Source organism: Dendropsophus ebraccatus, chromosome 14, assembly GCF_027789765.1.
Source record: "Dendropsophus ebraccatus isolate aDenEbr1 chromosome 14, aDenEbr1.pat, whole genome shotgun sequence".
Classification (NCBI taxonomy): domain Eukaryota; kingdom Metazoa; phylum Chordata; class Amphibia; order Anura; family Hylidae; genus Dendropsophus; species Dendropsophus ebraccatus.
In genome coordinates, this window is record NC_091467.1 from 43349006 (window position 1) to 43420935 (window position 71930).

Below are 71930 nucleotides of genomic sequence, written 5' to 3' on the forward strand. Positions count from 1 at the left end.
TCTGAGGGTAGCTTTGGAGCACCAGGAGCAGCTGTCAGGAGACCCACCTGTCTGTATGGGTGTGCGCGTATGATCTCCCCGTATGGGTGTGCGCGTATGATCTCCCCGTATGGGTGTGCGCGTAAGATCTCCCCGTATGGGTGTGCGCGTTAGATCTCCCCGTATGGGTGTGCGCGTTAGATCTCCCCGTATGGGTGTGCGCGTTAGATCTCCCCGTATGGGTGTGCGCGTTAGATCTCCCCGTATGGGTGTGCGCGTTAGATCTCCCCGTATGGGTGTGCGCGTTAGATCTCCCCGTATGGGTGTGCGCGTTAGATCTCCCCGTATGGGTGTGCGCGTTAGATCTCCCCGTATGGGTGTGCGCGTTAGATCTCCCCGTATGGGTGTGCGCGTTAGATCTCCCCGTATGGGTGTGCGCGTTAGATCTCCCCGTATGGGTGTGCGCGTTAGATCTCCCCGTATGGGTGTGCGCGTTAGATCTCCCCGTATGGGTGTGCGCGTTAGATCTCCCCGTATGGGTGTGCGCGTTAGATCTCCCCGTATGGGTGTGCGCGTTAGATCTCCCCGTATGGGTGTGCGCGTTAGATCTCCCCGTATGGGTGTGCGCGTTAGATCTCCCCGTATGGGTGTGCGCGTTAGATCTCCCCGTATGGGTGTGCGCGTTAGATCTCCCCGTATGGGTGTGCGCGTTAGATCTCCCCGTATGGGTGTGCGCGTTAGATCTCCCCGTATGGGTGTGCGCGTTAGATCTCCCCGTATGGGTGTGCGCGTTAGATCTCCCCGTATGGGTGTGCGCGTTAGATCTCCCCGTATGGGTGTGCGCGTTAGATCTCCCCGTATGGGTGTGCGCGTTAGATCTCCCCGTATGGGTGTGCGCGTTAGATCTCCCCGTATGGGTGTGCGCGTTAGATCTCCCCGTATGGGTGTGCGCGTTAGATCTCCCCGTATGGGTGTGCGCGTTAGATCTCCCCGTATGGGTGTGCGCGTTAGATCTCCCCGTATGGGTGTGCGCGTTAGATCTCCCCGTATGGGTGTGCGCGTTAGATCTCCCCGTATGGGTGTGCGCGTTAGATCTCCCCGTATGGGTGTGCGCGTTAGATCTCCCCGTATGGGTGTGCGCGTTAGATCTCCCCGTATGGGTGTGCGCGTTAGATCTCCCCGTATGGGTGTGCGCGTTAGATCTCCCCGTATGGGTGTGCGCGTTAGATCTCCCCGTATGGGTGTGCGCGTTAGATCTCCCCGTATGGGTGTGCGCGTTAGATCTCCCCGTATGGGTGTGCGCGTTAGATCTCCCCGTATGGGTGTGCGCGTTAGATCTCCCCGTATGGGTGTGCGCGTTAGATCTCCCCGTATGGGTGTGCGCGTTAGATCTCCCCGTATGGGTGTGCGTGTATGAGCTGCCTGTCTGAGTGTACATCAGGGAGGAGCAAATTAATGGTAGTAGTGAAGTGCTTCGCTTCGCATGGCCGTCGGCTTGTCAGCTGGCTGCATTTGAGTTCTGCTCTGCATGTCTGGATAAGTGGGATACAGTCCTGGGTGAAGTTTTGCAGGACTGTATCCAGATTTTCAAATCATCTGGAGCAGAGCTGAGGTGTATTAAGTTGGCTGGGGACACACTTCTATCAGTATCTGTACTGCTATACAGACAAAATGGCACTGCTCCTTTCCCCTCTTTGTTCTGTGAAAAGAGGGGGGAGGTGATGATGTCACAGCAGTAAAGCAGAGACTGCCTCTTTTCAGCAGCTGTATTTCAGGTTACTTTTTACCTGCTGGAGCTCCCCCCAGGGGCCATCAGTGGGAAATATGAAAAATTAGATCATTAATTTTTCATATTTCCTTACATGTAAAGAATATAAATAACATATATAAATTAACCAAAAACAACAAATGTAATTTTAACACTTTCCAATTTTTTTTTTCTTTGTGACACATTCCCTTTAATAGCTCCAACACAAAATCTCTCCCCCCCCCCCCCCAAAAAAAGGGTATGAAACAGAATTGTAGAAGTTACGAATTTATTATTTACACACTTTGTAAAGTACACAAATACAGTAGTGATACAAATTGTTTTCTCAGCAATAAGTATCAATGAACAGGATTTCTTAAGATCCCAGGAAAACATTCTGTCATTATGGCAAATGAGGGAATGGTCGCTCCCCTCGGTTGTAATTTACTATGCTTTCAAACAGTATGTAAAGACCTTGTGTACAGTGGTTAGAAAAGTTGGTTAGTTAACAGGACATTCACAGATATTTACAGAGAAAAAGCACGTCGTGAAGAATTATACAGAGCACATGGGACATGCGGAAATATTACATGTTAACTAGCATACACAGACGACTCCTTCCATGACGATCCTCACACTTTAGAAATACTTGGTAATAAACATTCTTACAACAATAACACAAAGCCTTACCTATTGTAATTAGCCATCTAACAGACTGCATTCTGTACCATAAAAAGTAATGTGAAGCCTACTGAATAAAGAGATTTAATCTTTAAAAACACAGCTGAAGACCACATCAAACATTGGAAACCCGTCCGTCCTACCCCCTCCCCCCCTATCACCACCCCTATCCCTCACAAAATTTAGACATTCGTCAATATTGCACGACCCAAATCTGGGTAGCCAGTCCTATGAATTTACACCTCTAACAAGGGCCTGTGCTGCCTAATATAGAAGGACAAAGATTAACAATTTCAAAGAGTTACCTCTACGTACACTTAGTGGCTTTCACGGTTTACTTGCTACAGTGATAACTTGAGGCTCAAAACGGTGAGATCTAAACGCTCTAATACCGCACTCCCGTACGGCGATGCTACAAAATGGAAGTGTGTGGCGTGTCTTTTTTTTCTTTTTTTATGATATGAAGTCAAAGGCATCAGGATTGCCATGTTTTATAACCTAAAATTAATGAGAGTGGGGTAAGGGAGGTGGAAAATGTGGGGGGACAAAAAGAAAAGAAAAAAAACCCTCCCAGAAAACTGGAAGGGATTTCACAGAACAGGTTTCCATAACGTGATCGCCAGTGCTTCAAGAACTTTACTTCCTAAAACCCCCTTTATCTAGGAATGCTTTATTAACCCCAGTAAAAACAAAAATGTGAAAAACTAAAATAACATGAAAAATAAAATTAAATAAATTTATTAAAAAGGAGTTGTACACGAAGCCTGTATGTACTAGTATGTCTTCTTACCAGTAAAATCATGGCCAGCGAACCTCTGCACGCTCTCAAGCTACATCACTGTCATTGTGGAGGCAAGACAGACAAGATCTGGCACATTTATTCATGGAAAGTTGTTATTAACAAGAATACATACAAAACCATGTAAAGAAGAAAAAGGACCCCTGAAAAAAAAAAAAGTAAAATAAAATGGCATTTCACTGCTGTATTTGGCGCTTAAAAGTCTACCTCTGCACGGGTGAGCAAAAGTCCTAAAGGGCATCACATCTTTTTCCCAAAGCATCACTTGGCTAGCTGGTCTCGTTGTTCACAACGCCATCTTTGTAAAAAGCATGTAAAGCTCCATCTGGATTTGGTTGCCTTTAATTCTGGGTTTTGTTGCTGTGGTTGTGCCTTTTTCATATTTCATTTTTTTATTTTTATTTTATTTTATTTTTTTGCTAGTGAACCATTGAAAGATTAGCCATGCACTTAACCACCCTTCCATGGGGGAATGTGTTCATCGGTGTACAGTTGAAGGGAAACCACTGGAAGCCACCCGACTGGGGATCTGCAAAGGAAGAAAGTTAAAATTATCTTCACTGTTGTAACAAAGTAACAATGAACTAGTACACTGCGGAGAAAGACACTTGTATGAATAGGAAGATTGAGTATCACAGGAGATTTCTTATGGATTAGCTGATGACAAGATACAAGATGGCTTCTAGAGACATGCCTGTTACCAAATGACTAAGTTCAAGGGTGACGCCAAAACTCCAGCTGCCTCACAAAATATTCTTTATTTTTCCCCAGAACTACCTCAGGATTAAAAAAGGTAAAAACACTGATCAAGGCGTCTGATTTTTTTAGATAGAGGAAAAAGCACCTTTCATTACCTAATTATGAAGGGCAGCTGGGAGCCTAGTGAAGGCCTCCAGGCATGCCATGACTGCAAACTCTGCTGCAGGTAGTGGGTTAATATTACATTATATTAAAAGGACTACTCCGGCCAAAACATTTTAATTTGATATTGCATAAGGAAAGTTAGACTAATTCCTAATGTACATTCATTTTGAAAAATGCACGTATAGTGCCATTTCCCTTAATTTAGTAGATCAGACAGGGTTCAGATTCTGTAAAAAACTGTAATGTCACGAATCAGTTGTAATTCCTATGGAGTGTCCAGCAGGGGGTGCACTATATGTAGAAGTCTATGGAACTGTATTGTATATGCAACTGTATGTAATGTATGACAGGGACACAGGGCAGAGAGGGACCAGGCTCACACCACAAGAGAGGGAGATAGATGGCACCAAGCAGGGAGGAAGTGAGGTGCCCGTACATCAAACTACCCCTCCCTTCCTCCCTGCTCGGTGTGTGGAACACATACACATAGTACTACTCCTCCCATCATCTGCTCATAGTATGAGGGGCGGGTGTTGGATGGAGGAATGTATGTGGTGTGGTTATGGTCATCGGTTTAGTGCTACTCCCCCATCATCTGCTCATACTATGAGCAGAGGATGGGAGGAGTAGTACTTTATGTGTCCCACACACACCGTGCAGGCAGGGAAGGGGGAGGTAGCTAGATGTACAGACACTTCTCTCCCTCCCTGCCTGGTGCCATCTATCTCCCTCTCTCTTGGTGTGAGCCTGGTCCCTCTATGCCCTGCATCCCTGTGATACATTACATACAGTTGCATATAAAATACAGTTCTATAGACTTCTAAATATAGTGTGCTGGACACTCCATAGGAATTACAACTGATTTGTGACATCACAGTTTTTTACAGAATCTGAAACCTGCCTGATCTACTAAAAGGAAACAGCAGTATATGTGCATTTCCCATAATGTATATAAGAATTTGTCTAACTTTTTAGTAAAATATTAAAAATACATTTGGTCGGACTTCTCCTTTAAAGCTCCGTAGGAGGACTAAAAGTGTAAATAAAGAAAATATTAAAGAGTTTTAGTATAAAAAATACCCCATTATTAAATATACCTCATTTTCCCATTTTTGAAGTAAAAAATTACCTAAACTACAAAATATACTAACATAATTGGTCCTGCCACAGCCGAAATGTCCAAAGTTATTTGGACATACCTATGGCCAGAATAGTTTTTGACCTCTTAAAAACATGAAACAAAAAGTTGTATATTTCACAAAAATGTATTAATAAAAACTAACTAAACCGCAAAAAATTTGCTTTTTTTTACTGTAAAATCTATTCCTATTTGGAGGACAAAGCACCACGGGCACAGGCCCTGCCCACACTACGGTAATTAGTTTGGATAAGATCATCAGAGAGGCCAACACAAAAAGGAAAAACAACAGGGTCAAGAGTTCGACTTGTGGAACCCTAACAACAAAACAAGACCCTGGGTTCAAAGCAAACCAGAGGGTGGGGGTAGTGTTGCCCAACAGATTCAACAATAGGAATTTCACAGAAAGTGAAAAAATGCAACTTCTGCATGGCTTGTACAGAGGGACACGGCACCACTGACATCCAAAAGCAGTCCGCAAGAATTTAAAAAGAGAAATCACCATTCAACTGGCTAGTGCATGGTGGCCTGAGGCACTTTTCAGCCCAGGCTGGCATCAGAGGAAGCCATGGTATAACCCTGGTAAAGGTTTTAAATGTGGTTACTGACACCCAGGTGGAAGCCCTGCAGACCTGAAGGCAGCCTGCTCAGGGTGTCTCTCTAGCCCGGGTAGGGTGAACAATAACCTAAAGGGGGGGGGGGGGGTGTATGCCAAGATCCTAGGCAGGTAGGCTTCTGGGATGGCAGAACTGACCCAGCCAGCAATATTACCTTTTAAAGCGTTTAAGACCTTGTGAGGATAGCATAATTGCAGGATATGAAAACCATGGCACACAAATTGATTTTTGTAACGTAAATGTGATATTTACTCCACACCTATCAAAGTCAGCAAGATAGACACCAGGAGAAGAGGGGAGGTGCATACAGCAGAGACTTTGTCTCTGGCAATCAGGATGATGGCAGAGGGATGCTCAGTGTCCCTCCAGTGCCCTGTGTCCCTCAGTGTCCCCCTGCCATCACCCTCTCCTGCAGCCAAAGCCCGCACAGCTCTGGAGTCGGGGCATGACATCACCATTTTATCCAGGAAGTTAGGCCTTGATGCAGTAGTAAGTGCAGGGAAAAAAGCACTTTATAAGCCTTTCCTGTAGTAAGTGTATATTGGTGATTTGTATAACTTGTATAACACTACTACTTAAATAAAAAAAAAAAATTGCCGAACTTCTTCTTTAAGGTGTATGTACCTGCACTGTTAGAAATATGGGTGCAGCATGGTGGTATTTTTGAGATGGTTTTATTTCTCGTTATCCCCTAGGATATTGGCCTGCTGTACAGTATCACAGGAGAAGTATATCTTGTAGTAGTAGCAGCTGGCACTGTTCAGTCTCCTTGTATCGCTGTGATTGTAGCAGGCATCTCACTTAAAAGTCCAAAAACCTAGTAAATTGTACATGCGCCATTTTATTGTATCCTATGAATGACAAGGATGTTGCTGTATCATTGATTATAAATTAAATAGTGATAGTATTATAGATCCACTTCCACTGGCTATGTTTTTTTCCAGAAGTATATGGTGCAGGCTTTTTGCCTATTTTATAAGCATGCATGGAGATCTATGCCGGTGTCAGAACAGCAATGTGCACTAAATCAATAAGTGCTTAACAACTACTCAATATGTTTTATTGGGACCCCTGAGGAAGCAGATATATGCGGCGATCTGTCAGTTTATTGCTCTGTACAAGCACTTTGTTACTTTAGCTGATATAAATGCATTACACCTGCTGCCTGGAGGGATCTAGCCACGATTATCTAGGGCAAAGCACACGGGTCTTATTAGGGCTCAAGATGATTTTTATTTATCTGTATACAGTTTTAACTTTCTATGTCCAGTTCTACAGTGTTTATCCACCTAACTATGAATACAATTTGAGGTACTGTATGTGGACTTGTAAGGCTTTCCTATGCCCGTTTAGAATGCTGACCACCGCTCCCCATCATTTACCTTACAAAGTTGGGTGGTTCAGATGAGGAGAGAGCCCATCACTGTTTCATCACTGCTCCTCCCTCTCTCCATCACTACTCAATGTCTCCACCCACCTCCTAAACTGTCCTAAGGTCTAGGCATCCTTGCAGCCTCCCAGGACCATGATTATTAACTCGGCAGCAATGGGGAGTGTTTCAGGCCCTTCCAAACAGGCACAGGATGTATATATGTAGGTACTCATAGGATGCATTAAACTTTTTCTCTTTTTTTTTTTTTTTTTTGCCATAAATGATTCAGAGTGAACACAAACCAAGAAAATAGAGTGAGTTAAAAATGTATAAAAAAAATAAAAATAAAAAAAAAGGATTTCACACATAGAGATCTTGAGAGCTGGTCTGAGCTTCCTGTCAGCCAGAAATCAGACGGCAAACATGAGAGCACCCCCACATTGGCTGATTGGATCGTCAGTAAAATCCATTGTTACAGCCGTACATCTCTATGTAAACGAAGGATGTGAGGCCAACAACAACTAATGTTTATGGTCGCACAATTGCAGCAATTATTTGGGTGGCTTGTAGAGGCACAGCACACAAGGGCCAATCTCACTTGTTTGCGTCCTTGCACTGTCCCTTATTGGGCTATGTAAAAGAACCTGTATCCCCTGTGGATAAACGGCCAGAATATCCACTTTAAAAAGGTAAGGAGTAAAAAAACAAAAAAACAAACAAAAACAAAACTAATTTCACTGCAGCCCTTCAGCAAGTCTAAAATCTGATCAACAAGGTGCATTTATTCCATCAAATGTGAAGGCGGCAAGGCAATGTTTCATTTCTATCACAGAATCTCTCCACATGAAGACATTGATAAGGTTCTATGAGAAACGCTCACATCTGAAGGAATAAAGCACCTTGCCCATTTCATACTTGCTGGAGTGTTGTTTTATTTTTTATCAATGCTAAATTCGGGGCCTTTTACTAAGGTTTGGCCACCAGCTTGCACCAGAACAGTATACTTTTAAACTATAGATCACAGCATTGTACAATTAAAAATGAAACCATTAAAAAAAATGTTCAATTATATCTATATTTTTTTTTCTTTCGCATAAAAGCTTGATATTAACAATCAAAACATACAACACAATGCTCCATAGGCAAACTCTACAGCTATTTATTAACACACATGTACAGTAGCTGAACTGTGTATGTGATGTTATGGCAAGATGGCTGTAATTCATAGGGATTCTTTCTAAAACAACACTCACCCAGTGTTGCCTTCAACCCGAGACTGGGGCGAGCAGCTACTTGCCATGATGTTCGAATGGAATGCTATTCTGAGGTGGGGAAAAGACAGCTGCTTGTCACTGTCCAACAACCCAGTATCTTATTGTGCTTAAGATGCACATTTGCTTTGTGGTTAAGCATACACCCATAAAGCGCCAGCCAGAAGGAAGTGTGAAGCAGTGGCTGAGAAAGTGAGGATCTCCCAGGAAACTCCATTTACTTTCCATAAATGGAACTTCTCATGAGACATTCAAAATTTATACTAATGCTCCAAATCAGCTTATGTATGTGTGGTTAGAGACTGCCCTATAACCACACTAAAGCCTGGCCTTAATCTGCCTAACCTGCTTATGTGTGTTCACTAGGGATGCAAGCATGTAGTAAGCAGGCCCGTGCCAGATCCCACTGAGAAATGCCATCTCTTCTAATCTTCTCAATTTCGTCATCGACCACCATTAAAACCAATACTCATCTAGACACATGGTGGACCATCTAGGCATGTCCAAAGCAGTTTCTGCATCCATAGTGATCACGCCATATTCATGCATAAAAGCTGCACTTTTCATGCGTTCAACAATGTTCACAGAAGCAATCCAATAAGATCTTCAGCTTTAGGATCAAACATGTGAGAATCCAGGCACCGTGTTAAAGCTCCCCTGCAAATAACTGGATGATGCCAGCAGTTTAGATAACTAAGGGACTTTAGATAATCTGACCTACACTACCCTGGCACTATCTGACCCCCATTTTCTCATGCCAGTTAGGGTCCTCTTTGCAAGTGTAGATTTTAACAAGGGCACACAAAAGCTGGAATTTTATTATTTTTTTTAAAGGGAATCTTTCACGTCTAACACCGATTAAGCCAATCAACACATTGCACCTGCTGAATATATTGCATAGGTGCCTACTGTATGAATCTTTTGGCAGCCATAACAATAAAGAAATAAGTGCCTTTTATTATCATGGGGAGTTACAGAGAAGAGCAAACCAGTGACTGACATGCCTACTTGGCACTTTAAAATGCTCTTTTCTTTACAGCGGCACTGGCCAAAAAAAAAAAAAAATTCAAATTCAATATATGAAAAAGCTGCAATCCTTGGCTTATATGGCACTTCGATGTAAACGATTCCCTTTAAAGGTAAAATTATAATCTTTAAAAGGGTTTTTTCCCCACTACCAATTACCTACCATCCACATGATAGGTGATCTTGTGTGATTGGGTCCAACCAATCATGAGAATGGTGGTCTGCAAATCCCCTGCGTAAACAAAGAGGTAGTGTACCTGAACAATGGCCACTCCATTCGCTGTCTATGGGATTGTTAGGGCCATTTTACATTAGATCCTGGATCATCCGTGGCCACAAATTAGTGCTGATCAGTGCGATCTTGTGGATATGTGGTAAACAGTGTTTGGGGGAAACACCCCTTTAGAGGAGGAGAGAGAAGAAAATAAAATAGCCCAATACCCCAACATAAGAAACCGATCTGAACAAAAGGGAGAGGGAAAACTTTAATAGGGCACCTGCCACAAAGACAACGGCTAATTCTTTCACATGGGCAGAGCGCCGATAGCCGATTCAGAAATGATTGGTGCTTGTCTACTTTAAAAATCTAACAACTGTGAGCATTTTGTTGACATCATTGTGCAACTCTCTATATAAGCCACTTTACATTGTTAGCAACACATGTCCTATATACAAAAAGGGATGTGCTGCCATTTTTTTTTTTTTAAATGTCAACTTAATATCTTAACTTATTTTATTGTAAGGCCTGACTGCACTGGCCACTGATCAGTTCATACAATCACAGCCCCATTTAAAGGACCTTTAAGAGGTAAGATTCTAATTAGCAAAAAGCATCAGTTTGTATATAGCGTGTACTGCCCCCCACGGTATATATTTTGGGGGTTAGTTACTGGAAACAAATAAAATCACTAGCTCACTTCCATGATTGCACTGTGAACAAGCCCAAATTCCAGGAGACCTCATTTATGACACCTTTAAATCCTGGAAAGTGGAGCTAACTCATAATATTAAAATAAAAAAAATATTTAAACAGTAACCATCTCTGACAGACCTAGAAATTTACAAAAGTCACCCTAAACTGGCGTTACATTAGGTGTGGTCGTTTTAGAAGCAAGATTTCATCAGACTTGGTTGGATGGATAGTGCACAATGGAATGGGTGGCAGTGCCCTAATGAAAAGCGGAGTCACCACAAACATAAGCTAGTGATAGAGATTCTACGATGATAGCCCTGTGGAGAGCCTCATTCTGCTGGTATTTCCAAATAATAAAATAAAAAGACCAGGACAGCAGCTTCCAAGAACCCCACAGGTGGATCATCATAGTAATGGAAGCAAAATAAAAACTCTAAATGCAAGCATTGCACAATTAAAGGAGAACCACCCAAACAGGGTAGATCTCCCTTAACCTTCAGCAATTCAGACAGACAGCATTGCGGAGATGAAGGTATGAATCACACCCTTTACAGCTAGCAAGCTCAGAAGCAAAAAGCGACTTGTGTTCCTTTATACCCATGAGCCTTAGCAGTTTAACTCATACCTGTGAAGTTGACATGCGAGAGGTATCTTGTCGACCAGTTAGGTCAGATGAAGAGACATTAACAGGAGCACCACGATGCAGTCTCATACTCACTTTCCGTTCACGCTCCATACCGGACACAGGTCTGGGGGAGGTGTTGGCTGTTAAAATCAAGACAATTTAAAAGATTTTGATAAGGAATGAACAAATGAGCTTCACTGAGTACTCCAGCTGCTTCTCAATTCAATAAATCCCTGCAAAATTATGCAACAACCACAGCAGAAGCAGCCACATGGAGGAGTACTGTACCAGTTTCTATGTACAAGCGGGACATGAGTAAATTCAAAGGCTCGACTCGCATCAAGCTGTGAATACCCTGCACATCTGCAAACAGGAAAACAGGATGCTGATCTAATGAATATGTTTGGGCCATTTCTTGAATTTATACATGAATTAACTTGGATTTAAAAGCAAAGTGTGTTGTGCTTTTGATCCCAATTAAATTCATGTACAAGTTCAAGAAATGGCCCAAATGTAGTCAATTAGTGTATGGGGCCTGTGCCTCTATTGGCACATATTTGTAGGCATCTCATTCTGCCAGTTTGCTGATGTGTATGTGCAAAGTAATGCAGCCAAAGGCTTTATACAATGATTTTTAGCATGGAGAAGTAATAAAATAAAAAATAAAAAAGTTTTGCATTACCTCTCCATGCTTCCAGTGTTCTCTTTGCTTGCCCACGCTCCAACTGCAGCAGCTGAAGAGTCTCCACTGGTCTGTAAAGTGACAGGCTGGTCAGTGGCTGGGATGGGACCGCCACAGCCAGTGATTGGCTGAGCAGCCTGTCACTTTACAGACCAGTGTAGAAGCTTCAGCTGCTGCAGTTGGAGCGTGGGCAAGCAAAGAGAACACCAGAAGCATGGAGAGGTAATGTAAAACTTTTTATTTATTTATTTTTATTACCTCTCCATGCTAAAAATCATTGTATTCTAACCTCCATAAGCTTTAAATTTTTTTCTGGGCTGTTTGTTGCACCACATTTTGTACTTTTGTGGTACAACGTTGATAAAGATGGTACCACATTTTGTACTTTTGTGGTACAACGTTGATAAAGATGGTACTTTTTGATGACTTATTATATGTGAAAAAAAAAATCATGAGACTGGTGAGATCGCTCCACGTCCAGCATGGAAGCCTTAGGGCCCTATTCCACCGGACGATTATCGTTCAGATTATCGTTAAATCGTCCGAATCTAAACGATAATCGTTCAGTTGAAATGCAGTTAACGATTAACAACCGAACGAGAAATCGTTGATCGCTTTATAAGACCTGGACCTATTTTTATCGTTGCTTGTTCACAAGACGCTCGCAAATCGTTTGCATTGAATAATTACGCAATTACGATCATAAGTAACGATTATCGTTCCATGGAAATGAGTGAACGTTTTCAGGTCTTTCGCAATAGCAGTCATTTGAGATCGTTAATCGTTAACGATTATGCAAACGATAATCGTCCGGTGGAATAGGGCCCTTAAGCAGCCATCTGGCTGCCAGGCAAACCAATTGTTCCCCCTGCAGTCACAATACAGCAGTACCAGTTAGTGAAAGACGCCTTTCTATGACTAATGATCCTCCTAAGTGAAATGATCACTACTGATTGCAGCAGTTAAATGATCATTATTAACAATAGGGAAGGAAAGCCTGCTAACATGCACATCTTCCTGTTCACTGATGTTGGTCATTAACGGTTAAGTGTTAGCTGTTTACACTAAAATTCTAGCTTCTGCCTCTACAGTGTGCGCAGTATGAACTTTTTTTTTTCTTTATACTTGTACTCAATCTATATGATTGTCATCTGCAGACTGCCTTGTATCTTCTCAGCTTATCTAGCCTGTGTGCTGTTCTTCAAGGATTCTCTCCCTCGGTCCACTCTTTAAAGCCGACGTGTAACTGCTCTCCCCACCGAGGGCAGTCCACCTGACAGACTAATCTTTGTGTGAGTGGCAGCTGAATAGTGAGGGTCCTTTTACACAAACAAATATCTGACAGATTTTTGAAGCCCAAGCCAGGAATGGATTTGAAAAAAGGATAAATCTCAGTCTTTATTGTATGACCTGTTCTCTGTTTGTTGTGCTGGCTATGGCTTCAAAAATCTGTCAGATATCTGTGTGTCTAATAGGACCCCAAAGTTATTTACGATGGTGCACTGAAAAGGAAAAACAAAAAAAAACCAGTATTAGTATATATTCGCAGTCTGATGCATCGCTCTCTGCTGCCACCTCTGTCCACACCAGGACCTGTACAGAGCAGTGGCAAATCCCCTTGGAAAACCTCTACTGCTTTGGACAGTTCCTGTCACAGCGGGATGTTTGCCATATAGGGTCTCCTCAGTCTCTTTCTTGGGTAAACGAATAACTTTCAACACATTTTACAAACAAAATAATCCATAAGGAAATATAGTCCTAACATACCTGTGTGGGAGGTTGGTGTGAGTGGAGTGGGTGGCGTAACTTCCTGCGTCCCTCTTAGTCTCCCTGAAGCAGTAGAGGGTAAGCCTCGGGCAGCAGGATTCCTTGTGTGTCTCAGGCGCTCTTCTCGCTCTCTTCTCTCACGTTCTGCATCTTCAGCGGCACGACTTGCACCCTATAAAGTATGCAATAGCCACAGTCACCTCACCTGCCCACAGCAGTAATTTCCTTTATTTGAAGAAAACCAGAAGAACATTTAAGCTTCATGCACAAGTAGCTGTGGTTGAAGAACTGGCCTGACATGTGCATAGAATGGCCACTTTATTACAGTACGCTGCCATTTCATGACTGGAGCTTCCCTGTATAAAAATAAGGCCTGAGTGCAGCGTAAAACCAAGTGATCGTTTTTTTTTGGACCAGTCTTAATGTGAACCCAAATCAGCTGAGCCACTTTAAATGAGGCCTGGTCATCACACAAAGGCCTAAAACACCTTCGAAGATGGGAAAATGAAAGTTACAGCTTTAGGCTGGGTTCACACACTGTATACTTCAGGCAGTATTTGGTCCTCAAGTCAGGTCCTCATAGCAACCAAAACCAAGAGTGGATTGAAAACACAGAAAGGCTCTGTTCACACAATGTTGAAATTGAGTGGATGGCCGTCATATAACGGTAAATAACTGCCATCATTTCAATATAACAGCCGTTGTTTTAAAATAACAGCAAAAATTTGCCATTAAATGACAGCCATCCACTCAATTACAACATTATGTGAACACAGCCTTTCTGTGTTTTCAATCCACTCCTGGTTTTGGTTGCTATACAGCCTCACAAATACAGCCTCAACTATACATAGTGTGAACCCAGCCTTAGGCTGTGCTCACACTACGTATATTTCAGTCAGTATTGCAACCAAAACCAGGAGTGGATTAAAAACACAGAAAGGATCTGTTCACACAATGTTGAAATTGAGTGGATGGCCGCCATATAACAGTAAATAACTGCCATTATTTCAATACAACGGCCGTTGTTCTTAAATAACAAATATTTGCCATTAAATGGCGCCCATCCACTCAATTTCAACATTGTGTGAACAGATCCTTTCTGTGTTTTTAATCCACTCCTGGTTTTGGTTGCAATACTGACTGAAATATACTGACTGAAATATACATATACTGACTGAAATATACGTAGTGTGAACGCAAAAACAAAAACATTCCAAAAAATTAAAAGCGTCCAGGACAGATTCTAAGCATCTGTATCAGTAATGCACAAACTTTTTGGTCTGAGGAGCGCACTGTTGTATATACTGTATCTACTTCAAGGGGCCAGAATAAAAAGTAAAAAGGAAACTGTAGAGCATGTTTAAAGCTGAAGGGTTTAAGGTGGCTATGTGGAGCCTCAGGATGCAGCCGCCTTTCTGCTTTGAGTGGTTGAAGCTCATAGTTCAGTGCTGGAATACCTGCTTTTAATGGCAATTGATCAAGGCAGGGAAGGAAGAGTTATGCATCCAGAAGGAACCCTCCATTAGTCAGTTGTGGCGTATTCCAGTGTATTTCCCAGAAATGTGCAGTCAAGTGTGACCAATTGGGAAGTCCCATGAAAATAAAAAAGCAGGGCAGTAAGGGGATACGGGAACTTTATAAACAATGTATACTTACCAGTCCCGATAGCGCCACTCCCAGGTCGCACTGACAGCCACAGCCATTTTCAGCGGGCTCTTCCAGTTGCAATGTCACGTGTCCCACCCCAGTCACCAATAGACTGAGCAGGCAACCATTCAAATGGGTACGGGACGTTGCAGTTGGAGAAGCTGCAGGAGGCTGGCAGCTGTACCTGGGAGCGGTGCTACAGGGCATGAGGATAGGCAAGTAAACTTTGTTTATTATGCCCCAAGCTTTTCTGCCTTTATTGTGTGTCATGTGACTTCCGCAAATAAACAAGCAAGCTAGAAATTTAATAAAGCTACATAGATGTCAGCTGCCTCCATTGGTAACTAAACTAATTTGACATCATCCGCATAGTAATGCACAGATTTTCCCATCTTCAGTTCTGCATTATACTCACAAACTTCAGCATGTTCCAATCAAACACGTAATCATAGGAGAATCCTTGACGATGGAAGAGATTCCTGAAGAGTTGCCTTAAGTAGGAGTAGTCGGGCTTGTCATCAAAACGTAGAGACCGACAGAAGTTCAGGTAGGTGGCAAACTCGGCTTTAAAAAAAAAAAAAAAAAAAAAAAGATATTGGTTTGCAATTTAGGATAAGAAATTCAAGTTCCTGACTAGTGATGAGCGAATACTGTTCGATCGAATAGATATTCGATCGAATAGTGAGATATTCGAATATTTGATATTCGTACGAATATCCCGCGCACATTCAATATTCGATATGCGTTCAAATCCCCCAGCTTCCGGTTTTACCCTCCAAATGGTCAAATAGATGTTTTTCACTAATCGAATACTTGCTCCCATAGACTTTAATGGGATCGAATATTCGATCGAATATTCGCGGGATATTCGTACGAATATCGAATATTTGAATATCTCACTATTCGCTTATCACTATTCCTGACATTATACACTGAACAGTCATAACATTAGAACCACCTGCCTAAGAGAGTCCCTACAACAGCCAGTAAGCCAGGAGCTCCACACATCTCACAGAAACAGGCACTCAGTGAAGGGATTTTGGCGCCAAATTCTAAATTTAAGCGATATAAAAAGGTGCTGCACTTGAGGAAGATGACAGTGTGGCAGGGACCCAAGGTTTCTTAGCAGAACATTGCCCAGAGAATCACAATGCTTGTTTTCAGAACAAATTGCATCCTGGTGCTATCTCTATCCCATGTAAGCGATGCTAAATAACCCAGTCATCTGTACCAGCCCACCTTTCTCCCAGCTCTCAGGCTCAATGAAGGAGCTTTCAGCGGTAGACTGGAGTCAGTCTGGGCCCTCTGCGCACATGTAGCTACACAGCTAGCTGTGTGTTCTGTGGGACTGAACCACATGAGCTATCCTAAAAGGCACCTATCCTGTTGCAGATTCCACAGTTATTTCTTGGACCATTTTTGGTAGGTATTAACCACTACATACCAGGAAAATCCCAAAGGACCTGCCACAGACACTTAGCCATCAAATTTTATTATTACTCTAGGCATTAAATTAATGCTGACGAAGTAAAAAGAAGAGGGGAGACTGCATACAGTATAAGAAACACAAGGGACAGCTGCCTAGAACTATATGGATGGTAAGAGACGAAAGGGAAACCCAGATTTACCGTTGAGGGACAGTGTGGAGCTTCTGGAAATGGCAGAATGGCTCAGGATCATGTACACAGCCCAGGATAACACACTCCCCAATGCACACTGTAGTAGCTAGGTCACAGCCCCAATTCCTGCTGCTATACCCAAGGAGGCAATAAAAACCAAACAGAAAAAGACGACACCTAGTGGCCAAGATTTTAGTATTTTTTGATGTGGTGTAGGGAGTAATTTTTAGCAAATGAAGTGATTTACAAATATGTCAGGAACCACATACGCTGTAGAATGCAGGGAAGTTGTTTGAAAGGAAAGTGACCATTGAATCCTGGAAACTTACAAGGATAGCTTTTACACAGAACCTCAATGGGTGTAGACATCTTTTTTTCACTTATGCGTTCATATTTTTGCCGTTTGGTGGCTGCTTTTAGTCCTTGCCATGGTAGGGAACCTAGATTGAAGTACATGAGCACATAGCCCAATGACTCCAGATCATCCCTGCGAGATTGCTCTGTAGAGAAAGAAAGGCATTTGTATTACTAAATCACTGCACAAAACTAAAGCATTTCAGTTTCTGGCTTCAAGTGAATTTGTCAGCTGTAATGCACGTTCCAAACCGTCCACACTGTTAAATGGCGCCATACATATATCTGTCTGTGCTTCCATAATGTAGTAAAATGCTGAAAAGTATCCGAGAGGAATTCCCCAAGGGCAGTAACACCTCCTCCCCTTCCATCTCTGACCCTGCTTGGAGATCAGCTTGCAGCTGTCAATATATGAAAGGTACCATGTGCCTCCTTACCCAGTCTAAGGCAGCATCTGTAATTAGATGCTGGGAGCGTGGGAACGATTATTACAGCGTGGCGCATATCTGTACAGTTCCCCCACTCCCAGCATCTTAGCACAGATGCTGCCCCGGCAGTGGGAGAAGTCTGTTACAGGCATTCCGCGTCCATGCGGAACACGGAACGTGTGAATGCAGCCTAAGAGTTTTGGCAGTTTGGAAAGTGGAGTACAGCTGACAGATTCTCAGTAGAGGGGAGCGCTGCATATGTGCACAGTCTTTTCTCTAATTCTATTTGATAATATCTGTGTGTGGAATCACAGCCTAATATGCAATATTTTGTTATAGGGCTTAAAACTACAGCAAATGCTAGACATCTCTCACAAGTAACATTCTACTTTTTCTCGCAGGGAAACAGACTATGGTAATGCAATAGGCCCTAGCCTTTATCCCCTCCTAGATATATCATCCTGTGATTTCAGATTAGGGTCAGAGGAGCAGCAACCCCTCATACAGGTGTATGTGTGGTCCCCTACGTGGGTGCCAGGTGTCAACACTCCAACCATTGATTGATGACCTGTTCTGTGGATAGGCCATGTTTTGCCCGGAAAGCCCCTTTAAAATGATTTACACTATTTCTCCTACACCTAATGCATACCTATTCCAAGGTGAGTATTTATAGATGCGTATCGGGCAGTCCCAGTCAAGTTCTTGTTTTCACGGTAAGGGATATGCTGGTGTGTTCTGGCATCTCGATACTTCTTTGCAAGTCCAAAATCAATGATGTAGACCAGGTTTCCTTTCTTACCAAGGCCCATGAGGAAATTATCAGGCTTAACATCGCGATGGATGAAGTTTTTGGAATGAATGTATTCAATGCGACTGATCTGTGAAAAGAAGATTAACATAAATCAATTTTGTACATAATACATTCCCCTTAAATAGATGGGAAGACCACAAAGGTCACTAACCATCAGTCTGTGCTACAAGGTATAAGGTAAGTTGCAAGTTTGTCTCTAGTAAGATTAAGGGTATAAACCCACACACCGTATATGCAGCGTATTTACTACTGCGATACGCAGCAAATACGTAGCAGATTAGATCTAAATAGCTGAACATAGCATCAAATCTTCACCATCACATTTGCTGCGTATTTGCTGCGTATACGGTGTGTGGGTTTATACCCTTAAGGGGTTATCCATTGCTACAAAAACATGGCCACTTTTGCCCCATTCTTGTCTCCAGAGTGGGTGGGGTTCCATTGAAGTAAATGGAGCTTAATTGCAAACCACACCTGACAAGAGTGGGGCGAAAGTGGCCATGTTTTTGTAGCGCTGGATAAGCTTTTTAACTAAAACCATGGTGTGCTGGACCTGTTGCACAACAGATACCTGCCAGGTCCCACAGTAACAAATGACAATAGGAACTGCAGCATTGTGTGCTGCACTATTTGAGGCAGTGTGAGCAGATCCTTAGAAAGGTTACTTGACAATATACAGACCACACTTCAGATTTACATCTCTCAGTGTATCTGGCAAAACTGAGGCTGACATCAGAGAATGCAGGAACGCTCAGCGGTGCCAAACGTTTCTGTGATGGGGAGGTCAGGGGTCAGACATACCTCTATAAGGCTATATCCCTTTGCTGGACCAGGCAACAAAGTGTCTATAATACAGAAAAGTCAGATCTTTGCACAAAACCAGGCTTAAACAAAAATGTGACTTTTTAGGCCAGAAACCTTGTATGCAAGCCCTGATAAATTCCCCCCTAAGGGAAAGTTCACATAGGTCAGATTTTCTGCACATTTTGAAATCCTCTTCTTGAACTTTCCCATATGACTAATTCACAAACCTACATTACTTGCCAACATTCTCCTTTCCTACAAAGAAAAATCCTGGCCACAGAACCGATGTGCATCGCATCTTATAACATTGATGGTTAAATTCGGTGTGAAAAATTTCCATTGAACTTGATTCATAATCCACAGGTAAACGTTACTCCAGCAGCTCCACCCTGTGTTTACCTGAAGTGTTTGTCCCCCCCCATTCATGTCAGTGTTTGGTTTCCTTTAAGGCTATAAACCCTCAAAATCATGTTCAGACACAGCCATCTCTAGACTTGTCAGTCGTCCTCTCCTGCTATTTGGCTGGAACTTGCGGAAGGAATTCTATCCTTACTACCGAGCAGTCCTGAAAATCTTTCTCCAGGATCTGTCATTTATTTTCTTAAATCTGACTTCTGCAATATGACTGCGAGTAATAGCAGGTTATACAGTGCTCTTCACTAGTCACATACAGAGTAGAGAGAAGCTTGCCTGCAGCAAATCTGGCTGCAGGTCAGATACAACGTCAAGTTCCGTAACAACACTACAGCACAGATTCCAGCAGGTAGGTTTCACCCGGGTTTTGAGTAGGTTCTATGCAAGCAGTTGTCCAACTCTATGGTCCGGCGGATTATGTAATCCACCCAAAGAAGTGACATGTCAGTTCTTTCGGCGGACGGCGGCATCCACCCGGCCACAGAATGGGGTCTATGGGACGGCCGTACGTTCAAGCGGGAGCGTGTACAGAATCTGCTTGATTCACACGATTTCTGTAGCGTGCAAAGACCCGAAGAGAGGAGTCCCTAAGTATCCTGTTGTAATGGAGTGTCACAGAATCGACAAATATCAACAAGGCCACGTTCACACATCCACGATTTCATGAGGATTCTGTACTGAACAATTAATATCCACAACAAGTCAATAAGGCTAAACCTACCTATCCGTGCTCCACTGGTGTCCACCTATGGGGGTCCCATGTCACCTAGACACGATCCCGCCTCCACTTCCAAGACAGATTGGACGGACACCAGAAACCCGTAGGACAACGCCAGGGGAGCAAGGAGAGCTAAGCACAGCTTCTTCATTATATTTTCCCTTGGGGACTGGGAGAGGTAGCTGAACTAACCGAATGTGATTACTGAACTCACCATCTGGTCAGCAAGGAGCAGCACAGTCTTCAAGCTAAACTTCCTGGAGCAAAAGTTGAAGAGATCTTCAAGGCTTGGCCCCAACAACTCCATGACCATGACATTGTAGTCACCTTCTGCCCCACACCATTTTATTGTTGGGATCCCCACTGGAAAGGAAACAAGATATTTCATTGTAAAGCCCATCGCTGCCCCTGCCCTGTATATTTCTGTAGCTCCATTCTTATCCTAATCTCTAGTACTCACCTCCTCCTTGCATCATCTTATAGATCTTGCTCTCGATATGGAGCTGCGGGTGCTTTGTTTTCACACATTCCAGTTTGATGGCAACTTCCTCAGCTGCGGCAATGTCGGTGCCTAAAACACAGAGGGCATTATTAGCCACCAGGTTGGGATTCAGTCATGTGTCACTCCTATGGCACACAACCCCCCATCCTACAAAGTCTATACAAACAAGGTCTTGTGTTCCAAGCATGAATCATTACCACTTCCCTTATTTCAGAAGACCCAGAGACTGGCGTTATACAGAGATAAAACCAGATATTATATAAGGGGTAAGGATCCAGTTAGCAGGGCTGGCAGGTAGGACGTCTAACAATCAGCTGGCAAGGAGCCTCACCTACACCCACAGCTGGTGAGACAGGTTACTGTCCCTATCCAACCCCTCCCTTGCTTGCTCAGGTCTTTTCCTGGGTCATCACAGAGTTTCTCCAATGTATTGCGAAATGTTAAGCTGTTGCCTGCAGGACGTTCTCGAGATCTCCCCAACTTCCTGGAGAGGGACAACCCCCTTCATAATCCATCAAAACATCTCACTAGAGAACGCCAGGCGTCATACACAAAGAGGAACTTCGGCAAGGTTCACGCCATTGTGCTGCTCCGTCACGGAGCGATCGTTGCATACTTTAAGTGAACATGACACGTCACAGAGACATACGAAGTTAGTTTTCAGACCCCGACCAATCAGGGTGAGCTATGCGGACCCTCTGGGTCTCCAAGGGCGGCACCATAATCTTACACTGTGTGGCCACCTCAGTCATGTGACAAGGAGGCAGGAGAAAACGTGTTAATCGTGCACTTACATCAGTGGGACAAGGGACCCTAACTATTGTAGGGGGCCCCAGGAGTCAGATCCAAACCAATCAGACCTGCTCTGTGCAAAAAATAGGAATACCCCTTAAAGGAGAAGCCCAGCGAAAATTTTTCTTAAAGTATTGTATTGCCACCAAAAAGTTAGACTAATCACCAATATACACTTATTAGGGGAAATGCTTATAAAGTGCTTTTTTCCCTGCACTTACTACTGCATCAAGGCTTCACTTCCTGGATAACATGGTGATGTCACTTACTGGATAAAATGGTGATGTCACGACCTGACTCCCAGGGCTGTGGCTGCTAGAGGATGATGGCAGGGGGACACTGAGGGACACAGGGCACTGGTGATGGCATCCCTCAGCTATCATCCTCTCCAGCAGCCACAGCCCGCACAGCTCTGGGAGTCGGGTCGTGACATCATCATTTTATCCAGGAAGTGAACCCTTGGTGCAGTAGTAAGTGCAGGGAAAAAAAGCACTTTATAAGCATTTCCCCTAATAAGTGTATATTGGGGATTTGTCTAACTTTTTGGGGGCAATACAATACTTTAATAAAAAAATTTTCGCTGGACTTCTCTTTTAAATAACCACTCGAAGGGAAAAACTGCCCCCCCCCCCTTCTGTCATTAACATGGAGAGGGTAAATGGCCACCCTCATTTCCCTGATACAATTCCAGATACGGTCCCACTAGACAAAACACACCGTTACTGGTGAATCTAGTAGGTGTAGGGTCTGGCAGTTTAAAGAGGCCCCATTGAGTGTCTCACAGTTACATAAAGATAGGAACTTCTACCCAAGGAGACCCCTCCCGTAGCCACACCGGCCCTCCAAACCCCTCCCGTAGCCACACCGGCCCTCCAAACCCCTCCCGTAGCCACACTGCTGCTCCAAACCCCTCCAGTAGCCACACCGACTGTGACAGTAGCCAAGCAGAATTGATGGTAAACATCTAGGTAAGAAAGGATCATCAATAGATCTCCTGGTGCCCATCACCCCACAAGACCTGCTCCAGCCCCTACCACACCAATAGGGCCTCATTCACACTTGGTGACCCCCACAATGGGACACTTCCTGAATTCTGACTGGGGATCATACAGGGTGTGGATCATACCACTAGCACAACATAGGGGCTCCCCATTCCTCAGACAGCCCACATAAAAGGGACCATACCACTGCCAGAGTAGGGGTGGCTCCCATATATGAGGAGTGGGCCCCCCAGTGTTCCCTGTATACAGCACAGACAGCTGACAGCAGCCCCCAGGCCCAGCCTCCTGCTTACACTACAGTACAGGTGGGGGGAAGGGCGGAGACCCCTCCCCCACAGCTCGGTGTCCGGGCCTACACACCCCAATGTCTCCGGTCACACCGGACACTGTAACCCCCCCCCCAGACTACCGCCCCAATAATCACAATGGAGCCCGACGACCCCCACTCTCTCCCCGCCTCACTAATACAGTCTCCCTTATCCTTCTCACCTAAATAAATGTCTCCAAATGACCCGCTGCCGATTTTGCGGCCCAGCCGGTACCGGTTTCCGACTCTCAGCTCCATGACAGGGCGCAGATCCGCTCCTCCTCCCCGCAATCAGCCTCTGACCACCGGCGCACTTTTCACCATCAGTTCCCGGTGCCCATCGACTATGGAGATGTCTAGAAGCGAGCTGTAGGGACAGGCCAGGGTGTTCAGCGAGTGTTCCCACCGCTCGCGAGCTCCCGGTCCGCCCGGTTCCGGTGGATTACGGCGGATTACACTGACCCCCGTCCAGTTCCGGAAAAGAACCCCAGCGAGAGGCTGTCACCCAGAGCTAGTGACGTCACTCCACCTAGCAACAAGCTACGAACCAGCTCTGGGCGGAGCTAGGAAGTCACATGACCATAATCACAGAGTATCGATCACGTAGACTGCCGCTGGATTTTTAACTGGTGCCATCAGGCGGTGTCTTGTAGGTACTGCAATGTAGTGCGTAGAATGAGGCCGGACACTTCCATCAGTTGTCAGTGTAAACCTGTGTATATCAATCCCATTGTACTGCAGTGTGGGCTGAAGGTAGATTTACAGAAATCCTTCATGATAGTAACACATAAGGTGACTCAATAATGTCACTGAGTATAATGTTACTAATGTTAATAATGTTACTGAGCATTTTATCAGGATAACGATCAGTTATATTTAAAGGGGTTATCCAGTGAAAATCTTTTTCTTTCAGATCAACTGGTTTTATAGATTTGTAATTTCATTCTATTTAAAAAAAAATTCAAGTCTTCCCATGCTTATCAGCTGCTGCATGTCCTGCAGGAAATGTTTTATTTCCAGTCTGACACAGTGCTCTCTGCTGCCACCTCTGTCTGAGACAAGAACTGTCCAGAGAAGGAAAGGTTTTCTATGAGAATTTGCTGCTGCTCTGGGCAGTTCCTGCCTGGGACAGAGGTGGCAGCAGAGAGCACTGTGACAGAATGAATAGACATACAGCAGCTGATAAGTATGGGAAGACTTGAGATTTTAAAATAGAAGTAAATTACAAATCTATATAACTTTGTGAAATCAGTTGATATCAAAGTAAAAGATTTTTGCTGGACAACCCCTTTAAGAACAAAGCTAATGCTAACATTTAGGAAACAGGACTGTGCTTAGGAGAATATAGCCACAATAGACTGGGGAATCAAGCCTCCCTATGGGACCCAACTAAAAATAACTTTTATTCTAATGTATTAAAATACTATGTGGTAGACTGAATGTATTTTAAAAGCACAATCTACAATGCTCATATGCAATAGCTATATACAGTGGTACCTTGGTTTAAGAGTAACTTGGTTTAAAGAGAACCAATCACGGGCGAAAATGAATTTTTTTTATTCCCTAATTAGATGTAAATCCTAATTTTAACAATATTTGTAAATATAATTAATTAATTTTAAAGCTGCGTTTTTTAAATATTCCTGTTTTACTTTCCTGCCTCGCGCCGTCTCTTTTCAAAAGAGTCGGCGCGAGACAGGAAACTCCCGTCATGCAGAGCGGCAGCAAGGCCGGGGTGGGCCCGACATCTTGATGTCACTTGCGTTCCACCGCTGGAACGCAAGTTACGTCTTCAAGATGGCGCCCCCCCCCCCCCGGCCTAGCTACACCAAACAAGCGGATTAGGTAAAGTATAAGACTGTAAAGGCAGTCTGTATCTTCATGAAGTCTATTTATGAAGATACAGACTGCCTTTGCAGTCTGTATCTTATGCCTTACCTACTACTCTGTGCCGGTGCAGCAGGGCCGGCGCCGCCATCTTGATTACGTCTTTGCGTTCCACTGCTGGAACGCAAGTTACGTCATCAAGATGGCGGCGCCGGCCTTGCTGCACAGAACAGAGGATTAGGTAAAGTAGAAGATACAGACTGTAAAGACAGTCTGTATCTTCATAAATAGACTTCATGAAGATACAGACTGCCTTTACAGTCTGTATCTTCTACTTTACTTACTCTGTTCTGTGCAGCAAGGCCGGCGCCGCCATCTTGATGACGTAACTTGCGTTCCAGCGGTGGAACGCAAAGACGTAATCAAGATGGCGGCGCCGGCCCTGCTGCACCGGCACGAAGTAGTAGGTAAGGCATAAGATACAGACTGCAAAGGCAGTCTGTATCTTCATAAATAGACTTCATGAAGATACAGACTGCCTTTACAGTCTGTATCTTCTACTTTACCTAATCCTCTGTTTCTGTGCAAGCAAGGCCGGGCGCCGCCATCTTGATGACGCAACTTGCGTTCCAACGGTGGAACGCAAATGACGTCATCAAGATGGCGGCGCCCGGCCTTGCTTACACAGAAACGAAAGAGTAGGTAAGGCATAAGATACAGACTGCAAAGGCAGTCTGTATCTTCATAGATAGACTTAGGGAAAGATATACTTTAATATTAAGGACAGTGAAATTTAGATGATAGGTTCTCTTTAAGAGCTCACAGTTTTTTTTTTTAATTGTGACTTGGTTTAAGAGCATTGCTTTGGTTTAAGAGCTCCCTGTACTGGGTGGGAGCAGGAGTGGGGGAGGGGCATGGTCTGCATAGCGGGGTCTACAGCACTGTACTCTGACCCAGAAAGTCTCCCTCACCTTCCAAATCATAGCAGATCCACTTCAGGCTGGGGCTAACATCAGGGGACAGGACTGTGGAGGTAATCTCTTCATAATTCCACAAAACAAAAAAGGATAAGCCTACAGCAGTAACAGTAACTGGGAAATTTAGAGAGGAGTCTGGAGCCTTTAACTGTAACCTATAGAGAGGTGAACTAGGAGAAGATCTACACACCTCTGAGACAATCTACACTATATAATTCCAAAGATAATCCCCATAAGTGAAGTAAGATGAGGGTCAATACATCTGACTTTCCCCCTCATTTCCACACATTGGGGGGTCGTTCACTAGGAATGAACCTTCAAGTAACTGGTGAAGAGGAATCGGTGCATTGGGACAAATGAGTGAGGTTCTTTTATAGGGACAGAATAGTCTTCATAGAAGGGAATGTTGTGGAAATAAAAAGAATTCTGTATATTCCATTGTTAATGATGGCCCCCATATCCTGGACGCCTAGAGATGTGTGGTGTTATACTTGGCTATGTTATTATATCCCTATAGGCCCAGTTTAAAAAGGGGGAGAGAAGTGAATTAGGTGGATGAGTTTAAACACCGCACAAACTTTTAACATTTTTGTTGTTGACTAAAGATATTGTGTATTGAGATGTTTATTGTGGTTTTATTACTAGTGTTTGAAATTTTAAATGTGAAAGATGAAAATGTAATTGAAGCCCAAATATTAATGAAGTTTTTAAGTTATCATTGTAGATAATCCCAGATTTTACAAAGATGGACGACTCAAGACACAAGGATATACGGTGACCTCCATGCAGAATGATGTACCACTAAAAGCAACCACCCTATCCGAGGTGTGAGGTCAGTCACTGGGACATATAGGATGGTTACAGGTAACTTTGCAGATGTCTATGTGAACTCCAGGTATACTTTTTGATCACCCACCATTTGTGGGTCCCTGGGCAAATCAATGTGCAACATTGCTCAAAGAAGAAGAGCTGCCATAGAGCGGCTGACGCAGCGTTCACGCAGACAAACCCTGAGGCCAAAAAGAGTGACAGATGATGGACGAAGCTGCCGATGCTGCGGTTTCCGGTCTCTTCCCAAGGTAACCGTACATAGTGTACAAGTGAATGGGGAGATGTGTATCTGTTTGTTTTTAAGTCTTTTCTAGAGACAATCAGCGAGAAGCTGGGAGACCAGCGGATGGAGAGGAGGTACAGGGTAAAGATGGCATGCGGACAGTAAGTAAGACACTGTATTAGCCGGCAGCCTTGTATCTCACTGTAAGCTATCTGACAAAACCAGCAGAAGGAAGCCATGTGTAATGTGGTGTAGTATCCTCACATTGGGCAGCCCAGGGGTCAACAAATATAGCCGAGAGGTTTGTGTAGGGCTGTATTATCTACACCTGTCATAACCTACTGTAGGTAACCCAATAGAGGTGCCTGTCTGCATAGTCTGTGACCGTCATGCTTGTTCCAGGGACTGTAAGTGGACCTTATCCACCTGCCACAGAAGGCCTATATAGGTATGTCCTTGTCTGTATTGATGTTGTCCTTACAGGTTAGCTGAATGTCAACCACAGCTATGTGAGAGAACAAAGCCAAGAAGCAATGTCTGAGGTGATACTAGTGGCCTCTTAGCAGAAAAAGTACTGAGGCCAGGACGCTGAGCGGCTTTATCAGTCAAAAGACAGGTTTGAAGGATCCATAGCAATGCCGCTAACTGTGACAAAAAGGATGATGTGATATATGATTTCCATGAAAAGGCTTTGAAACCTTAGGTGATGTATAGTTTACAACTTGTTTTTATATCTATGGTGGTTATTTTATCTATAATATGTGATGATCTCAGTGACACAAGACAATTCAGTAAGATCCAAATACACCAGTATTAATTGAACTTTTAATGCATGTTATTAGTAATATGTAATATAGTATATGATTATTTACAGGAAGAGATGTGACCAGTCATTAGACCTGTGTAATCTGATCATTAATATGTTTTCTAGGTACAAAATGAGGTAAAAAGATTTAAGAGATAAAGTGGAAATCCAGAGAATCCCATAAGATTGTGAAGCTTCACTGACTGGTTATTATAAGTGAATCTAATGGTTACATACAGTGGGGGAAAAAAGTATTTAGTCAGTCACCAATAGTGCAAGTTCTCCCACTTAAAAAGATGAGAGAGGCCTGTAATTGACACCATATGTAGACCTCAACTATGGGAGAAAAAATGAAAAAACAAATCCCGAAAATCACATTGTCTGATTTTGTAAGATTTTTTTTGCAAATTATGGTGGAAAATAAGTATTTGGTCAGTAACAAAATTTCATCTCAATACTTTGTTATATATCCTTTGTTGGCAATGACAGAGGTCAAACGTTTTCTGTAAGTCTTCACAAGGTTGGCACACACTGTTGGTATGTTGGCCCATTCCTCCATGCAGATCTCCTCTAGAGCAGTGATGTTTTGCGGCTGTCGCTTGGCAACACAGACTTTCAACTCCCTCCAAAGGTTTTCTATAGGGTTGAGATCTGGAGACTGGCTAGGCCACTCCAGGACCTTGAAATGCTTCTTATGAAGCCACTCCTTCGTTGCCCTGGCGGTGTGCTTTGGATCATTGTCATGTTGAAAAACCCAGCCACGTTTCATCTTCAATGCCCTTGCTGATGGAAGGAGGTTTGCACTCAAAATCTCACAATACATTGCCCCATTCATTCTTTCATGTACCCGGATCAGTCGTCCTGGCCCCTTTGCAGAGAAACAGCCCCAAAGCATGATGTTTCCACCCCCCATGCTTTACAGTAGGTATGGTGTTTGATGAATGCAACTCAGTATTCTTTTTCCTCCAAACACGACAAGTTGTGTTTCTACCAAACAGTCCCACTTTGGTTTCATCAGACCATAGGACATTCTCCCAATACTCTTTTGGATCATCCAAATGCTCTCTAGCAAACTTCAGACGGGCCCGGACATGTACTGGCTTAAGCAGTGGGACACGTCTGGCACTGCAGGATCTGAGTCCCTGGCGGCGTAGTGTGTTACTAATGGTAGGCTTTGTTACATTGGTCCCAGCTCTCTGCAGTTCATTCACTAGATCCCCCTGTGTGGTTCTGGGATTTTTGCTCACCGTTCTTGTGATTATTTTGACCCCACGGGGTGAGATTTTGCGTGGAGCCCCAGATCGAGGGAGATTATCAGTGGTCTTGTATGTCTTCCATTTTCTAATTATTGCTCCCACAGTTGATTTCTTCACTCCAAGCTGGTTGCCTATTGCAGATTCAGTCTTCCCAGCCTGGTGCAGGGCTACAATTTTGGTTCTGGTTTCCTTTGACAGCTCTTTGGTCTTCACCATAGTGGAGTTTGGAGTCTGACTGTTTGAGGGCGTGCACAGGTGTCTTTTTATACTGATAACAAGTTTAAACAGGTGCCATTACTACAGGTTATGAGTGGAGGAAAGAGGAGACTCTTAAAGTTACAGGTCTGTGAGAGCCAGAAATCTTGATTGTTTGTAGGTGACCAAATACTTATTTTCCACCATAATTTGCAAATAAATTCTTACAAAATCAGACAATGTGATTTTCGGGATTTGTTTTCTCATTTTGTCTCTCATAGTTGAGGTCTACCTATGATGTAAATTACAGACGCCTCTCATCTTTTTAAGTGGGAAAACTTGCACTATTGGTGACTAACTAAATACTTTTTTTCCCCACTGTGTATATACATATATATGTATATATTTATATATATGAGATGTATATACACACTTATCCTTTGTAGATTTCTTAATTTTTTAAAGAAAACACTAAACACTTACTAACTTAAAGTGACACTGTCACCCTCTATTTGCATTTTGAATGCTCTCCACAGGTGTAAAGGGTAAATATTACAGCTTTCATTACTTATTTTATATTATACCTCATGGTGCTTGTTCTGGTAAAAAGTAGTTTTTATCACCTGTGGATTGGTATATGTGGGCGGGGGCTCACGGCTTATGTGCCACATCGCACCACCCCTAGCGCCACTTAGCCCCCATCCGTGATGTCATCGCTGCATAGGCCCCGCCCCTCAGCAGCCATTGGAAGGGCCAGCCTAAAGCTCTAGGCCCCACCCCCCTAGCTTGTCCCACACCAATGGCTGCTGAGGGCGCAGGGCCTATGCGGCGATGACGTCACAGATGGAGGTGGGGCTAAGTGGCGCTAGGGGCGGGGCTATGTGGCTCATAGCCCGTGAGGCCCCGCCCACATATACCAATCCACAGGTGATAAAAACGACTTTTTACCAGAACAAGCACCATGAGGTGTGATATAAAATAATTAATGAAAGCTGTAACATTTACACTTTACACCTGTGTAGAGCAGTCAAAATGCAAATTGGGGGTGACAGTGTCACTTTAAAAAACGCTGACTACTGATGCCACTAATTGACAGTGATGGACTGACAACTGATTCCACAGATTAACTCTGACAGATGGCCAAGATAAAGAATGGATTTTTTTTTTTTTTAGATTTTTGTCACACAAAAAAAAACTAACGGGGGTGTGGCTAGCTATGGCTGTGTGAGGACGCATCCCTCTGAGCTCCTCCAGACCCAGACCTGCATCCATAGGCATCGGCCCTGATAAACATGGGGAAAACAACCAGAAAGAACAGGGGACACTCCTCTACCCGTGCCCCTTCCCCCCAGGGGGTTATTGAATCTTATTTAGTGCGCCTGGAGGCGCCCTCCTCCTCACAAGAGATGGGGCCGCATGGCTCTGAAAATGGCTGCTGCCATACCGCCATGGTACCTGGCTCTCCTGCTCCGGCCCTACAAGGTCCTCCACGGCTGCGGCGCTACACAGTGCATCTGATGAAGCGGACATCCCTCTGCAGCAGCTGTGGCAAGCCGTCCTGCTCCCATCCCAGCTGCAGGCGCCGCCTAACATGTGCTCATCATGGGGCAGCTCCCCCCTCACAATCCCCCTGCTGTTACTCACACTGTGGCCCTCATTCATGCTCCTGCTGCAGTTACATCCCCTAAGAGCCTCGCTATCTCCCCTAGGAGATTACCAGATATACCTATATCTCTGGACCATACTTTCCCTATTTTCCGGGCACACAGTCAACCTGAGGTGTCTGTGATTCCAGGACTGTCGCTACCTCTGTCTTCCGGTTACCCTGCAGCTTTGGATGATAATAGACCAGCCTCACTAGCGGATCTCAGAGTGCTTACCCAGTCTCCTCCAACCAAGAATGATATTTCCGTTTTAGCCAAACAGTTGGTAGATTAACCCCTTCGTGCTGCAGCTAGTTTGGGCCTTAATGACCAGGCTAATTTTTCAAAATCTGACCTGTCTCACTTTATGCTCTTATAGCTCAGTGATGCTTTAACGTATGCTAGCGATTCCGAGATTGTTTTTTCGTGACATATGGCACTTTATGTTAGTGGCAAAATTTGGTCACTATTTTGTGTGTTTTTTGTGAAAAACATCAAAATATCATGAAAAATTGAAAAAATTTGCATTTTATGAACTTTGAAATTCTCTGCTTCTAAAAAAAGAAAGTCGTAGCACATAAATTAGTTACTAAGTCACATTACCAATATGTCTTCTTTATTCTGGCATAATTTGGTAAACATATTTTACTTTTTTAGGGTGTTATGGGGCTTAGAAATTTATCAGCAAATTATCACATTTTCGTGAAACTGATTTTTTTAGGGACCAGTTCTTTTTTTAAATGGATTTAGAAGTCTGGTATCCTGAAAACCCCCATAAGTGACCCCATTTTGGAAACTACACACCTTAAAGAATTAATCTAGGGGTATAATGAGCATTTTAACCCTACAGGGGCTGGAGGAAAGTATTCACAATTAGGCAGTAAAAAAATTGAAAATTTTAATTTTCCAATAATATATAAGTTTAGATTAAAGTTTCTCATTTTCAAAAGGAATATGAGACAAAAAGCACCCCAAAATTTGTAATGCAGGTTCTCTTGAGTACAACGGTACCCCATATGTGGGCGTAAACCACTGTATGGGCACACAGCAGGGCTCAGAAGGAAGGGAGCGCCAATTAGCTTTTCCAATGCAGATTTTGCTGAAGAAGTTTCTGAGCGCCAGGTGCGTTTGTAGTGCCCCTGTAGTGTCAGCAGAGAGAAAACCCCCCATAAGTCACCCCATTTTGGAAAGTACACCCCTCAAAGAATTCATCTTGGTGTGTGGTGACCATTTTGACCCCACAGGTATTACAGGAAAGTATTCAAAAGAAGACAGTAAAAATGAAAAACTTGAATTCTTCCAATAATATGTTCGTTTAGTTTGAAATTTCTCAATTTCACGAGGAACAAGAGGAAAAAAGTACCCCAAAATTTGTAACGCAGGTTTTCCTGAGTACAATGGTACCCCATATGTGGGCATAAACCACTGCATGGGCACACAGGAGGGCTCAGAAGGGAAGGAGCGCCAATTAGCTTTTTCAATGCAGATTTTGCTGCAGAAGTTTCCGAGCGCCAGGTGCGTTTGCAGAGCCCCTGTAGTGTCCGTAGAAGAGAACCCCCCCAAAAGTCACTCCATTTTGGAAAGTGCACCCCTCAAAGTATTCATCTTGGTGTGTGGTGACCATTTTGACCCCACAGGTATTAGAGGAAAGTATTCAAAAGTAGACAGTAAAAATGAAAAACTCAAATTTTTCCAATATTATGTTCTTTTAGTTTGAAATTTCTCAATTTCACGAGGAACAAGAGGAAAAAAGTACCACAAAATTTGTAACGCAGGTTCTCCTGAGTACAATGGTACCCCATATGTGGGCGTAAACCACTGTATGGGCACACAGCGGGGCTCAAAAGGGAAGGAGCGCCAATTAGCTTTTTCAATGCAGATTTTGCTGAAGAAGTTTCTGAGCGCCAGGTGCGTTTGCAGCGCCCCTGTAGTGCTAGCGGAGTAACATCTCGCCATAAGTCACTCCATTTTGGAAAGTGCACCCCTCATAGAATTTATTTTGGGGTGTGGTGAGCATTTTGACCCCACAGGTATTTGAGGAAAGTATTCAAAAGTAGACAGTAAAAATGAAAAACTCGAATTTTTCCAATAATATGTTCCTTTAGTTTGAAATTTCTCAATTTCACGAGGAACAGGAGAGAAATGTCACCCCAATATATGTAAAGCAGGTTCTCCTGAGTAGAACGGTACCCCATATGTGGGCATAAACCACTGCATGGGCACACAGCCGGGCTCAGAAGGGAAGGAGCGCCAATTAGCATTTTCAGTGCAGATTTTTCTGAAGAAGTTTCTGAGCGCCAGGTGCGTTTGCTGAGCCCCTGTAGTGTCAGCAGAATAGATTCCCCCCAAAAGTCACCACATCTTGGAAAAAGCACCCCTTAAAGAATTCATCTTGGGGTGTGGTGACCATTTTTACCCCACAGGTATTAGAGGAAAGTATTCAAAATTGGCCAGTAAAAATGAAAAACTCGAATTTTTCCAATAATATGTTGGTTTAGTTTGAAATTTCTCAATTTGACGAGGAACAGGAGAGAAAACGTACCCCAAAATCTGTAACGCAGGTTCTCCTGAGTAAAACGGTACCTCATATGTGGGCATAAACCACTGTATGGGCACACAGCAGGGCTCAGAAGGGAAGGAGCGCCAATTTACAGGAGCAAAACCGCAGCTAGTAATGGTTATTAGAATAGCGCAGTTACTAAAATAAAATAAAAAAAATGAGATTACAGGTAATGTGGGGTGGTTACGGGCAACCAGGGGTGGTTATGGGCAACCTGAGGTGGTTACAGGTAATCTGAGGTGGTTACGGACAACATGGGGTGGTCACGGGCAACCTGCTGTGGTTACAGGCAACGTGGGGTGGTTACAGGCAACGCGGGGTGGTTACGGGCAACGTGTGGTGGCTATGGGCAACGTGTGGTGGTCACGGGCAACCTGCTGTGGTTACGGCAATGTGGGGTGGTTACAGGCAACGTGGGCTGGTTACAGGCATTGTGGGCTAGTTACAGGCAACGTGGGCTGGTTACAGGCAACGTGGGCTGGTTACAGGCAACGTGGGCTGGTAACGGGCAACGTGGGCTGGTTACGGGCAACCTGCTGTGCTTACAGACAATCTGGGATGGTTACGGGAAACGTGGGGTGGTTACGGGCAACCTGCAGTGCTTACAGACAATCTGGGGTGGATACGGGCAACGTGGGGTGGTTACGGGCAACCTGCAATGCTTACAGACAATCTGGGGTGGTTACAGGCAACGTTGGCTGGTTACGGGCAACCTGCAGTGCTTACAGACAATCTGAGGTGGATACGGGCAACGTGGGGTGGTTACGCGCAACCTGCAGTGCTTACTGACAATCTGGGGTGGTTACGGGCAACGTGGGGTGGTTACGGGCAATGTGGGGTGGTTACGGATAAACTGAAGTTCTTATAGGCAATCTGGGGTGGGTACCTGTAATCTGACATGGGCACCGCAATCTGGAGGGGGTCATTGGCAATTTGGGGTGGTCAGAGGCAAGGTGCGGTGGTCAGAGGCAACGTGCGGTGGTCAGAAGCGACGTGCGGTGGTCAGAGGCATTGTGGCGTGGTCAGAGGCATCGTGGCGTGGTCAGAGGCATCGTGGCGTGGTCAGAGGCATCGTGGCGTGGTCAGAGGCAACGCGCAGTGGTTACGTGCAATCTGGGGGGGTTACATGTAATCTGGCATGATTACGGGGAACCTGGGGGGGTTATGTGCAACCTGGAGGGGTTACAGACAATCTGGGATTGTTACTGATAAACTGAAGTGCTTATAGGTAATCTGGGGTGGGTACATGTAATTTGGGGTGGTTACGGGCAATCTGGAGGGGGTCACTGGCAATTTGCGGTGGTTACGGGCAACGTGCGGTGGTTACGGGCAACGTGCGGTGGTTACGGACAACGTGCGGTGGTTACGGGCAACGTGCGGTGGTTACGGGCAACGTGCGGTGGTTACGGACAACGTGCGGTGGTTACGGGCAACGTGCGGTGGTTACGGGTAATCTGGGGAGGGGTTAGGGGTAATTTGGGAGTAAACTGCAATTATTACTATAATAAAAAGTGTGTGTTTTATTTTTTTGTATGTTTGTCACTTTTTGTACTTTACATATTCATTTTCACTGTATTACTATGATTACTGTGATATTTTCTATCTCAGTAATTATAGTTCAGTGGCAGAGACCAAATTGCATGCGCACTTCATAACCAGCCAGGACGTCGAGGAGGAAGGAGCTCCGTGGATCCGGTGAGTATATGGGGAAGGGGGGGTGACTGGGGGACGGGGGTGACAGGGGGGGTGACTGGGGGACGGGGGTGACAGGGGGGGGTGGGGGGCGACTTGGGGGGTGGGGGGACATCACTTTTTATCCCCTGTCACCAATCATTTATGGTGACAAGGGATAAAAAGTGCCGGGAGCACATGGTACAAGCGATCAGCGGTATATAGTATATACCGCTGATCGCTTGTACCGGGACCCCACAGGGGGGTCCCCGATGACTGCCCCATGCTCTCCGCTACCTCCGGTGGCGGAGAGCATGGGGCTTTCATTCATTTTAACTTTTTAATCGCTGTGAACCGACGTTAGTCGGTTCACAGCGATGGCGGCGGCCATCTTGGAAATGATGGCCGCCGGGGGAGGGGGGTTAGTTATCGGGGCACTAGGGGGGTCTGATCTGGGGTCTGATATACACTTATTTCATCTCCCCCCGCCGTAGATTCACGGCGGGGGGAGATGAAAGGCGGCGGCGGCACCGGTAATCCCCTTTACCGACGGCCGCCGCTATAACGTTAATAGCGGCGATCGTCGGTAAGGGGGGGGGGGCGGGACGGACCTCACACACTGCCCCAACCCCTCAGCTACCTCCGGTAGCCGGGGGGATGGGGTGGGGGCCGTCCCGGCCCCGCAGCCTTATTCTCTGCCATCGCCGTAAAAAGCTGATGGCAGCAGAATAAGGACCATTAGTGACCGCCGTAGAAAGCCGTATCGGCGGTCACTAAGGGGTTAATGTAAACAAGAGTTTACACAATTCCGCAATGAGCTTACTGCTGTCTCCACTTTAGTGGATGGCCTGGAAACTGCTCAAACAACTGCTACCACGCTCTTTACTCTACAAACTACAGTTCAGCTGCATTCTGAACAGCTATTCGTCCTACAACAACACACAGGGGTGATTCTAGCCTCTCTGCTGCCCGAGGCGAACTATAGAATGACGCCCCCCCCCCCCGTCAATCCGCCCACATTATAATCCACTACTGCCCCCCCCCCCCTTACTGCTGTCCCCAATAAACATAATGTTTGGTCCCTTTCTGCACAGAGGATGTCAGGAGAGGAGGGGGCTGACTTTATAGGAGAGGTCCCAGCAGCACAGAGGATGTCAGGAGAGGAGGGGGCTAATCCTATAGGAGAGGTCCCAGCAGCACAGAGGATGTCAGGAGAGGAGGGGGCTAATCCTATAGGAGAGGTCCCAGCAGCACAGAGGATGTCAGGAGATAAGGGTGCTAATCCTATAGGAGAGGTCCCAGCAGCACAGAGGATGTCAGGAGAGGAGGGTGCTAATCCTATAGGAGAAGTCCCAGCAGCACAGAGGATGTCAGGAGAGGAGGGTGCTGATCTTTTAGGAGAGGTCACAGCAGCACAGAGGATGTCAGGAGAGGAGGGTGCTGATCTTTTAGGAGATGGTCCCCCTCTTCCCCCCTTATAGATGGTCCCCCTCTTCCCCCCCTTATAGATGGTCCCCCTCTTCCCCCCCTTATAGATGGTCCCCCCCCCTTATAGATGGTCCCCCTCTCCCCCCCCCCCCTTATAGATGGTCCCCCTCTCCCCCCTCCCTTATAGATGGTCCCCCTCTCCCCCCTCCCTTATAGATGGTCCCCCTCTCCCCCCTCCCTTATAGATGGTCCCCCTCTTTCCCCTCCCTTATAGATGGTCCCCCCTCTTCCCCCCCCTTATAGATGGTCCACCTCTTCCCTCTCTCCCCCCCCTTATAGATGGTCCCCCTCTCCCCCCCCCTTATAGATGGTCCCCCTCTTCCCTCTCTCCCCCCCTTATAGATGGTCCCCCCTCTCCCCCCCCCCTTATAGATGGTCCCCCTCTTCCCCCCCCTTATAGATGGTCCCCTCTCCCTTATAGATGGTCCCCCTCTCCCCCCTCCCTTATAGATGCCCCCTTATAGATGGTCCCTTTCTTTCCCCCTCCCTTATAGATGGTCCCCCTCTTCCCCCCCCCTTATAGATGGTCCCCCTCTTCCCCCCCCTTATAGACAGTCCCCCTCCCGCCCCTCCCTTATAGATGGTCCCCCCCCTTATAGATGGTCGCCCTCTTTCCCCCCTCCCTTATAGATGGCCCCCCCTTATAGATGGTCCCCCTCTTTCCCCCCTCCCTTATAGATGGTCCCCTTCCCCCCCCCTATAGATGGTCCCCCTCTCCCCCTCCCTTATAGATGGTCCCCCCTTATAGATGGTCCCCCTCTTCCCCCCCTACCTTATAGATGGTCCCCCTCTCCCCCCTCCCTTATAGATGGTCCCCCTCTTTCCCCTCCCTTATAGATGGTCCCCCTCTTCCCCCCCCCTTATAGATGATCCCCCTCTTCCCCCCCCCTTATAGATGGTCCCCCTCTTCCCTCTCTCCCCCCCTTATAGATGGTCCCCCTCTCCCCCCCCCCCCTTATAGATGGTCCCCCTCTCCCCCCCCCTTATAGATGGTCCCCCTCTCCCCCCCCCCCCTTATAGATGGTCCCCCTCTTCCCCCCCCCTTATAGATGGTCCCCCTCTCCCCCTCCCTTATAGATGGTCCCCTCTCCCTTATAGATGGTCCCCCTCCCCCCTTATACATGGTCCCCCTCTCCCCCCTCCCTTATAGATGCCCCCTTATAGATGGTCCCCCTCTTTCCCCCTCCCTTATAGATGGTCCCCCTCTTCCCCCCCCTTATAGATGGTCCCCCTCTTTCCCCCTCCCTTATAGATGGTCCCCCTCTTCCCCCCCTTATAGATGGTCCCACTCTCCCCCCCCCTTATAGACAGTCCCCCTCCCTTATAGATGGTCCCCCTCTCCCCCCCCCCTTATAGACAGTCCCCCTCCCTTATAGATGGTCCCCCTCTTTCCCCCCTCCCTTATAGATGGTCCCCCCCTTATAGATGGTCCCCCTCTTTCCCCCCTCCCTTATAGATGGTCCCCTTCCCCCCCCTATAGATGGTCCCCCCTCTTCCCTCTCCCCCTCCCTTATAGATGGTCCCCCTCTTTCCCCCCTCCCTTATAGATGGTCCCCTTCCCCCCCTACCTTATAGATGGTCCCCCTCTCCCCTCTCCCCCCCCCCCCCCCTGCACAGCAGATAAAACAAAAACAAAAAACAGCACACAACTCACCTGCCCTCCGTTCCCCCGTCGAGCCTCTCTGGTCTGGTCCCGGCTGATGTGCGGCTGCCGGGGGTGTCCCGTCCTATCCCCGGCAGCGTGCGCATCAGAGAGCTCCCCGTGTGCCTGTGGCTGTGACTTCCGGCGCACGGGGATCTCTCTGATGCGCGCGCTGCCGGAGACAGGATGGGACACCTCCGGCAGCCGCACATCAGCCGGGGGACTAAGGCTGCATTCCCACGTTCCGTGATCCTGACGGATCACGGACGTGGAATGCATTTACCGGAGTCCCCCCGCGCCCGGACAGCATCTGTAATGAGATGCTGGGAGTGGGGGAGACTGTATTCATAAGCGCCGCGCGGCTGATTCATTACAGCGCGGCGCTTATGAATACAGTCTCCCCTGCTCACAGCATCTCATTACAGATGCTGTCCGGGCGCGGGGGGACTCCGGTACATGGTACGATCAGTGGCGGATTATAATGTGGGCGGCCGCCCGAACCGCCCATATTATAATCTGCCACTGAATGCCACCCCCATGAAGACAGCTGGTGGCGCCGCCTGAGGCAGACGACTCAGGTCGCCTCATGATTGCGGCGCCCCTGACAACACATGGACGATATTGAGAATCACAGTAGGCGTAACAACCTCAGGATCCTTGGGCTACTTGAATCTGTGGCCTCCTCAGACTTATTCGCTGTTCTGTCCAGTATCTTCAACGACCTTCTGGAACAACCGCCTAATACGCACATCGAAATAGATAGGGCGCATAGAGCATTACGACCCCCCCAGCTGAGACGACCAGAGACGTTATATGTCGGGTCCACTTCTACTCTACCAAAGATGAGATCCTCCAAAGAGCTCGCAAACGTCGCGCCATTACTTACAGAGGAGCACGCCTGCTTATTCTACAAGACCTCTCCCACTACACTTTGGCCCAAAGAGCTATCCCAGTGCTGGATATTTTACGTGATCGTAATATCCCCTTTCGTTGGGGGTTCCCTTTTGCTCTGATCGCCCGCCTAGATGGTCGGGTCCATACCCTTCGTGCACCCAAGGACCTACCGGGTTTCCTGCAGGAGTTAAATATCTCTGGTGTTGTTCTGCCTGAGTGGCCCACTCTACTATCCTCTGCTAGGAATGCCAAAAGGCCTCTCTCACCATGATCCTCCACGCTCTCTGCTTCTGGTCCCCCCTCAAGACCCCTCAGTCGAAGGAGCCCTCGTCATCGCTTGTCAGCCTCAACTTCTAGGTCCCCTTCCCGTCCAGACACCCAGGACAGTGTTCCATGAACTAAGGACATAGGCAAGCCCTGAGTCCCCTCCTTGCATCAGTACCCCCGTTAGGTTACTATTTCACGGACCAAGGAGGGCCCAATCAACAATGTAAACGAGCGCCGATCTGCTAGATCGACGCTTGTTTACTGGGCCTATTCCATGTCCCGATGATCTTTGAGCAAGGGCTGCAGGGACATTATTACCGATGTCCTTGCAGCCCTTGCAGCATACATTACCTGTCAGGTCTTCTGCTCCGCTCCGTCTTCCTCCACGGGTCCCGCGCGCTCTAGCTTCAGAATGGCCTGTCAGCTGACAGGCCACTCAGCTGAGTGATTGGCTGAGCGCTCCGTCAGCTGACAGTCCATTCTGAAGCTAGAGAGCGCGGGACCCGGGGAGGAAGACGGAGCGGAGCAGAAGACCTGACAGGTAATGTATGCTGCTGCTGCATCTCAAATCGTCGGTCACCCGCCGTGCACCGCTATTCAACCGTAGCGATGCACGGCGGGGGAACAATGATTTTAATTCTGGCCCTAAATGAACGATCAGCCGATGACACAATCATCGGCTGATCGTTCTCTCTATTTCACCGAGCGATAATCGGCCGAATGGGGCCGATTCAGCCGATTATCGTTACTGTGGAAAAGGGCCCTTATTGTGTTCATTGTTTATTTGTTTGTTGGCCATAGTATGCCTCACTATTGTTTGCATTTCAACATCTGGGTCTGTGGGAAGATTCCTATGTTTGTGTACCCGCATGCCTACCTGTTTCTTCCCCCCCGTAGGTGGGAAACCCAGTCTGGGAACTCCCAGGGCTGGTAGTACTCGACTTAGAGTAGCTTTAGATAACGCTGCAGTATTATTCTCACTGCTGATTCTTTTTATGTTTGTTTTCATGTATTGTATTGTTTTTCTTACCCTGACTGTTTTTCTCTTATCCTATAAGTTGGTTCCTGTCTGGCCTCACTCCGTTACTTTCTGAAGATCGCCGAAACTGCCCGATCCCGCCCTCTTCTATGCATGGCGGACCTTCATGTAGCATCCTATAATGCGAGGGGACTGAACACACCCCAGAAGAGGTCCCAGGTCCTTCTTTCACTTCCACTGTCGCAAGGTACACATTCTCTGCTTACAGGAGACACATTTCAAGTCTGGTTATGCCCCTACCATGCGGACAGGCACTACACCCAATGGTTCTTTGCTAACAATCCCATTGCTAGGACTAAGGGTGTGGCTATAGCTATACATAAGAACCTACCATGCCAAATCATACACTGTACAGTAGACTCAGACGCACATTATCTTATACTTACACTCTCCATCAATGGCCATTTATTCACAATCATAAATGCTTACGCCCCAAACCATGATCAGGTCGCCTTTCTTACAAATTTAGTGGACCTCTCCCTCCCGTTGGTCAAGGGGACTGTACTTTTCTGTGGGGACTTTAATCTAACCTTAGATCCATCTCTGGATAACTCTACGGGTCACTCTTGCCTATCTTGCTGCTATTAAGAAGGTTAAGCGGGCCTTGCTCCAATTACAACTCTATGATGCATGACGGCTTCTGCATTTAGCTGACCGTGATTAAAGTTTCTTCTCCAACCCACATTGGACATATAGTCGCATTGACCATATCCTAGTCCAGCACAGTGCATTGCCGTTGCTGGCAACCGTTTCCATTGGCAACATACTGTGGTCAGACCATGCCCCAATATTCTGCTCTCTCACCCTGCCCTTCCTGTCCAAGAGCGCCTGGACTTGGCGATTGAATGAGTCCCAGCTTTTGGACACGGTGTGTTTCGCAGACTTAAAACAAACCATTCTGCACTTTCGTACTGATCCTGCGGCTGATACTACTTCTCCTATTATCCAATGGGAGGCGCTTAAATGCGTTCTCCGGGCGGTCCTAATAAAGCGCGGTTCCAGACTCAAACAGGAGAAAGTCACTTCTCTACAAAAAGTGCTTAATGGTGCGTTCACACCTACAGGATCTGCAGCTGATTTTCTGCAGCAGATTTCATTTAAATAACTGAACACAGCATCATATCTGCTGCAGATCTACTGCAGATCCTGTAGGTGTGAACGCACCCTAAAACTGTCTCTTCTTTGGAACTGGCCCACAAACGTGCCCTGTCCCTTTCTATACTAAGGGACCTGCAGACATGTTTTTTTTTGTGTTATCTGCTGGGGGGGGGGGGAGGGGGGATCAGCTATAAGGGGGGGAGGGGGACCAGCTATAAGGGGGAAGAGGGGGACCATCTCCTATAGGATTAGCACACTCCTCTACTGACATCCTCTGTGCTGCTGTGACCTCCCCTATAAGATCAGCACCCTCCTCTCCTGACATCCTCTGTGCTGCTGTGACCTCCCCTATAAGATCAGCCCCCTCCTCTCCTGACATCCTCTGTGATGCTGGGACGCTGGGACCTCCCCTATAAGATCAGCACCCTCCTCTCCTGACATCCTCTGTGCAGCAAGGGACCAAACATTATGTTTATTGGGGCCAGCAGGGAGGGGAGGCAGGCTGTGTTTATTGGGGACAGCATTTGCGGCGGCAGTAGTGGATTATAATGTGGGTGGATTGACCGGGAGGGGGGGGGGCCCAGGTTGGGTGGACAGCCCGGGGCCCAGGGTACATTTAATCCGCCACTGCATATGCAGAAGCATTCATTGGCCACCAGGAAGTCTAAATCAGTCATCAGTGACTGGCATTGTGTAGTATTTCTTAACAACTAATTGTTAATTTTTTTGGGGGGGAGGGGGTCGCGCCCTTTCATTTCTCAGAAAACAGCAGAAAACTCAGAATCGCAAGCCGGTTTCAGGTGGAGCTGGCTTATTTTATTTCTGTTTTTAGGCAACTCATTAGGGGGTGCACTGAACCTGGAGGCACTGCAATACCAGGTCAATGCCTGGAGAGGACAGAGCAAGCTCTTTTTCCATCTCTGTCTCTGTCTCTAATTCTGGCTGGCTGGCTGGCTAGCTACATATTAGTAACTATTTATTAAAGAGAATCTAGGGTGAATCCTCCCAGCTGGAGCCGTATGCAGAAGCATTCATTGGCCACCAGAAAGTCCAAATGAAACGATTTAAAAGGCACCTACCTCTCTACCTACCTGCTTGGTTGCCTGGCTGCAAACTGAGCTGCAGTCTTGCTGGCAGCTGTGTATGTCAGCACAGCCTTGGTGACATCACGTCCCGCGATGACATCACCAGCACTTGCCCGGCAGGCAAGTTGTAAACAACTCTGCCAGTTGGTTGCCATGGCAACAGAGACCAGCAAGTGTTGGCCACACAAACTTAAATTAGCAACGCCCAGCCTTCTATTTCGGGCTCCACCTGCGCACCCCACTCCAGCAGTGTTTCTTGCAAGTCGGTTTCAGGTGGAGCTGGCTTATTTTATTTCTGTTTTTAGGCAACTTATTAGGGGGTGCACTGAACCTGGAGGCACTGCAATACCAGGTCAATGCCTGGAGAGGACAGAGCAAGCTCTTGTTCCATCTCTGTCTCTGGCTGGCCAGCTACATATTAGTAACTATTCATCAAAGGAGACCTGTCACCCCCCATGCCGGAGTGACAGGCTCCCGACCCCCCCGTTACAGCCCCCTATACTCACCTGATCCCGCCGGGTCCCGCTTCCTGATCCGGTCGGGTCACGGAGATATCAGCGCCCGAAGCCCGGCGCGCGCGCTCACAGGAGAGTCCGACGCTCATAGAGAATGAATGGGGAGTCTGATGCTCCGTCATTCTTTATGGGCATCGGACTCTCCTGTGAGCACGTGCGCCGTGCTTCGGGCGCTGATATTTCCAGGACCCGGAGGGATCAGGTGAGTATAGGGGGCTGTAATAGGGGGGTTGGGGTCGGGAGCCTGTCACCCCAGCACGGGGGGTGACAGGTCCTCTTTAAAGAGAATCTAGGGTGAATTCTCCCAGCCGGAGCCATATGCAAAAGCATTTATTGGCCACCAGGAAGTCCAAATGAAACGGTTTAAAAGGCACCTACCTTTCTACCTACCTGCTTGGTTGCCTGGCTGCAACTGAGCAGAGAGGCTTTACTAGGGGCTTCAGCCTAAGGGGAAGCCGACATGACAGGGTTTGGAGGGACCAGCAGCTTGTGCAGTGGGGTCAAGTAATGGGCAGCAAGGGAAAACTGCATGGGAGGGGAACTGAGCTGGGATTGGTTGGAGGGATCTGAGGAGCTTGGGGGGAGGAGAAAAAATGATATAGGGGGCTGCAAGGAGAAATTGGACAGCCACTTTTCAGTGAACCGCTACTGGAGTGGAATCTTTGATTACCTGTCTGTCTCATATGGAAGCTTCCAGGATGCTCCCAGAAGGAGACAGCCGAGGAGGACTCAGCCTCCTTCGCGCTTGAGCCCGGAAGAGATCCCTCGGGCCCGGCGCTGATTGGGGAGCCCCTCCAGGGTCCCTCCTAGCCTTCCTGCCAGGGGGTTTGCTGGCCCTGGTGCACGGAGGCGTGAGAGGAATCCCACTAGAAGGTGTGGCCCGCGTCGGGGGGAAGAATCGCCTCCCCTCCCGGCAGAAGAGTCGGCGGTGGTGTCCGGACCAGGTTCGGCGGTCCTACCTTCTGGTTCCAGGGTGAGGCCTGCCCGGTGCGGCGAGAGCCGGAGTCCCAGCAAAGTTCGGAGCCGAGGGGGTTCGGTGTCTTGGCCGGCTTCTGTGATCAGCCGTCAGGTGTCAGGCTATGCCTCCAGTGACGTCACTGCTGCGCATCCGAGCGTAGCAGCGGAGAGGAGTGCCGTGCAAAGTGGAGAGTCAGCGGGTGCCATGGCAATGCCAGGGACGTCGTTCAGGGGAGGAGGAGAGCGTCTGGATGCCAGAGTGTCATCTGCTGGGCCGTCTACTTCCAGGCAGCTAGGTGAGATTGTGCTTGCTTTGCTTCCAGGGGGTGTGCAACATGAAAGGGGGGCTCAGGGACTGGTGGTGGAAGCATATGGTGGAGTTGTTAGTGGGGCTGAAGGAGTTGGTGTCGGGGCTTAGAGGGGGTGCGGGGAAGGGACTGGGGAGTGCGCCTCAGGGGCATGCTGGGCAGAGTGTTGGGCCCGGTCAGGAGGTGCAGAGGGCTGGGGGAGCGAGTGTGGGGCCGGGGTTGCCTGGAGTCAGCAGGGCCGTAGATCCTGTGGGAGAGGGGGGGAGGTGCTGGGGGCCTCTCCTGGTGGTGGGGGTGCCCTGTGAGGAGTGGGGGGGGGCGGCTGCGGTGGTGTTGCCGGTGGCGGTGTGGGGGGTACCTGCTCCGTTTGGGGGGGCTGCCTCGGCTGCGGCTGGGGGTGACAAGGGGCTAGGCCCTGAGAAGGCGGTGGATACTGAGGGGGAGGTGGTTAGGTTGGATGATGCGGCAAAGGGGGAGGTATATGTCTGCTATAAGGGCCTGCTGGGGGCCCACCTTAAACAGGAGGTGAGGGAGAAAATCTGGAAGGGGGAGTATGTGGAAATTTTTTCCCTGCTCCCCCTTGAGAAGTTTAATCTGGACAAGGGTAAGGCGTTGGATGAAAAAACTGAGAAGTAGGAGAAGTGGCATTACAGGCTGATACCACGTACGTTTGCCAATTGGCAAGGCATTCGTGATTTTGGCTAGTGTCGTGGGGGAGATGGCGCCAGAAAATTGTTCTGCGCTGTTCTGTTATATGGACGCTATTGGGGAGGCTTATAGGGTGTATGGGGTCAGGCATGGCTGCGCTATGACGAGCAATTTCGTCAGCGCAAGACGGACATTGGTCTGTGGTTGAGGATTACCGCGCTTGTCCGGGGGGGGGAGCAGTCAGTCCTTTCGGGGGGGAGGGGCAGTCCGGACACTCGGCCGCCATGCAAAAGGGGTTGTGCTTCCTCTTTAATGATGGAGTCTGCAAATTCGGAAGCAAGTGCAAGTTCAAGCACAAGTGTTCCGTGTGTGGCTGGTCCCATGGAGCGGCCCGGTGTTTTATAGGGCGTTAGCGAAATTGAGGTGATGGCTCCGGAAAAGGGGCAGATGCCGATGTGTCTGGAAAAAATGCGCCGGTTTCTAAGTGATTATCCGGATAGGGCAACGGCGGTCTAGTTGGAAGAGGGGTTTGGGGCAGATTTTCAGATTCTGTGTGTGCCGGGGGTTGGGGGGCTAGAGGTCAAGAACTTGCGTTCAGCTTTGGAACATCCTGACGTGGTGTCGGAGAAGTTGTCAAAAGAGGTGGCTTTAGGGCGGATGGCGGGTCCGTTTGTGAACCCCCCTATGCAAGATTTGCGGGTGTCTCCGTTGGGTGTGGTGCCAAAGAAAGAGGCGAATAAATTTAGTCTTATACACCACTTGTCGTATCCAAAGGGGGCCTCGGTTAATGACGGGATTGGGCAGGATTTGTGTTTGGTTTGTTATACCTCGTTTGATGAGGCAGTGAAGTGGGTGATGCGTTACGGCTGTGCAGTGCTGCTGGCAAAGACGGACGTGGAGGCGGCGTTTCGCCTGCTTCCGTTCATCTGGATAGGCAGCATCTGTTGGGCTGCTGTTGGGAGGGTTTGTTTTTTGTTGATCGGTGACTCCCTATGGGCTGCTCGATCTCTTGTGCCTATTTTGAGGCGTTTAGCAGTTTTTTGGAATGGGTGTTTCCGAAGGAATCGGGGTGGCCATCAATCATCCATTATTTGGATGATTTTCTGTGCATTGGCCTACCAGGCTCGAAAGGCTATTCGGTCTGTTTCCACACTATCGAGCGGGTGGCGGAGGAGTTTAGGGTTCCGCTTGCGGCAGAAAAGACAGAAGGGCCGGTTACGGTTTTGAGTTTTTTGGGAATTGTATTGGATATGGACAAGATGGAATGTAGGCTGCCGGTAGATAAACTGGAGGACCTGAGGGCGACGGTTGGCAGGGCGGTGCGGAGTAAGAAGATCTTGTTGCGTGATTTTCAATCTCTGCTGGGCAAGTTAAATTTTGCCTGCCGCATTATGCCCATGGGCCGGGTGTTCTCTAGGTGGCTGGCGCAGGCGACGGTGGGAGTGCGGGCCCCGCATCACATGGTGAGGTTAAAGGAGGAGCTCAAGGATGACCTATGGGTTAATGCATTAATATGGGGACGGAAAAGAGTAAGAACAAAGCTAGAGAATTTATTTAACCCAATGACAAGAGGTGGATTGGGGGTCCCAGATATGGAAAGATATTATTATGCTTCTCAAATATATTGGTTGGCTAGGTGGAAGCAGGATAGGTTTATTTTGTATTTGAGTAAAAACATCAGTAATGGAACCTGGGACATCTTTCAAATTCTGGAGACAGGAGTTTTGGGGAATAAAGTTTGGAACAAATTGGTAATGGTAAAGACCTTAGTCAGAACGTGGGACTGGGTGAAAAAAGCACTAAATAATCAGGGAAAAATGGAGTTTGCCCCATTATGGTTAAATGATGAGTTAGGGGAAATTAGGAAACTGGGAGTAGTAAAAGTACTGGAGGAGGTGGGGGTGAAAACAGTTAGAGGCATAATTGAGGGAAACAACATAAAGAGTTGGGATACTTTAAAAGTAGAATATAAGATAGAGGAAAGACATTGGTTCTCTTATGTTAGATGTAGAAAAGCGTTAGTTGTAAGTCAGAATATTAGTAAGCTGCAAGTATGTAGCCCCAGCCCACTAATTGAAAAATTAAGGGGCGGGACAATCAAAAAGAAAGAGATTACAACAATATACTTGCACCTTATAAAGGAACAACAGATTGGGATAAAAAGCAAGGAAAAATGGGAGGGAGTAATTGGGGAAATAGATGAGAGTAGGTGGGAGAAAGTGCTGAGAAGTATTAAGGAAGTTTCAAGTGTGGGTAATCATAGAATTATTCAGTTTAATATAGTACATCAATTATATTACACCCCAATGCTCCTTTGTAGAATAGGGAAGCGGACGGATGGAAAGTGTCCGAGATGTGGCTGTGGGGAGGCGGATTTTGCATATATGCTTTGGACATGCAGTTTTTTGCAAGAGTACTGGGGGAGAGTGCACGAAAAAATTGAAGGAAAGAGAAAGAGCAAGGTGAAATTTGAGCTGAACCCAGTCACTGCTTTGCTGGGAGACACTACTAACATCTGAGCTGGGATTGGTTGGAAGGGTCTGAGGAGCTTGGTGGGAGAAGAAAAAGTGAAATAGGAGGCTGAAAGGAGAAAGTGGACAGCCACTTTTCAGTGAACCACTACTGGAGTGGAATCTCCCACCCTCCCACCCTCCCTAAGTTGGTGGTTGTGATGGAAGTGTTCGGGGAAAATGGGGGAGGGCAGGGGGCTCTATGGGTGTTTGGTCTGGGTAGGGACAGGCTGGTTTTTTGGGTTGGCTACGGTGGTTTGTCGCAGCAGCTGTGGCGGGAGGGTCTTTGAGGTTGGAGTACATTACATGGGGATAGAGGTAAGGGGGGGGGGAACCAAGGAGGTTCTGGACTCCCTAGTTAATTTGAGCCACGTGACGGGCTAGCGGTTGGCATATAGAAATTAGGTGGGTTCACCGGGGGCCTAAGCCCTGGACTGTGAAATATAGGGGATGCACACAGGTGTTTAATGGGCTGCCAGTGAGCCAAGAGGTGCTATTGGCTGCGGGCAAATCCTGTGTCAATTGCTAATACCATAGGGACCGCCAGGGATATTTGGGCCTCGAGGACCGTCTCCGTCAGACAGTAATAGGACCTCATTTGGGAGGTGGTGTTTACCTTATTTGTGTTGTTTTGTTAATAAAAAGGCTGCTGTGGCCGATTCAATTCCAGCAATGTCTCTGTCATTTTTGGGAAAGGGTTTTGGGGAATAAGGTGGCCCAAGGGACTCGACAATACCCCTGTCATGCTAGCCTTGCTGGCAGCTGTGTATGTCAGCACAGCCGCCTTGGCGACATCACTGTAACGCCTGGAGTTGTGGATCCACTGAACTGTCATCAGCGATGGTGGTAACCGCACCAGGGAGCGGAGTCTAAGGGGCCGCTGGTTTTCACCAGAGCCCGCCGCAAGGTGGGATGGACTTGCTGCGGCAGGCGACCCCCAGGTCGCTACCCCTGGCTTGGTTGCTAGTGACAGCAGGCGAGGCGTGGCAGGAGCAGTAGGCAGATGGTAATGCAGACAGAGGTCTGTAGGCGTAACCGCAGGTGGCAGGCAGTGCTCAGGAACAATGGGTAAGCATCGGACAGGGACTAGGGACCGGAACAGTGGACAGGGACTAGGAACAAGGACTGAGGTCAGGAACAACAGGGAGCTGGGCCAAACGCTATGGGAAGCATGTAGAGGCTCCAACACCTGTAGTGGGGCAGGGCTGGAATTTATAGGAGAGTGTGATGTGCAGCAACCAATTAGGGGCAGACTGCCCCTTTATATCTGAGACAGCCGGCGTGCGCGCGCCCTAGGAGGCGGGGGCGCGCGCACCGGCCGGCACAGCAAGGGGACAGGAGCGGGGCGAGGTAAGGCGCCCCCCGTGGCCGAACTAGTAGCAGCGCCGGGACCCCGGCGGCTGCATGGAGAGGTCGCGGCGGCGGCCCGGAGCACGGGCCGCCGCCGCGGACGTGACAATCACGTCCCGCGATGACATCACCAGCACTTGCCCGGCAGGCAAGTTGTAAACAACTCTGGCAGTTGGTTGCCATGGCAACAGAGACCAGCAAGTGTTGGCCAGACAAATTTAAATTAGCAACGCCCAGCCTTCTATTTCTGGGTACCCTGCGATATCCAAACGAAAGACGCTGTGCTATCAAGTGTCAGATAGGTGAAGAAACCTGTTAGTAAGGTTTTGCTGTATTTATGCTTGCTGGACTGTTTATGCTGCAAATAAACGCCAAGCTGATGTTTTATAAGTCCAAGTCTGGTAGGCAGGCAGTCTGGCAGGCAGACAGGCAAGTTGTAAACTTACACCTTTAAATCACGGACACAGACATATAGATGTACGTATCAGTAATGTAAGTTTGGGAAGCGCCCCCTTTATTGATGTGTGTTAATTTTTATAGACAGAGAAAGAGAAGGCCGGACGAGACGAAGTTTAAGGGAGGCCTGCATGACAGGGGAAATGGCACGGAGGGGGTTAATAGGGGAGCCGGATCTCAAGCGGGAGTTGCTAGGGGGAGGTCCTGGGTGGGGAGGAGATATAATAGAGGCTCTTCCGGGTTGGGGTCAGTTACCTCACACGGAGCAGCAGTGAGGAGTGTAGCAACATCTGGAGAAGCAAGAGCAGCGGCAGCAGCAGCATCGGCGGCAGCAGCATCGGCAGCATCCATGGGCTGAGGACGGTGGGCAGCGGTGCACGGTGTGTAGTGGGCAGTGATCATGGCTCTCTCCCTCCCTGAGCTCCTCCGGCACCTGCGGGAGGCTGTGGCCACAACCTCCGACCGTGGCTGGCTGGACAGCCAGATTCAGGCCATCATGGAGACCCCCTCTGCTGCTCCGTCGGCGGCGGGTTCCCCTCTGCCTGCCGCCCAGGGTCCCTCTGGAGCGGTGTCCCCCGACCTCGGGCCTTCTCCCTGCTTCTGGGAATCCTCCCTGCCGGCGGGGCTGTCCGGTGCGGCCGAGTCTCCGCCCCCTCTTCCCAGGCTGCGCAGCTCTCGACGGTCCTGTCCCCCAGCCCGCCTCAGCCCCGACTCGCCCCCTAGGACCCGGCGCCGGCGCAGGAGCCCCCTTCGGGACCCTTCACGCCGGGTAGCTCTCCCCAACCCTCGGGGCCGGGCCTCCCGTGCTGGGAGGAATCCGTCAGCGCGGCCGGGCCCTGCGGATCAGGGGAGGTCTCCGCCCCCGTCTCGGGGCAGCCTCCCCATGTCCAGTCTTCTGCAGTCTCCAGAAGTTGCGGCGGGTTCCCCGGCTGATGACCGGGCCGGGGTCCCGGCCAGGCAAGTCGCCAGCGATGGGGCCTCTCGAAGAGTGATGCGCAGGCCGCAGTCGGCAGCCGGGCGCAGGCCTAATGACGTCAGCAGCGGCAGCCGCCCCCAGGCTTCCCTGCGGTCCATAGTATCCCTGCCTGCACACGGCCTAGCGACGGGTGGGGGGGCAGTCCGCCCCTGCCTCGGTCTCCCAGCAGATGGCCCTCCAGTCCGGTGTCCTGCCTGATGTCTTCTTCCCTGATCGGGTCCCCTCCGGTGAGCCGCGGCGTATGGATCCAGTTCTTCCGGCTGTCGGGCCCACAGCACCCGAGCAGCCAGGTGAGTCCAATATACCTATGTCTGTTTTCATGCCTGCTTTGGGGGGTGTCGGGGGTCAGGTTCCCGCAGTTCAGGGGGTGGTGGGTCCCGAGGTTAGTCTGGGAGCGGGGTGGTTGGAGCTGCTGTCGGGCCTCAGGGCGGTACTGGCGGGTGGTGTTGCGGGACAAGGGTTGGCGCCTGCTGGGGTTGGTTCGTGTACTGCAGTTGCGCAAGCTTCTGGGGCCGGGCTGGGCGCTGGGGATGTGCAAGCGTTGGTGGCTGGGGTGTCGGGATCTGCGCCGGCCCCGGTTGCTGCATGGGCGGGGGTTGCGCGTGATTGTCTGCCCGCTGTAGTGCAGGGAAGTGAAGCCGTGGGCGGTGCTTCTGGTGTGGCGGTGTCCGTTCAGACTGACAAGGAGAAGGAGGTTGACTGGGTGCGATTGGACGACCGGGCAAAGGACGAGGTGTATGTCTGCTTCGAGGGGCCGCTGGGGGCGCATTTGAAGCAGGAGGTGAGGGAGAAAATCTGGCGGGACGAATTCGTTGAGATTTTCTCTCTCCTCCCATTGGAGAAATTTAATTTAGATAAGGGTAAGCGATTCGAGCTGAAGAAGGAGGAGGAAGAAAAGCGCTGGTGGCGGCTAATCCCACAGTCGTTTACTAACTGGCTCCAGGCATTCGCCATACTGGCGAGCGTGATTGGCGAGAAACACCCTGAGAATTGCTTGGGGCTTTTCTGTTATATGGACGCTATTGGGGAAGCATACCGGGTCTACGGGGGTCAGGCGTGGCTCCGGTATGATGAGCAGTTTCGGCAGAAGAAGGCGGTTCGCCCTAGTATTAAGTGGGATCAAAAAGATATTGGTCTCTGGCTGCGGGTAATGGGGCCGTCGCGCCAGGGACAGTCCTTTCCTGGGGGGGGGGGCGGCTTTGCCGGCCACTCAGCCAATTATGGGGGGGCGAGTAGCTCACAGGTTGTGTCTTCGCAGTCCGGGGGAGGGAAGGCCGGTTTGTGCTGGCAGTTTAATGACGGCCAGTGCAAATATGGGACGGCCTGTAAGTTCCGTCACACCTGCGGCACGTGTGGGGGATCCTCCCACGGCTCTTCCCGGTGCTACAGGAGGGGTAAGGGACGGGGTGCTGGCCAAGGGGGTGACTCCGGTGAAGGTGGACGAGATGCGCCCCTTCTTAGACAGATTTCCGGACATGGCCAAGGCGGCTCTGCTCATTGAGGGTTTCAAGGACGGGTTTGTTATCCCTTCCCACGCAGTCCCTGTATCAGTACGCCTCAGTGGTGACCGACAAGCTGTCCAAGGAAGTGTCTTTAGGTAGGATGGGGGGTCCCTTTGCGTCCCCTCCTTGGGAGGACCTGGTGGTGTCCCCTTTGGGTGTGGTCCCCAAGAAGGAGCCGAACAAATTTCGGCTCATACACCATCTTTCGCACTCGCATGGGCAGTCCGTCAACGATGGCATCGACCCGGAGATTTGTTCGGTGGTGTATACCTCGTTTGACGAGGCTGTCAGGTGGGTGCGGGAGTACGGTCCGGGGGCCTTGATGGCGAAAACGGACATCGAGTCCGCTTTTCGTCTTCTTCCAGTACATCCAGGGAGCATGCGTTTGCTAGGCTGCTTCTGGGAGGGCGCCTTCTTTGTTGATAGGTGTCTTCCCATGGGTTGCTCGCTTTCGTGCGCTTACTTTGAGGCCTTTAGCACGTTCTTTGAATGGGTGGTTCGGGACTTAGCGTGGGTGCGGTCGGTCATTCATTATTTGGATGACTTTCTGTTCCTCGGTCCTCCCGTCTCTCCCGTTTGTGGGACCCTGCTCGGGACCATGGAGTGGGTGTGCGGTCGTTTTGGGGTGCCTCTGGCTTGGGATAAGACGGAAGGTCCGGCGACTGCGCTCAAGTTCCTAGGTATCATGATTGATTCCGTTCGGATGGAGTGCAGGTTGCCTGCTGACAAGCTCGATGCCCTGAAGGAGGAGGTAGGGCGGGCTCAAGCTTGGCGGAAGGTACAATTGCGGGAACTTCAGTCGCTGCTGGACAAGTTGAACTTTGCCTGCAGGATCATGCCGATGGGGAGGGTGTTTTGTCGGCGGTTGGCGGGGGCGACGGCGGGGGTGAGGGCTCCCCATCACTTTGTCAGAGTGACTAAGGAATTACGGGACGATTTGGCAGTATGGGCGGCGTTCCTGGAAACCTACAACGGGAGATCATTGGTCCTGGCCCCGGTTGTGGACAGCTTTGACTGGGAGCTCTTTACGGACGCGGCGGGAGGTGTGGGGTTCGGGGCTTACTGCAAGGGCCAGTGGTGTGAGGAAAAATGGCCGGCTGCTTGGTGCGAAGGAGGGTTGGTGGCGAACCTTGCTCTCCTGGAACTTTTCCCCATAGTTGTGGCGGTGGTAATTTGGGGAGAGCGGTTCCGGGACCGGAAGGTTCGCTTCCATTGTGACAACATGGCGGTGGTCACTGCGATCAACAGCGGGACGGCTTCCTCTCCCCCAGTGGTACGCTTGCTGCGACATTTAGTCCTTTGCTGTTTGTCCCTTAATTCTTGGGTGGTGGCAGTTCATGTGCCGGGCGTCCAGAACTCAGTGGCCGATTCTTTGTCTCGTCAGCAGTGGGAGCTGTTCCGGTCGTTGGTCCCAGAGGCGTCGGAAGAAGGTATCGAGTGCCCTCTACATCTGTGGAGTCTGGTCTGCTGACGGCGGGAGAACTTATACGGAATTCGCTGGCAGGTGGTACTTGGAGCGCGTATTCTGCGGCCTGGGAGGAATGGTTGGCATGGGAGAGGGGTTGGGGAGCGGTGCGGTCTGAGGATGATCGGGTTCTGGCTGTGTTGGGGTGGCTCGGTGCGGTGGTGGCGGCGGGCTGGTCAGTTGCCAGAGTCAATCGCTTTGTGGCCGCCCTGGCTTTTGGTTTTAAACTGCGTGGGCTCAGGGATGTCACTAAGAATTTTCTGGTGGGCCAGGCCCTGAAGGGTTTTCGAAAAGGTAAATCGCAGCCCGACCAGCGTCGGCCGGTTTCCTTCGCTTTGTTGGAACGGTTAGGGGCGTGCCTTGATTCTGTGTGTCGGTCTGAGCTGGAAACTGTTCTGTTTCGTTTGGCCTTTTCGTGGGCGTTTTTTGGTGCGTTACGGGTGGGGGAGTTGGTGTCGCCGTCGGTCAGGCGGGCCGGTGGTATATTGCGGGAGGATGTGTGGCGGGACGGGGAGCAGGTGGTCTTTAGGATTCGGCGGTCGAAAACTGATCAGCGGGGCAAGGGCAGGGATGTCATGTTGCGGGCGGTGCCTGGCTCTCGGATGTGTCCGGTACGGTGTGTTGAGGCCTTTTTTGCCTGTCAAGGTAGTGCGGAAGGCCCCTTGTTGCGGCACGGGGACGGGTCGTTTTTGTCTCGCTTCCAATTCACGGCTGTTTTCCGGAAATGTCTGGGTGTATTGGGGCTGGAGGAGAGGTCTTTTGCCCCACATTCCTTCCGAATTGGGGCGGCAACGGAGGCTGCGAGTTGGGGATTGAGTGCTGAGGTGGTGAGACGTATAGGTAGGTGGGAGTCTGGGCGCTATCGCTCTTATGTTAGGCCTCATCTGGTGTCGGTATAGAGTTGTATTGCCTTGTGGAGAGGGGGGGTGGGGTTGGGCGGATCTTTTTTGTAAAGTAACAGTTTGTCTCATGTACACCCCCCCCCCCTTTGTTGTTTCTTGGTGGGTGTGTTTTCACAGATGCTGGCCCGGTGTTGGTTTGGATTATGGGTCATTCGTATGTGACTCGAGGCGCGCAGCGAGCTGATGTTCGCCCGGAGGGACGGCAGCTCGGTTTTCCTAGGGATGTGGCTGTGGTGCGCTGGCTCGGCAAGGGGGGCATGTTGTGGAATCGTGTTCTGCCGGAGTTTCATTGTTTCGCGCGGCTGGACAGGCCTCCGGATATCTTGGTGTTGCACATTGGAGGTAATGATCTGGGGGTTCGTCCATTCCGCGAATTGATTCGTGATGTGCGCTACGACCTGTTGCGCCTCTGGAGGACGTTTCCAGGGGTGCTGGTGGTTTGGTCCGATATTGTGCCTAGGAAAACATGGCGGGTGGCCAGGTCGGTTGAGAAGCTTAATAAGGCTCGCATCAAGGTGAATCGCGCAGTGAGTGCTTTTGTGTCTCGGAACGGAGGAGTGGCTGTGCGGCACCGGGATTTGGAGGAGTGTTCTGTGGATTATTGGTTGGGTGATGGCGTTCACTTGAATGCTGTTGGGACGGACCTGTGGGCCTTGGCGTTGCAGGAGGGTATAGAAAGGGCCCTGGGTCTGTGGAGGAGATCTCACGTTTGAGGTGTTCAAAGTGCTCGCGGTGGCGGGTTAGGGGGTCCTTGGGGTTGGAAAAAATGGAAAAAATAAGGGGGACACGTGGGGAGGTGCACCCCTATTTCCCCTTGGTTGTATATTGGATCATCTGGGGACATGAGGATTGTGGGCTCCTGACTGGGTGGTGTCCCGGGGAGTAATCGGGGGTTATGGATAATCGGCCAGTGTGTTTTTGAACTTTGGTAGAGCTCCTGAGCCTGTGGGAACCGGCTGGGGGTCAGTGGTAACAGTAATATAGACGGTTGGTTTAACCGATGGGTGGCCGGTTATGTTTTAGCCTCAAGGACCTCCTTCCCGTTCTAGTTTAAGTATAGGGATAGTACAGTTATTGTTATTTATTTTCTTGATGGGTTTATGTTAATTATTTGTTTGTCAATAAAAATTGGCTGCTGTGGCCAAAAATTTTCCCAAACCAGGGTCGGTGTCTTTATTTACTGGGGCTATGAGGGTGGTGGTTGGAAGGTTACGGAGGGATCAGCTTTCCCTTGTCATGGGGCGGTACTACTCATGCGTAGTGTATTCATATAACGTATGTAAACTCTCAACACAGGAGGGGTCTTAAGTCACAAGACACATACATGTCACACTCTCATAGGTCAAATCCATAGATGGTCAGCTGCTTCCTGTACTGCGCAGTCAAGGTGGTATAACGTGTGAAAAGGTTAGAACAATACATTCTTTGCACTGATAATATAGGATGATTCCCAGAGCCCAAATGTAACAAACAGTCAGGTTTGTTCAGAGAATGTCCTTCAAACTGATAAGAAGTCGTGAGACATAGTTCATCATGAGAAAATTCCTTATTGTCTCCATGTATCAGAAGTCTCAAGGGAAGAGGAATTTCTCAGACATTAGAATCATAAAATTAACCCTATCACAGGTCAATGCCTGGAGAGGACAGAGAAAGCTCTTTTTCCATCTCTGTCTGGCTACATATTAGTAACTATTCATTAAAGAGAATCTAGGGTGAATTCTCCCAGCCGGAGCCGTATGCAGAAGCATTCATTGGCCACCAGGAAGTCCAAATGAAACGGTTTAAAAGGCACCTACCTTTCTACCTACCTGCTTGGTTGCCTGGCTGCAACTGAGCTGCTAGCCTTGCTTGCAGCTCTGTATGTCAGCACAGCCTTGGTGACATCACGTCCTGCGATGACATCACCAGCACTTGCCCGGCAGGCAAGTTGTAAACAACTCTGGCAGTTGGTTGCCATGGCAACAGAGACCAGCAAGTGTTGGCCAAACAAACTTTAATTACCAACGCCCAGCCTTCTATTTCGGGGTCCACCTGCGCACCCCACTTCTGTCTCTGGCTGGCTGGGTGGCTGGCTAGCTAGCTTCATATTAGTAACTATTCATTAAAGGGCAACTCCGGCGTTTTGTTTTTTTTTTTAGAATATTTAACACACATTACAAGGTTATATAACTTTGTAATGTGTCTAAATAACCTATCTGGCTCCGATCCCTACCTTTCCGACCCCCCCCTCCTGGAAGTTAAATAAAGTATACATACCCGATTACGGTCGACCCCGTCCTCTTCTCCCGGGCGCCATTTTGTGATGGCGTCACAGCAGGGGTCGGGCCTGGTCTTCATCCTCTTCGGCGTCTTCTGCTGAAGTGAATGGGACATGAAAAGGCTGCTGGTGCACTTGCGCACCAGCAGTCTTTTCATTGGCTGGATTGCATCACATAGTTCCCAGCTTGCTCAGCCCTGATTGGCTGAGCTTACTGGAAGCCATGTGATGCACTCCAGCCAATGAAAAGGCTGTCGTTGCGCATGCTCACCGGCAGCCTTTTCTCTCCCATTCACTTCACACAGACCCGGAAGTTAGGAAGTTCTGAAGACCAGGACCGGAGGTGACGGAGTCACGGGCAGCAGGGGATTCAAGTTCCGATCGTCACCGGAGGGATGGTGAGTATGATCTGTGTGTGTGTCTGTGTTTTGTTTTTCCCTACCGCCGGAGTTGTCCTTTAACCCCTTAACGACCGCGGGCGTAAGTGTACGCCCCCAAAACCCGTGCATTAACGCAAACGGGCGTACATTTACGCCCGCGGTTTCCCCGATCGCTGCGTGTACACAGTATATAATGTATAGCAGGCCATCCCTGCTTGTCGGCACGGGGGGTGATTAACCCCTCCCGTGCTGACGATCGCCGCTATTGGCTGATCAATTCAGATCAGCATATGGCGGCGATCTGCAGCTTTCCGGGTCATCGGTGACCCGATGGCCCGGAAAGCAATGGCGGTCGGTGCTGTCCGAGGACGACACCGACCGCCATTACTGTTAAAAGTAACGGTGGCCACGGTGCCACGTCCCGATGCCGGGACCGGCCGGCCAGGAGCGGCCGGCCGATCACGGCGATATAAGTACCCCGTGAAAGGGTTAAATACCTGCTGTGGACACCTCAGCTAGGTAGCTGAGGTGTCCAGAGCAGGTATTGACCCATACTCACCGGATCCAGCGTCCCGATCGCGTCTTCCGGGTTCCGAACGCGTCTTCCGGGTTCCGAACGGCGGTCCCCATCGGTAATCATCGGCTCCAGCGTCGTCAAACTTCGGCTTTTTCCGGAATTGGCGTTCTACTGCCCCCTAGCGGCTGATAAGTGTATATAATACACATATCAGTAGCTATAGGGTTGAAGAAAGATTTTTTTTTTTTTCCCAATTTTTTTTTTCTATTTTCCGCACCCTATCGCCGCTGAGTGCTGATCAGCATCGCACGTAAGTGCGCCGCTGATCAGCAACTCCTCCTTTTTGGCGTAGAGTGTTTTTTTCCTATATCCTACAGCCACGGTCTGCTTATAAGTGCCGCACATAAGTGCGGCATTTATCAGCAACTCCTTTCTTGGCGTAGTTTTTTTTTTATACTTAATGTTAAAAAAACATGTATAAAAAACACCATTACACTACACGGAATAAAGTTTTACACTACACCACTACATACCCCATATACCAATCCCCGTATAAAGATGGCCCCCAGGGTGTTTTCGGTGTCGGACGCATACGTTATTATTGCCTCCGACACCGAAACAGCCAGTGAGGATGAATGGGGGGTCCTTCGTTCCTCCATTCATCCTCATCCAATGACGTATCTGGGGGTAGCGTAGCGTACGCTGCCCCCCAGACACGTCTTTTCCGCCAGTACCGTCCCATTAAGAGATGACGGTATGGCGTGAAATTCTACAAACTCTGTGAGAGTACCTCAGGTTACACTTACAGATTTAGGGTACGTGCACACTGCGGAATGGAGAAGGATAACCCTTTGTGCATTCCGCAGCTGGCACCCACCGGCAGACTGATGCGGGCGCGCGTCTCCACCCGTGTCATAGACTCCATGTTATGCTTGGGCGGATTCCATCGTCCGTCCAAAGAATGAACACATTTGACGGAGAGCGGAATCCGCCCGTGCATAGAATGGAGTCTGACACGGACAGAGACGCGCGCCCGCATCAGTCTGCCGGTGGGTGCCAGCTGCGGAATGCACAAAGGGTTATCCTTCGCCATTCTGCAGTGTGCACGTGCACTTAGAGTGTATGAAGGAAGGGACACCCAAATCCAGCCCCCAGATGCCCCCTCCCCCCCCATCCGCGGAACAAGTGGGAAGATCGTTCGGGAACTGATCTTCCCACTGCTGGATAAAGGTTACCACCTGTACGGGGATAACTTTTATACCAGCACCCCCTCTTCCGGTCCCTCGCTGCCCGAGCTACTGTAGCTTGCGGCACGATCCGTAAATATCAGAAGCCGTAATAGAGCCCTAATATTTAGCAGCCATGGAGCGGACCCAGCGCTTCTGGATATGAAGGACCCCGTATCGCACCAGGACAACATTTTCCAGGTGACGTCCCCCACACTGGAAAACAGGAGACCCCAGAAGAAGTGCAGAGTGTGGTGTAACAGGGGGATCAGGAAGGACAACATTTTCCAGTGTGACGCCTGTCCTGATCACCCCGGCCTCTGCATACTGGATCGCTTCAAGGCGCACCACACGTCATTCGAGTTCTACATTATCTAAATTCTGTCCCTTATTCCTATTTCAGGGGTCACGTTGATCCAGGGATTATTCTGATCGCCATTATGGAGTCGGGAAGGAATTTTTCCCCTGTGATGAGGCTACTGTCGTCTGCCTTACGAGGGTTTTTTGCCTTCCTCTGGATCAACACAGGTTGAATTTGATGGACACCTGTCATTTTCAACCTTATAAACTAATAATTGGCCTAATACCCCCAAATAAATTAGAATTGTCCCTTTTTCCCCAGCTAAATAGGTATGGCCGCCATTCCCATTAGAGGATGCCATGATGCAATTACAAAGCCTCTGTGCGGCCAGGACAGTAGAAACCCCAGACAAGTGACCCCATTCTGGAAACTACACCCCATAAGGAATCTAACAAGGGGGCAGCGGGGATATGGCCCCCTGGTGACGGCCACATTTGGGACGTGAAAATGAAAAAAATTGTATTTTTTATTTTCACGGCACATGTTCTACATATGTGCCTGTTACCAGTGCGGTCCATATGCTCACTGCACCCCTTGTTAGATTCCTTATGGGGTGTAGTTTCCAGAATAGGGTCACTTGTGGGGGGTTTCTACTGTCCTGGCAGCACAGGAGCTTTGTAATTGCGACATGACCTCCATCCTCCATTCCAGCCTCTAAATGGCGCTCTGTCCCTTTGGTGGCTTGCCCTGTGCCCATATGGCACATTATGTCCACATGTGGGGTATTTTCGTACTCAGGGGAAACTACCCTACACGCTTTGGGTTTATTTTCTTTTTTAACCCCTTGTGGAAATGGAAAAAAATCAAGGCTAGACCAACATTTGGTGTAATTTGTTTTAAATTTTTACTCTAAATCATTAATCTTGTCTTGATGTTTTCATTTTCACAAGGGGCTAAAAAATAAAAAAAAACACAAAATTTGTAGAGCAATTTCCCCTGAGTACGGAAATACCCCACATGTGGACATAAAGCGCCATGCGGGTGCAGGGTAAGCCTCCAAAGGGAAGGAGCGCCATTTGGTTTTTGAAGGCTGGATTTGGATGGAATGGATTTCGAGGGGCCATGTTGCATTCAAAAGGCCTCTGTGTTGCCAAGACAGTTGAAACCCCCCACAAGTGACCCCATTATGGAAACTACACCCCTCAAGGAATGTAACAAGGGGTGTAGTGAGCATATGGACCCCACTGGTGATGGGCACAAATATGGAACAATGTGGCGTGAAAATGAAATATTAAATTTTTTACACTATAATGTTGGTCTAGCCTTGAATTTATCATTTTCACAAGGGGTTAAAAGAGAAAAAAACACACAAAATGTTTAGAGCAATTTCCCCCGAGTCCGTAAATACCCCACATGTGGACATAAAGCGCCATGTGGGTGCAGGGCAAGCATCTCAAGGGAAGGAGCGCCATTTGGATTTTGGAGGTTGGATTTGGCTAGAATGGATGATGAACGCCATGTCGCATTTACAGAGCCCTTGTGCTGCCAGGACAGTGGAAACCCAACACAAGTGACCCCATTCTGGAAACTACACACCTTAAGGAATCTAACAAGGGGTGCAATGAGGATATGGACCCCTTGATGACGGGCACATTTGTGCCGTGAAAGTGAAAAAATGAAATTTTTCACTTTCACGTCACATTGTTCCACATTTGTGCCCGTCACCAGTGGGGTCCATATGCTCACTGCACCCCTTGTTAGATTCCTTGAGGGGTGTAGTTTCCAGAATGGGGTCACTTGTGGGGGGTTTCCAGTGTTTTGGCAGCACGAGGGCTCTGTAAATGCGACGTGGTCCTTGAAATCCTTTTCAGTGAAATTCAGCTTCCAAAAGCCAATTGGCGCTCCTTCCCTTTGGAGGCTCGTCCTGCGCCCGCTTGGCACTTTATGTCCACATGTGGGGTATTTCCGTACTCGGGAGAAACTGCGCTACATGTTTTGTGTTTTTTTTTCCTTTTATCCCTTTGTGAAAATGAAAAATTGAAGTCTAGAACAACGTTTTAGTGTAAAAAATACTTTTGTCTTTTTTCACGCCATATTGTTGGGAAAATCTGTGAAGCACCTGTGGGGTCCAGATGCTCACCGCACCCCTAGTTACATTCCTTAAGGGGTGTAGTTTTCTGAATGGTGTCCCTTTAGTGGTGTTTTTTAGGTTTTGGCACCCCAGAGCCTCTGCCAAGCTGAAGTGATACAGTCAGAAATGACCAAATATAACGGAGCCATTGAAATGCACTAGGCGCTCCCTTATATCTGAGGCTTGTGGTTGCGTCAAATAGCGCAATAGGGTCACATATGGGGTATTTCTATAAACTGCAGAAACGGGGCAATAAATATTGGGGTGCATTTCTCTGGTAATAAGTTTATAATTATGAAAAATATTGGATTACAATAAAATCTCTGCACAGAAAATTAAAATTTTCAAATTTCTTACACACTTAGCTTTTATTTCTGTGACTCCCCTAAAGGGTTAAAAAACTTTCTGGATCTGCTTTTGCAGAGTTTGGGGGGTGCAGTTTCTGAAATGGGGTGCTTTGTGGGGCTTTCTAACATACAGGCCCCTCAAATCCCACCTGAACAGGTCCCTAAAAATATCTGATTTTGAAATTTTACTGAAAATTTGGAAATTTGCTGCTAATGTTTTACGCTTACTATTGTCTAAAAAAAATGAAATATGGTTTAATAAATGCTGCCAACATAAAGTAGACATGTTGCTAATGCTATTTAATATATAATTTATGTGGCATAACCATTTTCTGCAGAAAAAGCAGAAAAGGTTTAAAGTTGGAAAAATGCATTTTTTTTTACAATTTTTCACGTTATTTTGGTTTTTTTCAGAAAGATTCGTTATAAGTATCGACTCCAATTTACAAGAAATGTGAAGTACAATATGTCACGAGAAAACAATCTCAGAATCAGCCGGATAGGTAAAAGCATCCCGAAGTTATTAATGAATAAAGTGACACAGGTCATATTCATAAAATTTGCTCCGGTCCTTAAGGCCATTTCAGGCTCTGTCCTTAAGGGGTTAAAGAGAATCTAGGGTGAATTCCGGTTTCAGATGGAGCTGGCTTATTTTATTTCCGTTTTAGGCAACTCATTAGGGGGTGCACTGAACCTGGAGGCACTGCAATACCAGGTCAATGCCTGGAGAGGACAGAGCAAGCTCTTTTTCCATCTCTGTCTCTAATTCTGTCTGGCTGTCTGGATAGCTACATATTAGTAACTATTCATTAAAGAGAATCTAGGGGACTTCCGGTTCTGGCGCGGGCATGTGAGCATCGGAGCACAGGAGCTCCCGCACCCGCCGCCCCGTACCGCAATAACCGTCCCGCCGGGACGACCGACCGGCAGCCACTCGCCCTCCAGGCGGTCCCGACAACCCCCGCAAATGAACAAGTTCGTCCAAAAGGGCACCCCTCGGCAGCTGTCTGCAGCGGGCGGGCAGGTTGACATGCCGAGCGCTGCAGCTAACATGGCGCCCGGGCGATCCTACACAGGACCTGTCCGCCTCACAGGTACCAGCCACACAGCTCTCCCTACCTAACAGCAGCGCTGACAGTGTCTCTCTCTCCCAAAATGGAGGGCTGTCCCAATTTACCCAGGACATGCTTCCCGTGTCCCAGGCAGGGACCTTTGACCATAAGCAGCTGGCCTTAGAGGTGGCAAGGTTAATGGCCCCAGAGATACAGAGGACAGTAGAGACTGCCATTAAGGCCACTTTACATCACCTCCAATCTGAAGTGACTGATCATGCAGCCCGCGTAACTGAGCTGGAAAAGAGAGTCTCTACACTGGAGGATGAAAATAAAGGTGTAACTGACCGACTACTTGTCCTAGAGAGTGAAATGGCTAAGACCGGAGATAAAATGGAGGACTTAGAGAACCGGTCCCGCCGGAACAACCTGAGGCTGGTGGGGGTCAGCGAGAATGTGACTCCAATGAAGCTCCAGCGCTTCTGCGAGCGTGATTTACCCAAAGGGCTGGGTCTTCAACATCCATACAGAGTGGAACGGGCGCATAGGCTGGGGGTGCCTCCTGATCAAAGGCAAGCTGCGCAGAGGCCATCTGATAACAACGCACGCAGACCGAGGCAAGTGATCTTCAAGCTACTGGATTTCAATGATAAAACTGAGCTGTTATGTGCCTTTCGCAAACGTCGCGACCCACTCACATTTCACCGCATGCGTATTCTCCTGTTTGAGGATTTCTCTGTGGAGGTCACCAAACGCCGGAGAGCGTTTAGCGCCATTTGCTCACATTTCTACAAAACCAACAAGAGGTTCCAGCTGCAGTACCCGGCCACGCTAAGGGTCTTCCACAATGATGGCTCTACCTCAACCTATGCGTCCCCAGAGGAAGCAAGCTCAGCCTTGAACATTGATGTCTCCTCGCTAAGTTCTTCTCAGCGGCGTAACCGCCACCGCTCCTCCTCTCCCATGGAAGCACGGCCTCCTCACCGGCCGGGGGCAGACCTGGTCGCTCCAAGACCCGCTTGGATCGCAAGAAGCGTAGGTGATCCTTGGCTCGTCACTCTGATAATGAGCGGTCACCATCACCGGACTGAGCGTCTCCTGCGTAATGTATGGTTTCTTTATTCATGGTTCAGTTCTCACTCCCACCTCAACTATTCCAGTTTGTGGAGTTACTACACCTTATGCAGCTATTATAGTTCCTGTTTAAAAATGTGTTCTTTTGGCCCAAACAGGCAGGATCGTATTAGCACTGCCCTATATCACAGGATGTGACTTTGCAGAGCCGGGAATGTCCACTATTGCATAATCTGTTGGGCGGGTATTTACAACATCATATTTGACTAATTCTGTCTATCCGTGACTGCCTACTGTTCACTTACAAGGGGGATGGCGGGTTGGCTCTCCTGTGTCGCATGTCTGAAAAAAGGAAGGCCTCCGCCCTATTGTAAAGTGTTATATTTTTACCACTCTTGACACTTTACCAGGGATTGTTGTTCAACCCAATTCTCTCTCTGAATAGTTTTCTGATGCTTCTATTGAAATGTATGTTACTGGTTATAGTTTATACTGCTAGCAAATTCCTCGTAACCCAAATGGTACCGGTTGCACTTATCATTACCGTATCTTATGTAGCTGTTTTGTCTCCAGGGGATGTGCTCAGCCCGTTGTTCCCCAGCTATGCCCACTACACATTTATAGGCCCACTACAATCACCAGGCAATGGCTGACTCTATCACTATTGTGACCTGGAATGTCAAGGGTCTGCAGAAGAGGGTCAAGATACTCCGGCATTTAAAACGCCTGAAACCCGATATAGTACTCTTGCAAGAGACTCACCTAACCACTGATGATTATTTTAGGCTGCAAAAGCAATGGGTTGGGCACATCTTCGGATCCTCAGCAGTTGAGGGCAAAGCCGGGGTTGTTACACTTATCAACAGATCCTTCTCCTTCGCATTACTATCCCACTTCTGCGACCAGGAGGGGAGACTGTCTCACTTAGTGTTGGAACACAATGGGGAGTCATACAGTATATATAATGCTTACGCTCCCAATGGAGACAACAAAGCCTTTTTTGACAGGTTAATAGCCAAAATTCAGTCCGACGCTGTACCGTAGAAGGTTGTGGGGGGGCGACCTAAACACTACACTAGACTGGACAGTGGATAGACGTAACACACATAATTTAGCCACGGCACCACGTCCTAGAGACAGAATCCTATCATGAGTCTTATCCTCCACTGACCTGTGGGATTGTTGGCGTCTGTTACATCCGGACGACCGCGATTACACACACTATTCACATGCTCACTCTACATGGTCGTGAATAGATTACCTGCTATCTAGTCCACAAATTTGTGACAGATTGACTTCGGCGGAGATCAAAGATCTGGTCATCTCTGACCATGCGCCAGTTGCCATCACATTCCACACCTCGGCCCCAAAAGCCAATTACTTTAAATGGCAGTTCCCCACTTACCTATATACAGACGAGACATTCCAGGAGCTTCTTAGGGGATGGTGGCTAGAGTTTGCGTCAGACAACGCCGCTCATAGAGGGGACTTACCCATTTACTGGAAGACAGCGAAGGCCGTTCTCCGGGGCAAGCTACTAGCCTATCATTCTTCGATGAAAAAGAAGGTCCATCAAGAATACATTAAAGCTAGTGCACAGCTTTGTGAATCCTACTCTCAGTTTGTGAGATCCCCCACCCCACATGCTAAACTCCAATGGCAAAACGCGCGCTCAGTGTTTGAGCTTTGGATAGATAGGAGGGAACGCATGTATCGTACCCATTTTGATACCGACCTGTTCAGGCAGGGCAACAAAGCTGGGAGGATGCTAGCTAGGCTGGCCAAGGGCAGGTTTCCTCCCTCACATATTTTAGCACTTAAGGACCCAGCTGGTCAAGTGCAAAAACAACCCTTGCTGATTAACTCTTTGTTAAGGGATTACTATGCAAATCTCTACAAAACCACTTCAGTAGATGATTCATTAGGGCCCCATTTCCTGGACAGCCTAACCCTCCCTTCCTTATCACAGGAACAAAGGGACGTGTTGAATGCAGATGTCGCGGAGGAGGAAGTGACGGCCGCCATTAAGGCGTTGCACAACGGCAAATCCCCGGGTCCGGATGGTTACCCAGGGGAGTTTTATAAAATTCTCACGACACAGGTCTCTCCGGTATTGGCAGATTACTTCACTGGCATACTACACACAGGTGATATCCCGGCCTCAGCTAGGCTGGCGCACATCAAAGTCCTCCCAAAGCCCGGGAAGGATCCCCTAGATCCAGGGTCGTATAGACCCATATCGCTTATAAATCAGGATATCAAACTCATATCTAAAATCCTGGCTGACAGGCTGGCTTGCCTGCTTCCGGAATTGGTGGGAGACCATCAGGTGGGCTTTGTGAGGACCAGATCTGCGGTAACCAACATCCGCAAGGTTATCATGGTACTAGATCGCGTCCGACATCGACCTCAGCCAGGGGAGCACCCCGCTATCCTAACATTGGATGCGGAAAAAGCATTTCATAACGTGCGATGGGACTGGCTGGGGTCGGTGTTGGACAAATTTGGTGTCACAGGGGCGTTTCATACCTTCCTGAGTGGTTTGTACACAGATCTCACAGCACGCATTCACACTTAAGGTCTCTTGTCTACCCCCATTGCGCTGGAAAAGGGTACGAGGTAGGGTTGCCCTCTGTCTCCTCTTCTTTTCGACCTTGCTATAGAACCCCTTGCCAGGCATCTGACACAATCATCCCTTTTCGAGGGGATCGGGATAGGCTTGCAAACAGTTAAAGAGTCACTGTCGTATTTTTTATTTTTGCAGAAATCAATAGTCCAGGCGATTTTAAGAAACTTTGTAATTGGGTTTATTAGCCAAATCTGCCATTATCTGCATGTAAAAAGCCTTTTCCCAGGTCCCCCCCTCCTTCCTCTTTTTCATCCACTCTGAAAAATCTGAAAATTGTGACTTGTTGCAGGAGACGTACCCTGTCTGCTCTAGGGAGAGGGGAGGGGGGAGGAGGAAGGAGGGAGTTAGCCGGCAGCAGAAAGCAGATAACAGAGGATTACAGGCACGGAGCTGGGTGACAGCTGTAATCCCAGCTCAGACAGGTCACTGGTGATTGTCCAAGAAGATAACGGGTGAGATATTTGTAGATTAAGGGCCCTATTCCACGGGACGATTATCGTTTGGATAATCGTTAACGATTAACGATCTCAAACGACCGCTATTGCGAAAGACCTGAAAACGTTCACTCATTTCCATGGAACGATAATCGTTACTTATGATCGTAATTGCGATCGTTTCTCTTCGCTATTTATTCGCTATTGCGTTCGTATCTATTGAGAACGACCGAACGATGTCTTATTCAATGCGAACGATTTACGAACGAGCAACGATAAAAATAGGTCCAGGTCTTATTAAACGATCAACGATTTCTCGTTCGGTCGTTAATCGTTAACTGCATTTCAACCGAACGATTATCGTTCAGATTCGAACGATTTAACGATAATCTGAACGATAATCGTCCCGTGGAATAGGGCCCTAACTCTTTGTTGTCCTGTTTTGGTCTTTTCTTTAGCTCTCTCCATAGGAGAACAATGAAGACAGGGGGGAGAGCTTCAAACTGCTTTTTCATGATAAAAATGCATTTTTCTGATAATAAACCCAATGACAAAGTTTCTTAAAATCGCCTGGACTATTGATTTCTGCAAAAAAAAATTTCACGACAGTGACACTTTAAGCTAACTATGTTTGCTGATGACCTCCTCCTTTTTCTTAGCAGGCCCGACCAGCACCCCCCGAAGGTTCTAGATTTCCTGAGTAACTTCGGAAGCTTCTCGGGCTACAAAATTAATGTGACTAAAAGTGAACTCCTACCCTTGGGCTTGGCCAGACCGGACTGGCTTCACTGTCTAAACCACTTAAATATTAAGATTGCTTCCTCCTCCGTAACATATTTAGGGCTGAAAATAGGGAAAACTGCAGATACCCTATACGCTCTCAACTATTTATCCCTTATAAAAAAAATTACCACAGAGCTGAAACATTGGGAGAACCTGCCTTTGAGCTTAGCTGGGCGGTGTCATTTAATCAAAATGATAAGCTTTGCCCGCCTGCTTTATCCGTTACAAACCCTTCCCCTTCTACTTAAACACAAAGATGTTACCGCGCTAAACAGGGCCTTCACTAGATTTCTTTGGAGGGGGAAGCGTCCACGGATATCACTTACAAAGCTTATGCTGAGCAAGGTGGACGGAGGCCTAAATTTTCCCAATGTACGAGGGTACAACCTCGCCTGCCTCTTCAGGAATGTACTTGGTTCATGGTTCCTCCTTTTTCTCTAGTATACATCTGGAGCAAGCCTTCGCTCATCCTTGGGATGTCCGGAGTCTTCTTCACACATCCTATGCTAAATGGCCTTCCTTTGTAAAATGTTCAGCTCTTTTTCGCGACATCATCGTGACGTGGAAGGAAATACGGAAGGCCTTTGGTCTTCCCTTCCTTGTATCAAAACGTATGCCCTTGATACACCATCCGGAATTTCCTCAGGGACAATCGTTTCCATGGCTGAGGCGCGAGTCACTGCAGGGCCCAACATCAGTGGGGGATCTCATAGACTATGACCATCGTAAATGGCTTACTCCTACCGAAATTAGATCCAAATACCGCCTTCCTCCCTCCTGGTCCCTATTCCTAAGTCAGGCCCACGCCTTTTGCACTGCCAGGTTGTCTGATCTTTCCTAGGAGGCGACCACACATGCCCTTGATGGTATCATAGGGTCCACGCCCCATAAGCCCTCAATTTCTTCACTATACACGGCCATCCGCAATGAAGTTCAAACTAAAAGACCTGACAAGACGTCCCTCTTTAAGACCTGGGCGACCTGGACACAAGATCCTGACATCGCAGACACTATTTTGGTAGGATGGGCCAAGGTTAGACAATGCATTATTAATGAGAGATGGCAGGAAACCTATTTTAAGCTGGCCCACGGGGCCCTCTACGGTTTCAACATCCTGCCGTCCCCCTCTTTTCCTGACAGAATCACTGCATGCCCCAAGTGCCAGACGCCATTGACCAACCTATGGCACGGGGTGTGGAGCTGCCCATTCACCTTGCGGTTCTGGCAACAAGTGACTGACTACATTCACACCCACTGGAAGGTCCGACTCCCACTAACCCCGCAGGTCCTCATGTTCCATCAACCCCGCCCCCCAGATGACACTGATGGCGTTAGCTATACCCCCCAATTGATACCTGTCATACTTGTAGTAGCTCTCCGTTGTCTGCTCTTCAATTGGCTATCTTCCTCCCCTCCAGACATCCCCATGGTCATAGAACAGCTGAAGCTCTTTCTAGGCATTGATAGTCGACACAGAACGACACAAAAATAAGTCTACCAAAAAGTTCTTTCAGAAATGGCGAGTCTTTATTATAACACACTATGACCAACAATCCATAGTGGACATTATGAGGCCGTTTCGGTTCACTGTTTGGTACTGCAAAGCTGATTTGGCGGGGACCCTTGGTCCTTTGAAACTGCCACAAGTGTAGGGCTCGTGTGAACCAGAATGCGCCTGTTGTTTGGTGGACTGTGTACTGTACCATCTCTTGCCTGCTGTCTTTTTACCCTGTCATGCGTTTATAAATATGTAATGATTTGTGTCTATGCACCGTCGAATACTGATTAATCGCTAGCAATGTTATATTGTTATTGGTTGCGTTCTTACTGTTTTCTTTTGAAAATGCAAATAAAAACATTTAATAAAAAAAAAAAAAGAGAATCTAGGGTGAATTCTCCCAGCCGTAGCCTTATGCAGAAGCATTCATTGGCCACCAGGAAGTCCAAATGAAACGGTTTAAAAGGCACCTACCTCTCTACCTACCTGCTTGGTTGCCTGGCTGCAACTGAGCTGCTAGCCTTGCTGGCAGCTGTGTATGTCTGAACAGCCTTGGTGACATCATGTCCCGCGATGACATCACCAGCACTTACCCGGCAGGCAAGTTGTAAACAACTCTGGCAGTTGGTTGCCATGGCAACAGAGACCAGCAAGTCTTGGCCAAACAAACTTTAATTAGCAACACCCAGCCTTCTATAGAGGTGTATCTAGGCCCTCCTGCACCCGGGGCAAAGATTCAATTTGGCGCCCCCCCCCCCTTGTGTGCGCAGTAAGCACAGGGGGCCCATGTTGTCCCTTCACTGCTGGTATATTATATATATATATATATATATATATATATATATATATATATATATATTTTTTTTTTTTTTTAATTTTTTTATTTTTTTTTTTTAAATGAAGTTTAGATAAGCGATTGTTCAGATGAGCGATTCACTTATCTCTACTGGCAGCACTAGTGTGGTGTTCACAATATGGGATACATAATGTCATATTTACTGTGTACCTGGAATGTTTTTATGAAGAATGATTATCAGGCAGCTCTGGGCTCAATCAGCATTTTTTAAAGGATACCTGTCACCCCCCCGTGCCGGGGTGACAGGCTCCCGACCCCCCGTTAGAGCGCCCTATACTTACCTAATCGCGCTGGGTCCCGCTTCCTGATGTGGTCGGGTCACGGAGATATCAGCTCCCGAAGCCCGGCGCGCGCGGTCACAGGAGAGTCCGATGCCGATAGAGAATGACGGAGCATCTGACTCCCCATTCATTCTCTATGAGCGCCGGACTCTGCTGTGTGCACACGCGCGGGCCTTCGGGAGCTGATATCTCCGTGACCCGACCGCATCAGGAAGCAGGACCCGCTGGGATCAGGTGAGTATAGGGGGCTGTAACGGGGGGTCGGGAGCCTGTCACCCCGGCATGGGGGTGACAGGTCCTCTTTAAAGTACTTCCATTTTCCCATTTAAAATTTGGTACCTAAGTACCTATTACCTAGGCTGATTCCCGGAATTTCAGGCGGTACCCGGGCACTCTCCTACTTCCCCACGGACCAGGCAGGCATCAGCAATCTAATGTGGCAGGTTTGTGAATGCTAGGATTTCCCGAGGTTCGATCAACTTTACTCAGCAGCAGAGACAACAGCAGTAATACCTCCAGTACGGTATAACCTCACCAAATTCAAAATAGAAATTATTTAGAAAAATGACTCTTGTATCATGGTCGCTGTATATAGGACCTGCGGTGACATCATAGTCATAGATGGTCCCTCACCATCTACACAGTAACTTTTCGGTAGAGCCTAGAATGTATCCTCTCCTTTGAGTTTCTCACTGTACAGTATACATTCTAGCATGTTCAGTACTGAAATGGCTAGAAAGTATCCTTTCCTCTGAGTTTATCCTCTCCTCTGAGTCTCTCACTATAGGGTATACATTATAGCATGTTTAGTATTGAAATGTCTAGAATATATACCCTCTCAGAGGAGAGGATACATTGTAGGCATTTCAGTACTGAAGATGCTAGAATAAATCCCCTATAGTGAGAGACTCAGAGGAGAGGATACATTCTAACCATTTCAGTACTGAACATGCTAGAATGTATCCCCTGCAGTGAGAAACTCAAAGGAGAAGATATACTCAGAGGAGAGGATACATTCTAGGCATTTCAGTACTAAACATGCTAGAATGTATCCCCTGCAGTGAGAAACTCGAAGAAGAGGATACTTTGTAGCCATTTCAGTACTGAACATGCTAGAATTAGAGAGGAGCGAACCTCGAGCATGCTCAGTCGATCCGAACCCGAACTTTCGGCATTTGATTAGCGGTGGCTGCTCAAGTTGGATGAAGCCCTAAGGCTATGTAGAAAACATGGATATAGTCATTGGCTGTATCCATGTTTTCCAGACAACCTCAGAGCTTTATCCAAGTTCAGCAGCCCCAGCTAATTAAATGCCAAACGCTCAGGTTCGGATGGACTCGAACCCGAACCCTGTTCGCTCATCTCTAGCTAGAATGTATCCCCTGCAGTGAGAAACTCAAAGGAGAGGATATACTCAGAGGAGAAGGATTCATTCTAGGCATTTCAGTACTGAACATGCTAGAATAAATCCCCTATAGTGAGAGACTCAGAGGAGAGGATACATTCTAGCCATTTCAGTACTGAACATGCTAAAATGTATCCCCTGCAGTGAGAAACTCAAAGGGGAGGATATACTCAGAGGAGAGGATACATTCTAGGCATTTCAGTACTGCTAGAATGTATCCCCTGCAGTGAGAAACTCAAAGGAGAGGATATACTCAGAGGAGAGGATACATTCTAGCCATTTCAGTACTGAACATGCTAGCAGTAGTGGTCTTGGGCACCACGCATCCCACGCACTTGCGTGGGGCCCCCGACGTCCAGGGGGCCCCCACGCGGCGCCCCGCTCTGGTGCCCAAGACCGTCCGCAAGGGAAATCATGGCAGGAGCCGAGCAGGGGGGCCGGCACGGCAAGGGGAGTCCCTGCCGGCCCCGAGTCTGTAGGCCCCGGCTGGCAGGTGACAGGACGACAGCGCACGCAAGGTCGCACTGTGTGCGCCAGGGCTGGTACTTACTTCCGGCACACGCTGAGTGTGCCGGAAGTAAGTAACAGCCCTCGTGCACTTTACTGGTGCAGTCTTGCGTGCGCTGTCGGCCTGTCACCTGTCAGGAACGAATCTCCTGTCCTGAGCCACAGATCACCAGCCGGGGACCTGTCCGACAGTACAGGAGAAGAAGAGAGCCGATGGGGGAGCAGGAGAGGTGAGTTTTTTTTTTTTTTTGATGAACAGGATAATAGGGGACAGGATGATTGGG

The 71930-nt window shown here is 48.1% G+C and overlaps 1 protein-coding gene across 5 annotated transcripts; it reads right to left on the bottom strand.

Annotated features, from left to right (window-relative positions):
- Window positions 1-1998: 1998 nt before the first annotated feature.
- CSNK1D (casein kinase 1 delta) lies at window positions 1999-42404 on the bottom strand. 5 transcript variants are annotated; one of them, XM_069953536.1, is made up of 10 exons: window positions 23061-23403; window positions 20737-20847; window positions 20491-20639; window positions 18179-18407; window positions 17077-17247; window positions 15544-15692; window positions 13482-13653; window positions 11126-11172; window positions 8451-8519; window positions 1999-3735 (listed from the first exon to the last, which is right to left on the bottom strand). In XM_069953536.1, the coding sequence occupies exons 1-9, from the start codon at window positions 23134-23136 to the stop codon at window positions 8487-8489; spliced, it is 1137 nt and encodes a 378-aa protein (XP_069809637.1). In that variant the 5' UTR covers window positions 23137-23403; the 3' UTR covers window positions 1999-3735; window positions 8451-8486. The 5 variants fall into 5 exon arrangements, with proteins under 5 accessions (XP_069809637.1, XP_069809635.1, XP_069809638.1 ...); XM_069953534.1 differs by having other exon boundaries at window positions 11033-11172; XM_069953537.1 differs by lacking the exons at window positions 8451-8519; window positions 23061-23403 and adding an exon at window positions 42386-42404 and having other exon boundaries at window positions 11033-11172.
- Window positions 42405-71930: the final 29526 nt, after the last annotated feature.

What these genes read in the sequence shown, in the direction of transcription:
- CSNK1D (XM_069953533.1), bottom strand. Translation starts at nt 23,136, where the DNA reads ATGGAGCTGAGAGTCGGAAACCGGTACCGGCTGGGCCGCAAAATCGGC. An exon ending in TAAGATGATGCAAGGAGGAG is followed by an intron (nt 20,640 to 20,736) that starts GTGAGTACTAGA and finishes TTTCCTTTCCAG; the next exon opens with TGGGGATCCCAACAATAAAA. An exon ending in AAATACTCACCTTGGAATAG is followed by an intron (nt 17,248 to 18,178) that starts GTATGCATTAGG and finishes CTTTCTCTACAG; the next exon opens with AGCAATCTCGCAGGGATGAT.